Here is a 71,546-nt window from a genome sequence, read left to right as displayed (position 1 = left end):
CGGTTTCCTCCCACACTCCAAAGACGTGCAGGTTTGTAGGTTAATTGGCTTCTGTAAATTGTGAATTGTCCCTAGTGGGTGTAGGATAGTGTTAGTGTGTGGGGGTCGCTGGTCGGTGCGGACTCGGTGGGCCGAGGGGCCTGGTTTATCTCTAAACTAAACAAAGGGCTGAATGGCCTCCTCCAGCACCTATTGTGTATTGTTTAAAATGCTGGAGTAACTCAGCGGGTCAGGCAGCATCTCTGGAGAGAAGGAATGGGGGACGTTTCAGGTCGAGGCCCTTCAAACTGAGAGTAAAGGTAAAGGGAAACGAAAGATATAGACGGCGATGTAGAGAGATATAGAACAAATGAATGAAAGAAATGCAAAAATGTAACGATGATAAAGGAAACTGGCCGTTGTTAGCTGTGGGCTAGGTGAAAACGGGTAACAGACAATGAGACTCAACAAGACGACTTTGAAGCTGGTACGACTTTGGTGAGGGAGGGATGGAGAGAGAGGGGAAATATTTGCTGTGGTGAAACTGATTTTGATATTTCTAACTGGGAGGTGATTTTCTGCAGGAAGACACTGTACCTAGAAACGCACAGACTTGTGACAGGGGTTGTGGGGAGAAGGCAGGAGAATGGGGTTGGGAGAGATAGATCAGCCATGATTAAATGGTGGAGTACGCTCGATGGGCCGAATGGCCTAATTCTGCTCCTATCACGTATGACATATGCAAGGAAGAGAAGTCAGACTCAGGTTCGATCCTGACTACGGGTGCTGCACTGTAAGGAGTTTGTACGTTCTCCCCGTGACCTGCGTGGGTTTTCTCCGAGATCTTCGGTTTCCTCCCACACTCCAAAGACGTACAGGTATGTAGGTTAATTGGCTGGGTAAATGTAAAAATTGTCCCTAGTGGGTGTAGGATAGTGTTAATGTGCAGGGATCGCTGGGCGGCACGGACTTGGAGGGCCGAAAAGGCCTGTTTCCGGCTGTATGTAAATGATATGATATGATAAGTATTAGAGATTGCAGAAAATTGCAGATTAAAAGAGTGTCTCTAAGTGGCTAAAAATGAGTTCTATATTGAAGATAGACACCAAAGGTTCACAAGGTTAATTCCTGGAATGGCGGGACTGTCGTACGTTGAAAGACTGGAGCGACTAGGCTTGTATACACTGGAATTTAGAAGGATGAGAGGAGATCTTATCGAAACATATAAGATTATTAAGGGATTGGACACGTTAGAGGCAGGAAACATGTTCCCAATGTTGGGGGGGTCCAGAACCAGGGGCCACAGTTTAAGAATAAGGGGTAGGCCATTTAGAATGGAGATGCGGAAGAACTTTTTCACTCAGAGAGTTGTGAATTTGTGGAATTCTCTGCCTCAGAAGGCAGTGGAGGCCAATTCCCTGGATGCTTTCAAGATAGAGTTAGATAAAGCTCTTAATGACAGCGGAATCAAGGGGTATGGGGAGGCAGGAATGGGGTACTGATTGTGAATGAGGCCAGTTCATTGGCTATATTTAAGAGGGAGTTAGATGTGGCCCTTGTGGCTAAAGGGATCAGGGGGTATGGAGAGAAGGCAGGTACAGGATACTGAGTTGGATGATCAGCCATGATCATATTGAATGGCGGTGCTGGCTCGAAGGGCCGAATGGCCTACTCCTGCACCTATTTTCTATGTTTCTATGCCATGATCACGGTGAATGGCGGTGCTGGCTCAAAGGGCCGAATGGCCTACTCCTGCACCTATTGTCTATTGTCTAAAATGCTGGAGTAACTCAGCGGGTCAGGCAGCATCTCTGGAGAGAAGGAAAGGGTGACGTTTCAGGTCGAGACCCTTCTTCAAACTGAGAGTAAAGGTAAAGGGAAACGAAAGATATAGACGGTGATGTAGAGAGATATAGAACAAATGAATGAAAGAAATGCAAAAATGTAACGATGATAAAGGAAACGCCGTTGTTAGCAGTGGGCTAGGTGAAAACGAGTAACAGACAATGAGACTCAACAAGACGGCTTTGAAGCTGGTACGACTTGGGTGGGGGAGACAATAGACAATAGACAATAGGTGCAGGAGTAGGCCATTCAGCCCTTCGAGCCAGCACCGCCATTCAATGCGATCATGGCTGATCACTCTCAATCAGTACCCCTTTCCTGCCTTCTCCCCATACCCCCTCACTCCGCTATCCTTAAGAGCTCTATCCAGCTCTCTCTTGAAAGCATCCAACGAACTGGCCTCCACTGCCTTCTGAGGCAGAGAATTCCACACCTTCACCACACTCTGACTGAAAAAGTTCTTCCTCATTTCCGTTCTAAATGGTCTACCCCTTATTCTTACACTGTGGCCCCTTGTTCTGGACTCCCCCAACATTGGGAACATGTTTCCTGCCTCTAATGTGTCCAATCCCCTAATTATCTTATATGTTTCAATAAGATCCCCCCTCATCCTTCTAAATTCCAGTGTATACAAGCCTAATTGCTCCAGCCTTTCAACATACGACAGTCCCGCCATTCCGGGAATTAACCTACTGAACCTACGCTGCACGCCCTCCATAGCAAGAGGGATGGAGAGAGAGGGGATGCAGGGGTTACTTGAAGTTAGAGAAGTCAATGTTCATACCGCTGGGGTGAAATATGAGGTGCTGTTCCTCCAATTTGCGCTGGGCCTCACTCTGACAATTGAGGAGGCCCAGGACAGAGAGGTCAGTGTGGGAGTGGGAGGGGGGGGTTGAAGCATTTGGCAACCGAGGAGATCAGGTAGGTCCAGGTGTGTTAGAGTTCTCTTTAGATGAGTCGCCAAGCTTGTGTTTTAGCCAATTAACCATGTGTGTCTTTTTCTCATTGTGTCTCCACAGTCTTGGTTCCTCTGATAGTTTCAAGCCTTTTCCCATTGGCAGCGAAAGACCAAGACCAACCTGATACCTTCCTTGACACAAGTAAAATTGGCCGAGAGAGAGAGAGAGAGTGAGAGAGAGTGTGAGAGAGAGAGAGAGAGAGAGAGAGAGAGAGAGAGAGAGAGAGAGAGAGAGAGAGAGAGAGAGAGAGAGAGAGAGAGAGAGGGAGAGGGGGAGAGGGAGAGGGAGGGGTGGGCGGGTAGGTGGGTGGGAGGGATCCAATGTCATCGCTGAACACTGGGAACTGTGAACGAAACCACCAACCAATCGAGACAACGTTCGAGGAAGAGAGAGAAACAAAAACACACACACTTCGGAACCATCTCTCCAGCCATTGCAATCATTCTTTCCCGCTCGCGTTGGCGTGTGCCACCACACAGTTTCACCACACATATTGCAGTGTAACGTGGCTTTGAATTTGGTGGAAGTGTCACTTGTTTGCATTTAAATAAGGACTGTGATTTTCAAGCTGTTTTGTGAAGCCAGTATTAAGATTGTCCTTTGGTGATGGAGGGTCAGGTGCTCCCGAAAGACGAGGGAAACGACACACTACAATGCAAAAGCGATTTATTATCTTTTCAAGTGCCTCTCCTTGACTTCGCGTGAAATGCATTAAAGGCTGCATAAATGTATTCGAATATTTATCAATATATAGAAGCTATAGGACGACAAAACTAAATAGTTACTCCTCGGCCCCATGTACCCGACCAAACTCTGCTACAGCTGCACAAATCCTGGCCCCACCATCGGCCTTGGCCAGTAATCAAAGCAATGTGATGTGACTTTGACCCCTCCCCCACAGAGTGGAGGCAGAATGAGAAGGAACCATGCCTTCACCTACAATCAAGGGGGAGATTGACAGCCAGCCCCCTCTCACAGAGGGCACTCCCAATCCTGGTTCCCCTAGAGACACCCCCCCTCCCCTCCACCACCACCACCAGCCGGAGTCCCCATCTCAGTATCCACCTACGCCCATTTGTGACACCCCCCCCCCCCCCCCCCGGTCCCCCGAGGCCGATGACCCTGTGGGGAGAGGGCAGGAGAATGAGGTTGGGAGGGAGGGATAGATCAGCCGTGATTGAATGGCGGAGTAGACTCGATGGGCCGAATGGCCTAATTCTGCTCCTGTCACATTTACGGCCACGTGGTAAGGCAGATGGGCCGGGGCTGAGTGGCAGAGTAGACTCGATGGGCCGAGCGGCCTCATTCTGCTCCTCCAACCCTGGGAGCCCATCCCCGAGCCCACGGCCCGCTCATAGACCTGGCGTAGACCCCCACACCCTCGCATCCCCCATCAGCCCACTCTCCGTCCCCCCTGGCCATCCGCTCGCGCGCAGGCGTGAGTAGGGCACGGGTTGCTAGAACGTATACGGGGGAGGGAGGGGGGGTAGGAACGGGTTAGGCTGGGTCTCGGGACGGGGTCCACCACTACTTACAGCATGGTGGGGTGAACTCAGACAGGCCACCTCACCTCTCGGTCTTGCCCAACCAATTTCTGGTCCTTTAGGCGTAAGTGATAGTTCCACCAAATGTCGAGCGGGCTCCAGTGAATCCACAGGCTGAGTTTACACACTGACCACAGGAGAGATGCTCATCTTCACCGCACTGTACCACTGTGGCCCTGACCAGTGCCCACTCTGCTGGTGGGGCACTGCCAAACCTCCCCACCACCACACCCCACCCCACTGAGTCCAAGGCCCAGGGGGTGGCAGGGCTAACGGCAGTCGCTACCTGTTACAAGTCTGGGTGGGTGGGTGGGTGGGTAGGGGAGATGGCAGGGGTCATGTGGAAGAGAGGGGATGGGAGATGGGTTGTCGATCTCGGGGAGAGTGTTCTCCGCATCAGCTGTGGTGCACACTCGTTCACTACTGCTCTCTCGCACGCTGAATTACTGCCAGGTCAACGATCACCGTGGTGGGAGGCTCGGCTCGGCTCGGCTCGGCTCGGCTCGCCACCGGCACACGTCTGCCTTTGTTATTCCCAGCGGCAATGAGCCTCTCCCCTCCGCCCGCCCCCCCCCCCCCCCGCTCCCCTCCCCCCCCCCCCCCACGCTCACACGCACCCCGACACTCACTCCCCACACACACACACAGCTCCCCCGCCTCTCCACACTTGTACACTACCCCTAGACATCCCTCCCACAGACCCCATCACACTCACTCCCTCCCTCCCTCCCACAGACCCCATCACCCACCCTCCCACCCTCCCTCCCTCCCTCCCTCCCTCCCTCACACAATATGCATCTTCCCACTCCCTCCCTCCCTCCCTCCCTTCCACAACATGCATCTCCCCCCCGGCCTGGCCACTGGGCACTGATAGTTTCCCTACCCCTCCACCCTCATCAGACTCCGTCACTGGATGAAGGTTTATTAAAGTGGGGGCCATCAATGGATAGTTATGTCAGAGATTGACAGGTTGTTGATTAGTGCGGGTGTCTGGGGTTATGGGGAGTAGGCGGGAGAATGGGGTTAGGAGAGAGAGATAGATCAGCCATGATTGAGTGGTGGAGTAGACTCGATGGGCCGAATGGCCTTATCCTGCTCCTATCACTTATGAGGCTACCGCCAGATTGTCCTTGTTTGGGAGAAGACCTCTCCCACGAGTGGGTTTTCTGGACCAACTCTCCCCCAGTTATTCATGAGGTTTGAAAGTGTAACTCAGTGGGAAAGAGTTCTAAACCAGCACACATGATGCCAGGAATCTTGACAGGGGAGTGTGCCTTAGACAAGGGGGTTGCTAGGTGTTACAGTCCAGCATTAACTGTTCGGTGGTCAACACCAGGAAAGGCAGGCTGTGGCCTAGCGAGGGACAAAGCCTTAACCTCGATTACCCGACTTCAACCCCACCGAGCCTTAACCCTGTGAGTGAAACCACTATTGTTGACAATCAAGAACTCATAGACCGTAAGACTGTAAGCCACTGAGGCAGAGTTAGGACATTTGGCCCATCTCCACCATTCGATCATGGCCGATCTGTTTCTCCCTCACGACCCTATTCTCCCTGTGACCTTTGACGCCCTTACGTCCAACCCGACCCGACACGTCACCCGTGCCTTCTCTCCAGAGATGCCGCCTGCCCCGCTGAGATACCCCAGCATTTTCTTGTGCCCATCTTCAGTCTAAACCAACAGTTCCTTCCTACACATGACATGAAAGTCCCTTGCCCACCACGGTTTAATTCAGTGAAGCCAGCGTTTGTGAGCTGTTTGGGGTAGGGAAAGGGGATGTCAACACTAGGCACGGGGTGTTGTAGAACTGGCAACGTGGTACAGATGGTCCCCTCAGATGAGCATCTCTCTTCAATTAAAAAAAACCCACACGAAACTAAAGCAATTCTAGACTTAACACTGCATCCGAGCTAGAAAGGCTTTGTAAAAGACACAAGAATCATCACTGTTAAGAATTGTCTCCTGCTTGCATTCTGGGTAGTGATAGTTTTGGCTTTGCTTTCTGGTTTATCGCTTAAGAAAAAGAAAAAAAAAAAAAAAAACCTGGTTAAAAGATTCTTGCAGATTTTTAACAAACGCATAGGCAGGCTGTTTTGCAGGCCGCTCAAGGCCTGTTATTTCTGGATCATATTAAGCAAGGCAGCAGTTTGCAGCAAACTCTTACAGAGACAGTAACCCCTTTTGTTTCCTTTCTGCCCCTTTGTCAGGCAGGCCACTGCCTTAAGAGCTCCGTTAAGAAGTATTCAAGATGTAACGAGGTTTCCCCACACCTTTACCTCTCTTCCCCCCCCCCCCCCCCCCCCTCAGCTAGTCCACTCCCTCTCCCCACCTCCCCAGCCCCATGTACTGACAGCATGGGTGAGGTCGGCCACACGGACTCACCAGTGAGTGGGTGGTGGAGTGCTGGTACTCAGCCTCCTGTGCCAACTGTGGTCTTACACCCCTCACCCCTGGCACATGTCCGCTGGTCCCAAGTCCAAGGTGGTCGTGAGATCGTGAGTAGGGCCGGGAGGTGGGTCCTAGTGAAGGGGCCACTTTCATGGGGCACAATCCAGTCCCTCCCCTTCCCCCTCCCCCCCTTCCCGTCTCCTGCGGCCCCAATGGGGCAGGGTGGACAACTCATGCCCGACTGCCACCTACCCCTCCGGTCACTGAGTTACGGGGTAACACCTCCCTACTGAAGGCCTGCGTCGGCCTTGAAGCCCCGATGTGGGCGGGCGGGCAAGAGTGGACCTTGTCCTCACCCAGGCCCGAACAACAGCTGCCCACGGCACAGGGACAGGCCCTTCGGCCCATCGTGCCTGTGCTGGGCATGATGCCAGGGGGGGTTGACGATGCTGGGGTTGTAAAGGAGGGGATGCGAGTGGGGGGCTTTGTGCGAGTTCCACGATCCCACAAGCTGGGGGTCTCGGCCTCTGCAGGGCAGGCCACCCCCGTGTCCAGTACCATGTGCCAGCTGTAACCGTGCCAGCTTCCCCCACCCCCTCGGGCACACCACACTCTGGGAGAGGGGCATGTCCAGCATCCACCCCCAGCCCCACCTGATGCAGGCAGGCAGGCACCATCTTGTCCAGCAAGCTGCGAGGAGGCTGCAGATGGCACGAGGTGCCTCGATCGGCTTGAGATACAATGTGCAAAGACAGACGGAGGGGATAATGTCTCCCCACAACAACCCAGTTCAAAGACTGTAACGCCCACTGAGAAGGTAGCCCAGGTTTGGCCCAGGGAGTGACCCCACAGTCCACCCACACAGTCACCCGCTGCAGGGCCGGAGTGACTCAATCACACTGCCGCCCTCGAGGGTAGGGTTGCCAACTGTCCCGTATTAGCCGGGACATCCCGTATTTTGGGGTAAATTGGTTTGTCCTGTACGGGACCGTCCTTGAACCATATTAGGCCGAGATACTGTAGGCCCGGACTCTGTAGGTCCGGACACTGTAGAAGCGAGTGGGGGGCTTTGTGCGAGTTCCACGATCTAGCCCAGAGACCATGATGAGCCCAGAGACCATGACTAGCCCACAGACCATGACTAGCCCAGTGTAACCATAGCTAGCCCTGAGAGACCGCGGCTAGCCCAGAGAGACCGCGGCTAGCCCAGAGAGACCGTGGCTAGCCCAGAGACCATGACTAGCCCAGAGAGACTGCAGCTAGCCCAGAGAGACTGCAGCTAGCCCAGAGAGACCGCGGCTAGCCCAGAAGGTCCATAACTAGCCCAGAAACCATGACTAGCCCAGAGAGACCATAGCTAGACCAGAGTGACCGCAGCTAGCCCAGAGAGACCGCGGCTAGCCCAGAAGGTCCATGACTAGCCCAGAGAGTCCATGGCCATCTCAGAGAGACGGAGACTAACTTGGAACCACCTTCATGCGGAACATAGGCACTGGAAGGGTAACTGGTCACAGGTGGCTGGTTTGGGATGGAGCCAGGTATCACCCTGGCTGTTTGTGAGGGTCAGTGTGGCAAGCAAAGGCAGGAAATTGCGGATCTGGCTGTAAATTGTAACTAGTCTCCAGTGTGTGGGATAGTCCTTGCGTACGGGGTGATTGCAGGTCGGCACGGGCTCGGTGGGCCGAAGGGCCTGTTTCCGCGCTCCAGCTCCAAAGTCTAAAGTCTAACGTCTAAACCATGGCTTGGGTAACAATCTCCAAGACCACCCTGGGGTTGACTGTGTGGGCACACAATGTCGGCACAAACTCCGATAGGTTTCTCAGTGGTCATTACAGTCTTTGCCTCACACAAAATCAGCTACTTTTTCCATTGCAATCTCTCACACACAAAAAAAAAAAAGAAAAAAAAACAGGAAAAAAACCAGCTGCTTAAAGAGGATTAATATCTGGTAACAGCAAACTCTTCTTGACTCAGTAGATACACAATAGAGGGAATGATGTGTAATCCATGAGGGAATCCTAATGGGCAAACTTGCATAACCCAATAATCCATCCAGGAGTAATCTCAGAACAGAGGTTATCCCAAGATTATAGCATTGGAGAGCTTGGGTCCTACCTAGGGTTGCCAACTGTCCCGTATTAGCTGGGACCGCCCTTGTCCCGTATTAGGCCCAGGGGGCGCTGTAGGCCCAGGAGGTGTTGTAGGCCCGGAGGCCCGGGCGCCGTCTAACGGAGGTTGCGTAGCAACCCGCCTCCCGGCCCGGGCGGCCGCCTTTGGCGCAGGAGCACGTGGCCGCTGGCTGGGTGAGGTCACGTGGGGGCACGGGGCTGTGATGTCACCCTTTGTCCCTTATTTGGGAGTGAGAAAGTTGGCAACCCTAGTCCCAGTGGCTCAACTTTGTAGAGTCCGCCTTCACTCCAAGATTGGTGTGAAGATGAGATTTGGCTTTCAATTGGATGAGGCACACTCAAACACAGCATCACGAGAAAGATTCTGTGGGCCCAGAGTGCAGTCGGGCTGAGGTATCGACAAAGATGGCTTCAGCAGATGACAATAGGTGCCCCCGGCAACAAACAAAAACATGTCCACTCTGGGATAACAATAGTTGCCCATCGGGATTCCCATTGACACACCACCCAATCCCACCCCCATTCATTCAGAACCAATTAAACCCACCGCTACCACATTAGATTAATTAAAAAAACAACCTTTTCTTCTGTTAAATCAAAAAATAAAGGAAACTTATGAAGGCCAGCCTGCATTTTATTTTGTGACAGATTTGACAAGCATTTTGTCGAAAGGAATTTAAAAAAAAAATAACAGTTCTCGATTAAAACCAAGTGCAATGCATTGGATAGTTAAATATCTTTGTATGTTAGAGATTGTTGAAGAAAAGAGAAATTTGTTTTCTATTTTTTTTAAAAAAGGGTTTGCCTTTTTTTTTTTTAAAAGTCCCTTCTCCCTGGGACTCTAAAGAAGTATCGGAGCATTCTTTCCCAGCCTACCTATTTGTGAGGAGCTAATATACATCTCCTTGCTTTCTCTTGTGTTTATTATTTTTTTATTATGAATAAATCTGTACCCCTTGGGGAGGGCTGACGGAGAGAATTAAAAGAAACAGATAATTATAAATAATAAAAATGGTGCTTTTTACGATATAAAGTAATTGAAATCTATGATTACAGTATATAGGTAACAAAACCATTGATTGTTATGGGAGATGACTGTCGGTTTAAAAAAAAAAATGAAATTCATTATAGTTTATCTTATTATTTCTTTTGAAACAAGTCTCTCTCTCTAAGCTGAGATATACTGTGTAGTACTAAAAGCATTTTGATGTTTTTCCTGTTTCTCGCTTCCATGAAAATAGAGTACAGTATCATGTATGTTTATTCTATGGTTTTCTGTAATGTGATGGAATGCTCTATTCTGATCTTATCTCATTGTCCTATGGTATCAACGCTGATCTCTTCAGCTTTTTCATTAAACAGCTACATCATTAAGAAAATTAAAAAATTGTAATGTTCGGGGGAAAAAAAAAAAATGTTTCGAGGGGGAAAAAAAAATCTTTTTTTTTCCCTTCCTCCGAGCAAGGGAAAAACGGACGAGCACAGATTGAGGGAAGTCCTTACTACCATGTTTATCGGCGTGCTTTAGGTCGGGATGGGGTAGAGGGTGTAAGGCCTCTGGGCTGGATGGAGTAGTGAAGAAAGCAAGAGGGCCACCTCCACTCATACCCATTGTGAGTTGCTCCCTCTGCCCCCCCCCCTCCCACTGCAGCTCCCCCCACAGGCACGGTGTGGTGGCACGGGTTTAAGCATCTGGTTGGCCTCAACTCTGCTGGAAGTGTGGATTGCAGATGTGTCCTGCTTAATAGTTTTCTCCGTAGCTTTTCATTGAGCAGAGCTTCACCAGACATCCAGAAGGTCATGTCATAAGCAATAGGAGTAGGAGTAGAATTACAGCCATTCGGCCCATCAAGACGACTTCGCCATTCAATCATGGCTGATCTATCTCTCCCTCCCAATCCCATTCATCCTGCCTCTCCCCCCCCCCCCCCCCATCACCTCTGACACCCGTACTAATCAAGAACCTATCGATCTCTGTCTTACGAATATCCACTGACTTGGCCTCCACAGCCCTCTGTGGCAATGAATTCCACAATCCGTAGACAGACACAAAAAGCCGGAGTCAGGCAGCGGGTCAGGCAGCATCTGCTGGAGAAATCTCTCACGCACAACAACAAAAAGAAAAAAAGACAAATAGAGGAATAGTAGCTGGTGACAGCAAACTGTTCCTGACTCGGTAGATACACAAAAGAGGGAATAATGTGTAAAACCATGAGGAAAACCTTATGGGAAAACTTACATAACCCAATAATCCATCCACAAGTAATCCTAGGTTTTCTCTTGGGATGTTATAATCCCAAAATTATGGCATTGGCATCTCTGGAGAAAAGCGTAGGAAAAAACTGCAGATGTTGGTTTAAATTGAAGGTAGACACAAAATGCTGGAGTAACTCAGCAGGTTATGCAGCATCTCCGGGGACAGGGAATGGGTGACGTTTCGGGTCGAGACCCTTCTTCAGTCTGAAGAAGGGTCTCGACCTGAAACGTCACCCATTCCTTCTCTCCGGAGATGCTGCCCGTCCCACTCAGTTACATAGAATCATAGAAACATAGAAAATAGGTACAGGAGGAGGCCATTCGGCCCTTCAAGCCAGCACCGCCATTCATTGTGATCATGGCTGGTCATCCACAATCAGTAACCTATGCCAACTTCTCCCCATATCCCTTGATTCCACTAGCCCCCAGAGCTCTATCTAACTCTCTCTTAAATTCATCCAGTGATTTGGCCTCCACTGACCTCTGTGGCAGAGAATTCCACAAATTCATAACTCTCTGGGTGAAAAAGTTTCTTCTCACCTCAGTTTTAAATGGCCTCCCTTTTACTCTAAAACTTGTGGCCCCTGGTTCTCGACTCCCCCAACATTGTGAACATTTTTCCTGCATCTAGCTCCAGAGATGCTGCCTGACCCGCTGAGTTACTCCAGCACTCTGTGAAACGTCACCTATCCATGTTCCCCAGAGATGCTGCCTGACCCGCTGAGTTACTCCAGCACTCTGTGAAACGTATCCTTTTATAATTTTATACGTCTCTATAAGATCCCCTCTCATCCTTCTAAACTCCAGTGAATACAAGCCCAGTCTTTTCAATCTTTCCTCATATGACAGTCCCGCCATCCCAGGGATCAATCCTGGTTGTCCACAATCAGTCTCCTTACACTTCACTGCTGGTTGTAGGAGCTTTCTGTGCAAACATTCACTGGCTGTTCCTTGCACTGCCCCAACCATTGATGATGAAGCACTATCCATTATGCATGGGTCATGAAGTGTGTAAAAAGATTCATTCATTATGGAGTGACAGAGTCACAGAGTGATACAGTGTGGAAACAGGCCCTTCAGCCCAACGTGCCCACACCGGCCAACATGTCCCAGCTACACTAGTCCCACCTGCCTGTGCCTGGTCCATCTCCCTCCAAACCTGTCCCATCCATGTATATCCACATTCTATGGAGTAACATCAAGGGTAAATTGGCACACGGAAGTGATTAATCAGGCAAGTCTTCCAGTTCACACACTCAAAGTCACCTTGAGCTGGACTTTGTGGTAATTTGCAAATATTGATCTGCAGACCAAACCGTGCCTGGATTTGGGGCAGAGATTTGCCTTTGATCAGTGGGGCTAGACAGGAACCAGAGATTGGCTGCACCCACTCTCCATCAAAGGCAACGAAAGGCCACTGGGATGTAGACCAGACCGCTCTTGCCCCCACGCCTGCCTCCGGCTTGTCCCATTCCTATTCCCATTCCCGTCCCATTCCCATTCATTCCTGGTTCCCATTCCCTCCTGTTCCTATTCCCATCCCTGCTCCTATTAACATTCCCATTCCCATTCACATTCCCCTTTCCCATCCCCATTCCCAATCCCATTCCCATCACTATTCCCCTTTCTCATTCTCTTCCCATTCCAATTCCCATTCCATTCCCGTTCCTAATCCTATTCCTATGCCTATTCCCATTCCCTCCCATTCCTATTCCCATCCCTGTTCCTATTAACATTCACGCTCCCATTCCCTGTTCCCATTCCCATTCCCTACCAACAGGGTGCTTCTGCTTGAAGCATTGTCCATCCCTGTAAGTTATGTGGGAGGAGAGCATAGCACGCGGACTGGGAAGCAAGTGGGAGAGACGGGGGCCGGGGAGAGTCTCGGGTGGTAGTTGAAGTTGAATCTATCCTTGTATTTAAGCCTTAATCTGAACTACAACTATGCAATTCTTGAAGGATTTCAGCACCATGCCGTTAGCTGTGGGGCAGGGTGAGTGGGGGTCGCTCCTCAAATTGGGGGGTCTGTGCTGAGGGGGAGTTGTGTTCAAGGGGATGAGGGGGTGGGGGAGTAATGGGTGGGTTCATGTTTAGAGGTGGGACGTTTGGCACCATTGCTGGAGTTGCCGGGGGTGGAGGTGTCCAGTGTGATCCGATTTGACCTGGGTGACTGAGGGGGAGATTGGGAAGATCCTGGGATTCGGGGCTGACCCGGGAATGGCGTCGCCGAGACCACGTCCCAGCTGGGATTGACAGTGGACGATACTTCCCATTCCTATTCCCAATCGCCAACACATTCCCCATTCCTATTCCCCATTCCCATTCCATACCCATTCCCTTTCTTATTCCTATTCCTTTCCCATTCCCCATTCCCCATTCCCATTCCCATTTCCCATTCACTATTCCCATTCCCCATTCCCATCCCAATTCCCTTTCTTATTCCTATTCCTTTCCCATTCCCATTTCCATTCCCATTCCTATTTTCCATTCACCATCCCCATTCCCATTTCCCATTTCCCATTCCCTATTCCCCATTCCCAATTTCCATTTCCATTCCCATTTCCCAATCACCTTCCCCATTCCCCATTCCCATACCCCATTCGCATTCCCACTACCTTCCCCTTCTTTTCCCATTCCCCTTCCCACTTCCATTCCCTTCCCCACCCCACACTGACCTTTCTGTCCTGGGCCAGAGTGAGGACTAGCACTCAGCTTCTGCACACCCCCTAATGGTGCGATCATTGAACACACTAATTTCAGATACGGAACCAACAAGCCCACCCCTCCATCTTTCTCTCCCCCCCCCCCCCCCTCTCCACCTTGTACCCCATCTGGGCGGGCACTGTTTCTAGTCGAGGGGGGCAAAGCTTAGATTGCTGGTAGGTCAGGGAGAAAGAGGCCAGGGTCCTACACGAGTTAGATCAAGAGGGGACGGAGATTGCATCGTGGGTTCCTGGTGGTGATGCTGGGCACTGGGAATGGTCAGCGAATGTTGGCACCAAACACTGCCCCTCCACTGCCCACTGCCACACACGGCCACCAACGGGGGAATGTAGAGTGGGCACAGAGTCCTCAGAGGCAGAGTAGGATTTACCGCACCCTGCACCCACCCTGACTAGAATTGGCTTCTGGTCATGGATACTCATGGAGTGGGGAGGGGAGGGGGGAGGGGGGGGGGGAGGGGGGGGAGAGAGAGCAGAACAAAAACAAAAAATGAAAAAATATATATCGGGGCTTCTAAATAAATTGTACTCATAACCAACATTTCCCTAATAGAGGAGACTGCTAGATCTGTCTCCTCCCTGATTCTCCTGTGCACGCCTATATCTGTGATCTAATGCATGTTTAATTACAATTTCTTTCTCCATAATAAAACAATTTTATAGAGCAACACTTGTTTAACTGATTGAATAAAAAAGATGTTCTTGACTGTATTAAACTGTGTGTTGGTGCTTTGTAGATGTCTCATGTTGTTGAAATGGTTTAATCGCTCTCCACTCCCCCGTTCATTCCCCCCGCCGCCATTTTGTCCCCCAGTCCAAGCCGAAGAGTGAGGCCATTCGGCCACTGCGGCCTGTTCTACCCCCCCCCCCCCCCAGGCAGGTCCCCGTCACTCGATCTCCCCAATCCTACCACTTCTACTGAACCCAACACCGTGATCGTTACACACAGGCTGGAAAGGGTTCAGTAAAGATTTACGAGGATGTTGCCAGGACTAGAGGGTGTGAGCTACAGGGAGAGGTTGAGCAGGCTGGGTCTCTATTCCATGGAGTGCAGGAGGATGAGGGGAGATCTTATAGAGGTGTACAAAATCATGAGAGGAATAGATCGGGTAGATGCACAGAGTCTCTTGCCCAGAGTAGGGGAATCGAGGACCAGAGGACATAGGTTCAAGGTGAAGGGGAAAAGATTTAATAGGAATCCGAGGGGTAACTTTTTCACACAGAGGGTGGTGGGTGTATGGAACAAGCTGCCAGAGGAGGTAGTTGAGGCTGGGACTATCCCATCGTTTAAGAAACAGTGGACAGGTACATGGATTGGACGGGTTTGGAGGGTTATGGACCAAGCGCAGGCAGGTGGGACTAGTGTAGCTGGGACATTGTTGGCCGGTGTGGGCAAGTTGGGCCGAAGGGCCTGTTTCCACACTGTATCACTCTATGACTGGGCAACTGTTTCACTGAACACTTGCGCTCGGTCTGCCAAGGCCTACTTGTCCTCACAGTTGCCAACCATTTTAACCCCCCCCTTCCCATCCCCACACTGACCTTTCTGTCCTGGGCCTCCTCCACTGTCAGAGTGAGGGCCACATACAAAACTGGAGGAACGGCACCTCATATGGGCAGCTTACAACTCTATGGGGCGGCACGGTGGCGCAGCGGTAGAGTTGCTGCCTCACAGCGCCGGAGACCCGGGTTCCATCTCGACCTCGGGTGCAGTCTGCGTGGAGTTTGTACGTTCTCCCCGTGACCTGCGTGGGTTTTCTCCGGGTGCTCCGGTTTCCTCCCGCACTCCAAAGACGTGCAGGTTTGTAGGTTAATTGGCTTCTGTAAATTGTCCCTAGTGTGTGGGATAGAACTATTGTACGGGTGATTGGTGGTTGGAAGGGACTCATTAGGCTGAAGGGCCTGTTTCCACACTGCATCTCTAAACTGCACTAAAAACGAAACTAATCTCAGGAGGCTCACGTGCACCTCATCTCCTGCATCCGGTGGTCTTGATGTCAGTCCAGTCCAGTTTAGTTTATTGTCACCTGTACCGAGGTACAGTGAAAAGCTTTTGTTATTAGCTAGCCAGTCAGCGGAAAGACCATACATTGTAATTGTAATTCATTTATTAGCCAAATATTGTAAACATACAAGGAATTTGATTTGCCCACAGTCACACAAAAAAGCAACAAAATACATCTATATATTAAGACTCTCGTTTGTTTGTTCCTGAACTACAGCCAAAACTGTACACGATAACGCAACAATGTTAGGCCCACCTTAATCACCGTCGTCCCTTTGGTGCTAATGGAAGAAGTTTCATTGAAGTCGGTGTTATATTTTTAAAGTTATTCACATTTAAAAGTTTAAATCTATCTCCTAGGGAGGGAGGGAGGGAGGGAGGGAGGGAGGGAGGGAGGGAGGGAGGGAGTGAGGGAGGGAGGGAGGGAGGGAGGGAGGGAGGGAGGGAGGGAGGGAGGGAGGGAGGGAGGGAGGGAGGGAGGGAGGGAGTGAGGGAGGGAGGGAGTGAGGGAGGGAGTGAGGGAGGATAAGGGGGGTTGGGGGGATGGAGTGGGGGGGAGGGGCAGGTTGGGAGAGGGAGGGGAGGGGGAAGGGGGTGGAGGGAGGGGAGGGGGACGGGGAGGGGGTGGTGGAGGGGGAAGGGTGAGGGTGGGAGGGAGGGAGGGAGGGGTGGGGGAGGGGGAGAGGGTGGGGGAGGGGGAGGGGGTGGTGGAGGGGGTGGGAGAGGGGGGAGAGGAGAGGGTGCTGCACCAGGAGAGGTTTGGGCCCAACGATGTAGTAACCACATCAAAATTAAACATAGACTTAAACAGCCACCACAATGGCGTATGTGAATCCCCAGGGCACACAGTTTAAGCATTGACCCACAGCCATCAGTGCAATGTCTGGGCCATGCACACACTCCTTCACCGTGATGTGACCAGAGTTGTACCGACCGCTGCCACTCTCTCTGCCATCCCTGTCAATAGACAATAGACAATAGACAATAGGTGCAGGAGTAGGCCATTCAGCCCTTCAAGCCAGCACCGCCATTCAATGCGATCATGGCTGATCACTCTCAATCAGTACCCCGTTCCTGCCTTCTCCCCATACCCCCTCACTCCGCTATCCTTAAGAGCTCTATCCACCTCTCTCTTGAAAGCATCCAACGAACTGGCCTCCACTGCCTTCTGAGGCAGAGAATTCCACACCTTCACCACTCTCTGGCTGAAAAAGTTTTTCCTCATCTCCGTTCTAAATGGCCTACCCCTTATTCTTAAACTGTGGCCCCTCATTCTGGACTCCCCCAACATTGGGAACGTGTTTCCTGCCTCTAATGTGTCCAATCCCCTAATTATCTTATATGTTTCAATAAGATCCCCCCTCATCCTTCTAAATTCCAGTGTATACAAGCCCAATCGCTCCAGCCTTTCAACATACGACAGTCCCGCCATTCCGGGAATTAACCTAGTCCGCCCGAACAGTCAGAAAGCCGTCCCCACTCGTACCAGACATGATGTCCTCAAGGAACCACATCCTCGCACACACCGAGACCACCGCACGCACGGCACTCCCTCCCCTCGAGCCTCACCAGCGCAGGCCGCACGGCCATCTTGTTTTTTCGGTGACCTCATATTCCCCACTGTGATGGGGCAAGTAACTTGTACCTTCTTTCCTCCTTTTCTCCCGCGGTCGGGGCAATCGAAACTTCCGCAGTCAGTGATCGAAGCTCCCACATCGGGGTGATCGAGGCTCCCACATCTTGCCCGCTCGCTTCCTGGCCCTTGCAGTGTACAGTTCGTCAATGGGGGGGGGAAGGTTGCAGCCAACAACCTTCTCAGCTGTGTGAACGATCCGGACTGTCAAAGCAGCCACAGCCAGACATAAAAACATCGGGGCAGTCGAAGCTCCTGCGGTTGGATCTCCCACAGTCGTTCCCTAACAAAGGGGCGGCCAGCTCCACGATGTTAAGGCCGCAGTGCAGACGGAGATACGACGAAAAAGTCGCATCTCCCTCGAGGGAAGAGATAAAAAAGTTTCCCCCCCCACGCACACCCCAAACCCCCCACCCCCCACCCCCACCCCCCACCCATAATACAAAAACTGAAGATACAAAAGAAGAGAAAGCCGAGTCAGGCTGTTGGCGAGGCTGCCATGTTTCACCATCAACAACACCACAGTCACATCTGTGAAGTCATTTAAGTTTCTTGGAACCATCATCTCCAGGGACCTTAAATGGGGGGGCCACCATCGACTCCACAGTCAAAAAGGCCCAACAGAGGATGTACTTCCTGCGGCAACTGAAGAAACACAATCTGCCACAGGCAATGATGGTCCAGTTCTAAACTGCTATCATTGAGTCCGTCCTCACCTTCTCCATCATGGTCTGGTTTGGCTCAGCCACCAAGCACGACATCCGGAGGCTGCAACGCATCGTTCGCACAGCTGAGAAGGTTGTTGGCTGCAACCTTCCCCCCATTGATGAACTGTACACTGCAAGGGCCAGGAAGCGAGCGGGCAAGATCATCTCTGACCCCTCTCACCCTGGCCACAAACACTTCGAAGCACTTCCCTCTGGAAGGCGACTCCGGACTGTCAAAGCAGCCACAGCCAGACATAAAAACAGCTTTATTCCACGAGTGATAATTCTACTCAACAACCAAAAGTCTGTAGCCTCCTTTGGCTCTGGTATTTTATTTCATTCTTCACATGTGTAAGTTGTAATGTTTTATTCTTAGTTGTTTACTGTATGTCGTGTTGTTACTTGCGAGCAAAGCACCAAGGCACATTCCTTGTATGTGTACATACTTGGCTAATAACATTTATTCAATTCAATTCAAGAGCCACAACCTGCATAGCTGGAAGTGGCTAGCATGAAGTCAGGGGGTAAATGTGCACCACAACCTGCCATGGTCCTGCAATGAGTTTACTTTAGTTTAGTTTAGAGATACAGCACGGAAACAGGCCCTTCGGCCCACCGAGTCCGCACCGACCAGCGATCCCCGCACACTAACACTATCCCACACACACCAGGGACAATTTACATTTACCAAGCCAATTAACCTACAAACCTGCACGTCTTTGGACTGTGGGAGGAAAGCGAAGATCTCGGGGAAAACCCACGCAGGTCACAGGGAGAGCGTACAAACTCCGTACAGACGGCGCCCGTAGTCGGGATGGAACCCGGGTTTCCGGCGCCGTTTGGCAGCAACTCTACCGCTGCGCCACCTGGAGGTCGGTGGAGAACATGGCAGGGAGAACACAGAGGGGTGTGGAGTGGAGGGGCCACCGAGAAGCACGTACTGTAATTTTGTCGGCAGCCTACACTCTTTGCAAAATTTGTACATTGTATTCAAAACAAAGAATTTCACTGTACCTCGCTCGGTACATATGACAATACAGTATCATTCATTCATACACCGATCAGCCAAAACATTATGCCCACCTGCCCAATATGCTGTTGGTCCTCCGTGTGCAGCCCCCTACGCAGCAGGGTGCGATGCACTGTGTATTGTGACACATTCCTCCCGTGACCACCATTAACATTTTCTGTGACTTGTGCCACAGTCGACCTTCTGTCGGTTCGGACCAGACGGGATAGCCTTCATTGCCCTCACGCATCGATGAGCCTTGGGCGCCCAACACCCTGTCTGTCGCCGGTTTGTGGTTTGTCCCTCCTCGGACCACTGTCGGTCGGTACTCACCACTGCTGACCGGGAGCACCCCACAAGCCTTGCCGTTTCAGAGATGCTCTGACCCAGTCGTCTGGCCAGAACAATTTGGCCCTTGTCAAAGTCGCTCAGGTCCATTTCTCCTGCATCCAACACATTAATTCAAGAACTGACTGTTCACTTGCTGCCTAATATATACCACCCCTTGACAGGTGCCATTGTAACAAGATAATCAATGTTATTCACTTCACCTGTCAGTGGTCATAATGTTTTGGCTGATCGGTGTATCAGCCCATAACTCTAACTGGTCAGCTGTGTGTGTACAATGAATGTATTTCAAGTCACACTCTCTGTAGAAAAGGCCTGGCTGATTATATCAATTACATTGCAATACAATTGTTGAATAAACGCACATTGTCATTGTTATTAGTTGGAGTATTGCGTGCAGTTTTGGTCGTTCCATTACAGGAGGAGTGTGGAGGTTTTAGAAAGAGTGCAGAGGGAGTTTACTCGAATGATGTGTGTCAGAAGGAACTGCAGATGCTGGTTTACACTGAAGATGGACAATAAATGCTGGAGTAACTCAGCAGGACAGACAATACCTGAAAAAGGAAAATGGTTGACATTTCGGGTCAAGACTGCAGTGTGAAGAAGGGTCTTGAACTGAAACGTCACCTGTTCCTTTTCTCCAGAGATTTTACCAGAATGGCACATGGATAAGAGGGCATTAGATACCAGGAGAAGGTGGACAGACTTGGATGGATTTCTCTGGAATGTCACAGGTTTACTTTAGAGATAGAGAGCAGACACAGGCCCTTCGGCCCAATGAGTCTGTGCCGACTAGCGATCGCGCATACATGCCCCGACGTGGCAATTCCAACTGCCTGACCGCAGGAGAAGACGGCAGGGGAAGAGAAAATACATTCTGGCCTTCCATAACAGTGAGGAGGTGACTGGAGGAGACTCACTGTGATGGATGATTCTTTTGTTGGTGTTGGTTTATGATTGTATGTGTTATTGCTTAATTTTATTGCTTATTTTTATTGGTCTTATTGTTGGACTGTGGGTAATCTTTCATTTCACTGCACATTTATGTGTGTGTGACAAATACATTGACTATTGACTATTGAGTAACCGACACACCAAGAACAATTTTACAACTTAACAAAGCCAATTAACCCACAGACCTGCACGTCTTTGGAGCGTGGGAGGAAACTGGAGCACCCGGAGAAAACCCACGCGGTCACGGGAAGAACGTACAAACTCCGCACTGACAGCACCCGTAGTCGGGATGGAACCCGGGTCTCCGGCGCTGTGAGGCAGCAACTCTACCGCCGCGTCACCGTGTGGGGGGGACTTAGTAGAAGTATAGAGAATTTTCCGAGTCATGGGTAGGGTAGACAGTCAGAACCTTTCTGCCCAGGATGGCAGTGTGAAATACTAGAGGGCACAGCTTGAAGGTGAGAGGGCAAAGTTTAAAGGAGTGTTTTACACAGAGGGGGGTGGGGGCCTGGAACGTGCTGCCAGGGGTGGTGGTGGCAGATCCGATAGTGGTGTTGAAGAGGCTTTTGGATAGACACATGGATCTGGAGGGAATGGTGGGATATGGATCACATGCAGACAGGGCTTAGTTCAACTTGACATCATGTTTGGTACAGACACTGTGGGCCGAAGGGCCTGTTCCTGTGTTGTACTGCTCGATGTGCAGGAAGGAACTGTAGATGCTCATTTACACTGAGGATACACACAAAATGCTGGAGTAACTCAGCGGACCAGGCAGCATCTGTGGAGAGAGAAGGAATGGGTGACATTTCAGATTGAGACCCGTCTTCAGACTGAGAGCGAGGGGAGAGGGAAACGAGAGATATAGATGGTGATAAGAGAGTGGAACAAATGAAAGATATGCAAAAAGCAACCTGAAACGTCACCTATCCCCTCTCTCCACAGATGCTGCCTGACCCGCTGAGTTACTCCAGCACTCTGTGTCTGTCCTGTGCGATGTTCTCTATGTTGTGATATTGGTGATAATTCAAGTCCTGTTGAGGAGGTGTGACTGGAGGACAGAGGTTCACCTGCATTCCAGTGAGACAGAGGTTCACCTGCATTCCAGGTGAGTCAGAGGTTCACCTGCATTCCAGTGAGACAGAGGTTCACCTGCATTCCAGGTGAGTCAGAGGTTCACCTGCATTCCAGGTGAGACAGAGGTTCACCTGCATTCCAGGTGAGACAGAGGTTCACCTGCATTCCAGGTGAGACAGAGGTTCACCTGCATTCCAGTGAGACAGAGGTTCACCTGCATTCCAGGTGAGTCAGAGGTTCACCTGCATTCCAGGTGAGTCAGAGCTTCACCTGCATTCCAGGTGAGACAGTGGTTCACCTGCATTCCAGGTGAGTCAAAGCTTCACCTGCTTTCCAGGTGAGACAGAGGGTCACCTGCACCTCCTCCAATCTTATATATTGTATCCGCTGTTCCAGATGTCAACTTCTCTACATCGGCGAGACCAAACACAGACTCGGCAATCGTTTCACTCAACACCTTCGCTCAGTTCCCCTCAACCAACCTGATCTCCCGGTGGCTGAGCACTTCAACTCCCCCTCCCACTCCCAGTCTGACCTTTCTGTCATGGGCCTCCTCCAGTGTCATAGTGAGGCCCACCGCAAATTGGAGGAACAGCATCTCATATTTCGCTTGGGCAGCTTACACCCCAGCGGTATGAACATTGACTTCTCTAACTTTAGATAGTTCCTCTGTCCCTCTCTTCCCCTCCCCCTTCCCAGATCTCCCACTGTCTTCCTGTCTCCACCTATATCCTTTCTTTGTCCCGCCCCCCCCCGACATCAATCTGAAGAAGGATTTCGACCCGAAACGTCACCCATTCCAGGTGAGACAGAGGTTCACCTACATTCCACCCATGATGTCACCCATTCCTTCTCTCCTGAGATGCTGCCTGACCTGCTGAGTTACTCCTGTATTTTGTGAAAACCTTCGATTTCTACCAGCATCTGCAGTTATTCTCCTACACGACCAATGCATGAAGTCCCTTGAGGGAGAGCAGGACCTTCGGGCTGGGAGACGATCTCGTTCTGGAAACATTGGCAGAGTTGCTGCCTCACAGCACCAGAGACCCGGGTTCCATCCTGACTACGGGCGCTGTCTGTACGGAGTTTGTACGTTCTCCCTGTGACCTGTGTGGGTTTTCTCCGGGTGCTCCGGTTTGCTCCCACACTCCAAAGACGTGCAGGTTTGTAGGTTAATTGGCTTGGTATAATTGTAAATTGTCCCCAGTGTGTGTAGGATAGTGTTAGTATGCGGGCATCGCTGGTCGGTGCGGACTCGGTGGGCCGAAGGGCCTGTTTCTGCGCTGTATCTCTAACTTAAACTAAACGTTAATCAGCTTCCAGGGATCTATGAGATACAATCCATGTTTTCTGCAGGACCTAGTTACTCCTGGGTTAAAGAAGGTTAGGACGTGCTCCTGCTTGAAAGCAAATGCTTTCTGGGATGTGTATGTGTGTTGAAAATGGAATGATTCTGCCAACCATCCTCCTGCCCATATGTGGCCAGTCCCAGGAGGTTATGATTGAACTACCCAGCAAAGAAACAGGTCCTATGGCCCATTGTCCCCACACTGACCATCGATCATGCTCGTAAGTCGCTAGTGTGCGTAAGATAGTGGGCGGCACGGTGGCGCAACGGTAGTCTTGCTGCCTTACAGCGCTTACAGCGCCGGAGACCCGGGTTCCAACCCGACTACGGGCGCTGTCTGCACGGAGTTTGTACGTTCTCCCCGTGACCCGCGTGGTTTTCCCCCGAGATCTTCGGTTTCTTCCCACACACTAGGGAAAATGGGATTAAAATTAGACTGTGTTTGGTAACGGGCGGCACGGACACGATGGGCCGAAGGGCCTCTTTCTGTGCTGCAGGACTCTATGACTCTATGACTCTATGACTCCAAAGACGTGCAGGTTTGTAGGTTAATTGACTTGGTAAATGTAACAAAAATGTCCCTAGTGGGTGTAGGATAGTGTTAGTGTGCGGGGATCGCTGGTCGGCGCGGACTCGGTGGGCCGAAGGGCCTATTTCCCTGCTGTATCACTAAACTAAACTAAACTGAAGTCACAGGAGCAGAACCAGACCATTCAGCCCATCAAGTCTACTCCACCATTCAATCATGGCTGATCTATCTCTCCCTCCCAACCCCATTCTCCTGCCTTCTCCCCATAATCACCCGTACTAATCAAGAACCTGTCACTCTCCGCCTTAAAAATACCGATTGATGGCCTCCACAGCCATCTGTGGCAATGAATTCCACAGATTCACCACCCTCTGACTGAAGAAATTCCTCCTCATCTCTGTTCTAAAGTTACGTCCTTTTATTCAGAGGCTGTGGCCTCTGGTCCTAGACTCTCGCGCTAGTGGAAACATCCTTGTGGAAGAAATTCAGCTGTGAAAGGGTTAATCCTAGTGTGTGTCTTGCTTCGGAGACTGTCTTGCTTAATTGCTTAATAAATGGTGGTTAATGTTTGTGTGAAGAAGTGAGTGTTGTTCTTATCTAATCCCAAATGCAACTGGTATCCTGTGTTTAAGTTTATTTAACGAATGTGCTCACTGACACGCTGTGTAGCTTGTTATCAGGGTTAGATTGTACCAGATGAATTATGGAGTACTACGCTGTGTAAAGAACGGTAGATTCTGTCGTGCTTTGGAACTGTAGTTAGCTCGCTTTAGACAGCTGAGTTCCCTGTGATACCACGCTCATAAAGACTGGTGACGTTTCCTCCTCCCTGTCCCAGTCTTATTTTCTCAAGCAGGAGAAAAATCTGTGAGAATCCTCTCCACATCCACACTATCCAGGCCTTTCACTATTCGGTGAGTTTCAATGAGGTCCCCCCTCAACCTTCTAAACTCCAGTGAGTACAGGCCCAATGCCGACAAACGCTCATCGTATGTTAACCCGACCTTGCCCGCGATCATTCTCGTAATCATCTGTGCTAGCGGACTATGTTTACATATCTGTTGTGCTGCTGCACGGAATAGACAATAGACAATAGGTGCAGGAGGAGGCCATTCAGCCCTTCGAGCCAGCACCGCCATTCAATGTGATCATGGCTGACCATTCTCAATCAGTACCCCGTTCCTGCCTTCTCCCCATACCCCCTGACTCCGCTATCCTTAAGAGCTCTATCTAGCTCTCTCTTGAATGCATTCAGAGAATTGGCCTCTACTGCCTTCTGAGGCAGAGAATTCCACAGATTCACAACTCTCTGACTGAAAAAGTTTTTCCTCATCTCTGTTCTAAATGGCCTACCCCTTATTCTTACACTGTGGCCCCTTGTTCTGGACTCCCCCAACATTGGGAACATGTTTCCTGCCTCTAACGTGTCCAACCCCTTAATAATCTTATGTTTCTATAAGATCTCCTCTCATCCTTCTAAATTCCAGTGTACACAAGCCTAGTCGCTCATTTCACCAACGAATTTAATTGCTCCGTTTCGGGACATATGACAATAAGCCACTCTTGGCTCTTGACACGACAAACCTGCACTTCTAAGTTATCCCACCTCCTCATCCACTCCCGACACATCCGGGGATATTTACAGAGGGCCGATTAACCGACAAACCCGCACGTCTTTGGGATGTGGAACACCCAGAGGAGACCCACGCAGTAACAGGGAGAACGTGCAAACTCTGCACAGACAGATCAGGATCAAGGGCGCAGCGGTAGAGTTGCTGCCTCACAGCGCCAGAGACCCGGGTTCCATCCCGACTACGGGCGCTGTCTGTACGGAGTTTGTACGTTCTCCCCGTGACCTGCGTGGGTTTTCTCCGAGATCTTCGGTTTCCTCCCGCACTCCAAAGACGTGCAGGTTTGTAGGTTAATTGGCTTGGTAAATGTAAACATTGTCCCTAGTGGGTGTAGGATAGTGTTAGTGTGCGGGGATCGCTGGTCGGCGCGGACTCAGTGGGCCTGTTTCCATGCTGTATTTCTAAACTAAACAAAAAAAAATCAAACCTGGATCCCTGGCGCTGTGAGGCAGTGGCTCGACCCGCTGTGCCATCGTGCGGCCCAACATGTGACAACTGTGCCTCGGTGATGGTAAACAGTGGAAACTCAGAAAGCCTGAAGGCCGAGAGTAATGATTCCAGAATCTCCTGGCCAACTAATGACAAGAGAGTGTGGCCGGAGTGAGGGGGGGAAGGGGGGGGGGGGGGGGGGGTGTTGAGGGGATGTTGAGACACAGCAGATTGGGCCAGAGTGAATGAACAAGTTGCCTTGCGGCCCAACTTTAAGCACACCTTGTTGTACACCTTTAATCACACCTCACCGATGAAGGCCCTGAATGTTAATACCAGGGTCTATTAGGTGTGCTGGGCCTCATCACCTGTCCAGCAACACTCAGTGAACACACTCACAATGGTCAAAGCATCCAGTTTACACTTCATTGATCACCTTGGAATGCCACACGTGTGTGTAAGGGTCCACAGTTCATCACACGTCCACATGATTAGTGCGGGTGTCAGGGGTCATGGGGAGAAGGCAGGGGAAAGGGGTTAGGAGGGAGAGATAGATCAGCCGTGATTGCATGGTGGTGTGGACTTGATGGGCTGAATGGCCTCATTCTGCTCCTGTCACTTGTGGACATGGGCAGGGTGCAGCAGTGGGCTGTGGTAGGGATTGCCAACTAACTCTCTCCAAAATACGGGCCCCACGCCCCACGTGACCTCACCCATCCAGCAGCCACGTGCTCCCACTCCACCAATGGCGGCCGCCCAGGCCTGGAGGCGGTTGCTACTCAACCTCCGTTAGGCGGCGCCCGGGCCTACACTGTCCGGAGCTAAAATGTCGGAAATCTAGACTGTCGGGACCTACTATGTCCGGGCCTACAATGTCCGGGCCTACAGCGTCTGGGCCTACAGCGTCCGGGCCTAGAGGGTCCGGGCCTACACTGTCCGGGCCTACACTGTCCTGGCCTACACTGTCCGGGCCTACACTGTCCGGGCCTACAGCGCCGTCCAGGCCTACAGCGTCTGGGCCTACAGCGTCCGGGCCTACACTGTCCGGGCCTACACTGTCCGGGCCTACAGTGCCCCCTGGGCCTACAGCGTCCGGGCCTACACTGTCCAGGCCTAATACAGGATAAGGGATACGGGATGTGTGGCTAATACGGGACAGTTGGCAACCCTAGCTGAGAGTGTCCTGGCCAGGCCTGGCTCACCGCAACAGACCGGGGATTGTCCAGCATGGACTGACGGTGGAGGTCCCACCGGTGGTCCCGGCTCACCCACCGTGGACCAAGGCTCACCGCGGCCAGAGAGAGGGGGACCGGCCTGACCAATGGGGGACCCAGTGGAAGTGGGGGGGGGGGGGAAGTCGGCGAGAATGAACAGAACAAAGGGGGGGGCGAGATGTTAGGTGGAACCGCCGGTGCGAGGGGGGGGGGGGGGGGGTGGGCAGGTGATGGGACCGTTTGGTGAAGTGCTGTAACTTCGTTGCCGCTGAAACGTGGCGACACTGGCGTACTCTCTGGGTGGTCCACTGGTGTACTCGGTGTTCCAGTGGTGTGCTCTGTGTTCCACTGGTGTACTCTGTGTTCCACTGGTGTGCTCTGTGTTCCAGTGGTGTGCTCTCTGGGTTGACCACTGGTGTGCTCTGTGTTCCACTGGTGTGCTCTGTGGGTTGTCCACTGGTGTGCACTGTGTTCCACTGGTGTGCACTGTGTTCCACTGGTGTGCACTGTGTTCCACTGGTGAAGTCTCTGGGTTGTCCACTGGTGTGCTCTGTGTTCCACTGGTGTGGTCTCTGGTTTGTCCACTGGTGTGCACTGTGTTCCACTGGTGTGCACTGTGTTCCACTGGTGAAGTCTCTGGGTTGTCCACTGGTGTGCTCTGTGTTCCACTGGTGTGGTCTCTGGGCTTGAAGGGCAAAATGGCCTCCTTCCTCCTGCACCTATTTTCTACGTTTCTATGTCTGCCAAACAAAGCAGCCGACTGCAGCCTAGATGGATGTGGCAGCACAGTATCATTGAACCATCCATGATGGGGCCAGGCTGGAGACCGGTCCACTGGCCCATGAGGGCGGGAGGTGAACCATTGCTGAGCGTCTGCGTTTGCCATTAGTGCTGCGACTCTCTGCACAGTGGGGGGAGGTGTGGGCCGAGGCCTGGGTCTGGAGGTGTTGCAGTGATGGCGTCTCCTGGCCCCGGGGCCTGGGCTGCTCTGTATCACCTCTGGGCCAGGGCCGAGACCAGGCTGGGCTGGTCCGCCTCAGCTTCCATCTTTATCAAGTGTTCCCCCTCCTCCTCCTCCTCCCCCTCGGTGTTGGGGCTACAGAGGTCACCGTGGTGGCCGGCGGTCGGCGTGGCGTTGCCGTTGGCGATGGTGGAGAGCTGCCTGCGCACGGCCCTGGCGGCCATGTCGGCCAGCCCCGGCCTGGTGGGCGAGGGGCCCCGCGGTGACGGTGACAGTGACGGCGATGGCGACGGTTCCACCACGGTCTCGCCGGCCCCGCCCCACGCTCCGTGCCCGTGCTCCCGCCCGCCGTTCTGGTCGTCCACCAGCTCCACCAGGAAGTGGATGTACTTCATGGCCAGGCGCAGGATCTCGTTCTTGCTCAGCTTCTTGTCCGGAGGGTGGGTGGGGATCAGCCCGCGCAGGTCAGAGAAGGCCCCGTTGACGTTCTGCTGCCTCCACCGCTCACGGCTGTTGGTGAACATGCGGCGCACGACCATCTGTGGCGGGCCTGGAAAACAAGGCACAGAGAGAGGCCTCCTCAGTCAGACAATACACCACACACAACACGTGCAGGAGGAGGCCACTCGGCCCTTCACACCAGCACCACCATCTGTGGCGGGCCTGGAAAACAAGGCACAGAGAGAGGCCTCCTCAGTCAGACAATACACCACACACAACACGTGCAGGAGGAAGCCACTCGGTGGGCCTGGAAAACAAGGCACAGAGAGAGGCCTCCTCAGTCAGACAATACACCACACACAACACGTGCAGGAGGAAGCCACTCGGCCCTTCACACCAGCACCACCATCTGTGGTGGGCCTGGAAAACAAGGCACAGAGAGAGGCCTCCTCAGTCAGACAATACACCACACACAACACGTGCAGGAGGAAGCCACTCGGTGGGCCTGGAAAACAAGGCACAGAGAGAGGCCTCCTCAGTCAGACAATACACCACACACAACACGTGCAGGAGGAAGCCACTCGGCCCTTCACACCAGCACCACCATCTGTGGTGGGCCTGGAAAACAAGGCACAGAGAGAGGCCTCCTCAGTCAGACAATACACCACACACAACACGTGCAGGAGGAGGCCACTACGCCCTTCACACCAGCACCAACATCTGTGGTGGGCCTGGAAAACAAGGCACAGAGAGAGGCCTCCTCAGTCAGACAATACACCACACACAACACGTGCAGGAGGAGGCCACTACGCCCTTCACACCAGCACTATCATCTGTGGTGGGCCTGGAAAACAAGGCACAGAGAGAGGCCTCCTCAGTCAGACAATACACCACACACAACACGTGCAGGAGGAGGCCACTCGGTGGGCCTGGAAAACCAAAGGCAGAGAGGCCTCCTCAGTCAGACAATACACCACACACAACACGTGCAGGAGGAGGCCACTCGGCCCTTCACTCCAGCACCAACATCTGTGGTGGGCCTGGAAAACCAAAGGCAGAGAGGCCTCCTCAGTCAGTCAGTACACCACACACAACAGGTGCAGGAGGCCACTCGGCCCTTCGAGCCAGCACCGGCGTTCACTGTGATCATGGCTGATCATTCTCAATCAGCACCCCATTCTTGCCTTTTTAGATTTTTAGATTTAGAGATACAGCGCGGAAACAGGCCCTTCGGCCCACCGAGTCCGCGCCGCCCAGCGATCCCCGCACAGTAACACTATCCTACACCCATTAGGGACAATTTTTACGTTTACCAAGCCAATTAACCTACAAACCTGAGCGTGGGAGGAAACCGAAGATCTCGGAGAAAACCCACGCAGGTCACGGGGAGAACGTACAAACTCCGTACAGACGGCGCCCGTAATCAGGATGGAACCTGAGTCTCCGGCGCTGCATTCGCTGTAAGGCAGCAACTCTACCGCTGCGCCACCGTGCCGCCTTCTCCCCATACCCCCTGACTCCGCTATCCTTAAGAGCTCTATCTAGCTCTCTCTTGAATGCATTCAGAGAATTGGCCTCCACTGCCTTCTGAGGCAGAGAATTCCACAGATTTACAACTCTCTGACTGAAAAGGTTTTTCCTCATCTCCGTTCTAAATGGCCTACCCCTTATTCCTAAACTGTGGCCCCTGGTTCGGGACTCCCCCAACATTGGGAACATGTTTCCTGCCTCTAACATGTCCAAACCCTTCTTAATCTTATATGCTTCAATAACATTCCCCTCTCATCCTTCTAAATTCCAGCGTATACAAGCCCAAACCGTCATGACAGATTCTTGATCAGTGCGGGTGTCAGGGGTTATGGGGAGAAGGCAGGAGAATGGGGTTAGGAGGGAGAGATAGATCAGCCATGATTGAATGGCAGTGTTGACTTGATGGGCCGAATGGCCTAGTTCTGCTCCGATCACTTATGAACTTACGTGTAAGGTAGTGTCAGTGTACAGGGGTGAGACAGTGTAATCAACCTACAAACCCACAGGGCTTTGGGAGGAGACCAGAGCACCCAGTGGAAACCCACGCAGCTCACAGGGAGAACGTGCAAACTCCACACAGACAGCACCCGAGGTCAGGATTGAACCCATGTCTCTGGCGCTGGGAGGCCAAGCCAGTGGATATATTTAAGGTGGAGATAGACAGGTACTTGATTAGTGCGGGTGTCAGGGGTTATGGGGAGAAGGCAGGAGAATGGGGTTAGGGGGGAGAGATAGATCAGCCATGATTGAATGGCGGAGTGGACTTGATGGGCCGAATGGCCTAACTCTGCTCCTATCACTTTATAGTTCGTTATAACTTAGCTTAATAATTTGGTTCATAACTTAACTATCATTAGTTAGTTATGATAGTTACTAACATCAGTTCATTAAAGTGGAAAGGGATGGACACAAAATGCTGGACACAAAAGTAACACAAGTTCATAAGTGCTAGGAGCAGAATTAAAACACGCAGGTACAAACTCAGTAACAGACAGCTCCCATAGTCAGGATCAAACCGGGGTGTCTGTAAAGCAGGAGCTCTACCGCTGCCCTTAAAATATGGGCTCACCTGGGATTTGAACCCAGGACCTCTCACACCCAAAGCGAGAATCATACCCCAAGACCAACAGGCCAAGACGTACATTTAAATGGTGAAAGATCAATAAGTGTTGGTGTTCTGAGATATCTGAGCATCCTTGTCGGTGAATCACTGATAGTTCACAAATACAGAGAACAATGGGGAAGGGAAATAGTCTTAGCCTGCCCAACTTCTCCCAATAGCTCGGGCCCTCTAGTCCTGGCAACACCCTCGTCAATCCTTTCTGCATTCTGCTAGCTGTTATAGGGCAACTGAACCATCCCACCACAACCAGAGAGCAGTGCTGAACTACTATTCACCTCATTAGTAACTATCAGACTATCCCTGATTTGCTGGCTTTACCTTGCACTAAACGTTATTCCCTTATCATGTATTTATACACTGTAAACGGCTCGATTGTAATCATGGTTTGTCTTTCCGCTGACTGGTTAGCACGCAACAAAAACTTTTCACTGTACCTCGGTACACGTGACAATAAACTAAACTGAACTCTTCATCAGTCTGAAGAAGGGTCTCGACCTGAAAAGTCACCCATTCCTTAAGTCCAGAGATGCTGCCTGACCCGCTGAGTTACTCCAGCTTTTTGTGCCCATCTCTGAACTCTTCCCACTTTAGAAACATAGAAAACAGGTGCAGGAGGAGGCCATTCGGCCCTTCGAGCCAGCACTGCCATTCATTGTGATCATGGCTGATCAGCCACAATCAGTAACCCGTGCCTGCCTTCTCCCCATATCCCTTGATTCCACTAGCCCCTAGAGCTCTATCTAACTCTCTTTTTCATTCATCCAGTGAATTGGCCTCCACTGCCCTCTGTGGCAGAAAATTCCACAAACTCACAACTCTCTGGGTGAATTTTATTTTTCTCATCTCAGTTTTAAATGACCTCCCCTTTATTATTAGACTGTGGCCCCTGATTCTGGACTCCCCCAACATTGGGAACATTTTTCCTGCATCTAGCTTGTTCAGTCCTTTTATAATTTTATACGCCTCTATAAGATCCCCTCTCATCCTTGTAAACTCCAGTGAATACAAGCCCAGTCTTTCCAATCTTTCCTCATATGACAGTCCCGCCATCCCGGGGATTAACCTGGTGAACCTACGCTGTACTGCCTCAATAGCAAGGATGACCTTCCTCAAATTAGGAGACCAAAACTGCACACAGGACTTGTTTTGTGTTGGTTTGTGATTGTGTGCGTAATTGCTTATTTTATTGCTTTTACTGTTGGACTGTGGGTGACGAAATCTCGGCCAAAAGACTTGTTTTTTTTGGATGACGATAAAGATCATTCTGATTCTGATTCTGAGATGTGGCCCTGCACAACTGCAGAACCTCTTTACTCCTATAATGATGGCTGTTGATCCAAATGCACGCCCTCACGGGATGCAGAGACAATACCCAAGACCAGGTCCACCCACCTTCATGCATCTCCACTTCGTAATGATTTGACGGTCTCCTTTTGATCCTGCTGTTTGGAAACACGCTGAATGTGCTTGCTGCTCCAATGTAGGCACTAGAACAACAGCAGAACAGGTCAACAGTGTTGGAAATGCAGATGCTGGTTTGCACCAAACATAGACACAAAGTGTTGGAGTAACTCAGCGGGTCAGCCAGCATCTCCCACACTCAGGATTCCCTCATTCTGGGTAAAAGACTGTGTACACACAAAATGCTGGAGTAACTCAGCGGGACAGGCAGCATCTCGGGAGAGAAGGAATGGGTGACGTTTCGGGTCAAGACCCTTCTTCAAACTGAAGAAGGGTCTCGACCCAAAACGTCATCAGTCTGAAGAAGGGTCTCGACCCAAAACGTCACCCATTCCTTCTCTCCCAAGATTCTGCCCGTCCCGCTGAGTTACTCCAGCATTTTGTGTCTAACTTCGATTTAAACCAGCATCTGCAGTTTTTTTCCTACACATTTATGCACCTTATCTACTTTAGACTTTAGAGATACAGAAGGGATGAGATTGAACTGTTTTTCGCCTTCCATCACAGTGAGGAATGCGGAGGTGTCACTGTGGTGGATGTTCATGTTAAAATGTATTTTGTGTGGCCTGTTGCTTTTAATTGTTATGACTGTATGGCAAATGAAGTTTCTTGTATGTTGCAAAACATACTTACAAAACAAAACATACAAAACATAAAGTATGATTATGATTATGATACAGTGTGGAAACAGGCCCTTCGGCCCACCAAGTCTGCACCGACCAGCGATCCCCGCACACCAACACTATCCTACACACACTTGGGACAATTTACCATTTTTACCGAAGCCAGTTAACCTGCAAACCTGTACGTCTTCGGAATGTGGGAGGAAACCGGAGCACCCGGAGAAAACCCACGTGGGTCACAGGGAATACGTACAAACTCCGTACAGACAGCACCAAACCCGGGTCTCTGGCGCTGTGAGGCAGCAACTCTACCGCTGTGCCACCGTGCTAACCCATGGGTTAATAGTGTTTGCCGATCACAGATTGACTGACCTGCAAACTCATCAAACCTCCATTTGTGCATTTAATGTGTTTCCGGAATAAAGGCATCCCTGACCATTGGCAATGTTCAGTTAGGCCACTAGAGGGCAGCTCAGAGTCAACTTACTCCACCCGAAAAACGTCACCCATTCCTTCTCTCCAGAGATGCTGCCTGTCCCGCTGAGTTACTCCAGCACTTTGTGTCAAATAGTGTACATTGTAAACTAGACGACCTGTGGAACCTTTGGGTCCCGTTATTACTAAAGGTTCTCTGAGCGCGCTGCCGCCAAGCCCGACAACCCTCTCCCAACTGCGCACATCCGGCGGCCATCTTGTTTGACCTTCTCTCTGCCGCAGCTCGGCACCATGGGAGGAAGGTCAGGTGCGGGGCACGCCGGGACAGGCACCGGTCCTCCAGGCGCTGCTGCACAGGCGTGCCGCCGAGCTACGACGCCGGGCACGGCAACCCTCCCCCAACTGCGCACGCCCAGATCCGGCGGCTATCGTCTTTGACCTTCTCTCTGCTGCAAAATGCGATGTTTATTTTATGGGGGATGTGTCCAAAAAACAGCCAAAACATTACACGAGAGCGCAACAATTTGAACAAAACTTGATACTGCACACCACAGGCGACGGTGAATAAAGTGGGCCTAAAATGGTGGCGTTATCCTGTACCGTTTTGGTGGTATTTCGGGAACATACAAACATAAATACATACATACATACAAGATGAGAGTTCTTGCGGGATGCCACTAGTCACTGCCTGCAATTCTGAAAAGCACCCGTTTATTCCTACTCTTTGCTTCCTGTCTGCCAACCAGTTCTCTATCCATGTCAGTACCCTCATCGCAATACCTCAGGTTGAGACCCTTTCTTCAGTCTGATGAAGAGTTCAGTTCAGTTTCGATTGTCACGTGTACCGAGGTACAGTGAAAAGCCTTTTGTTGAGTGCTATCCAGTCAGTGTGAAGACTACAGCGAATGCAGCGCGGGAGACTCAGGTTCGATCCTGACTACGGGTGCTGCACTGTAAGGAGTTTGTACGTTCTCCCCGTGACCTGCGTGGGTTTACTCCGAGATCTTCGGTTTCCTCCCACACTCCAAAGACGTACAGGTATGTAGGTTAATTGGCTGGGTAAAATGTAAAAATTGTCCCTAGTGGGTGTAGGATAATGTTAATGTACGGGGATCACTGGGCGGCACGGACTTGGAGGGCCGAAAAGGCCTGTTTCCGGCTGTATGTATATGATATGATATGATACACGATTACAATCGAGCGTAGGCCACAGTGTACAGATACATGATACACTTTGCCGTTCAATAGGTTTGGACTTACTACAGCATGGCCATTCGGTCAAAGCCATCTCCTACCCAGGCAATACTATCAGCCCCAAACATTCTCTCCAACAAGCCCACCAGCTCCCCTTTGCTGTTACCACACACCAGGCAGTAGCTTAGCAGCACGTCTTTGGGAACAAGAGTACCTGGGAAGCACCCACAAGGCCACAGCGAGAACGTGCAAACTCCACACAGACAGCCACCGAGGTCAGGATGGAACCCGGGTCTCCGACGCTGTGAGGCAGCAGCTCTACCCGCTGCACCACCGTGATTTCCGTTACGGTTGGAGGATGATCCTGTGACTCACCTTGGGCGCAGTGGTAGAGTTGCTGCCTTACAGCGAATGCAGCGCCGGAGACCCGGGTTCCATCCTGACTACGGGTGCTGTCTGTACGGAGTTTGTACGTTCTCCCCGTGACCTGCGTGGGTTTTCTCCGAGATCTTCGGTTTCCTCCCACACTCCAAAGACGTGCAGGTTTGTAGGTCAATTGGCTTGGTAAACTTTTTTTCTAAATTGTCCCTCGTGGGTGTTGGATGGTGTTAATGTGCGGGGATCGCTGGTCGGTGTGGACCCGGTGGGCCGAAAGGGCCTGTATCTCTAAGCTAAACTAAACTAAACTCCCTTTCCCTCAGACCCGACCATTCTCTTTATGACTAAAACTAGAGCAGCGAACATAGCACAGTACAGCACAGGAACAGGCCCTTCGGCCCACAATGTCTGTGCCGACCATGATGCCAAGTCTTATCTAGCGAAACATTATCCATAGCCCTCCATTCCCTGCATAAATATTCCAATCTTAGACTGAACATCCTTGGCCACTATTCTGGAGAATTCCAAAAGTACACAACTCTGTTTATGGCAATTTCTGTCTTAAATCTTTACTTTAGATTTTAGAGATACAGTGTTGGAATAGTACTTCGGCCCACCGGGTCCGCGCCGACCAGCGATCCCCGCACACTAACACTATCCTACACACTAGGTACAATTTATAATTTTACTGAAGCCAATTAACGTCATTGGAGTGTGGGAGGAAACCGGAGCACCAGGCAAAAACACACGCGGTCACGGGGAGAACGTGCAAACTCCGTACAGGCAGCACCCGTAGTCAGGATGGAACCCAGGTCTCTGGCGCCTTGAGGCAGCAACTCTACCGCTGCGCCACCCTAAAAGACCACCGTCCCTATTAAAACTTTCCCCTCTCACCTTAAAACAAGGAATGGCAGCGGTGGGATTCGAACCCACGCCCCCGAAGAGACTGGAGCCTAAATCCAGCGCCTTAGACCGCTCGGCCACGCTACCAACTGGTCCTGAATGGTCGCTTGCCAATCCCATAGCAATGGAACTCGCCCGAGATTAACCTGTGTAAATATCACTGATACACTAAAGTCGAGGACAATTACATTTTCTCACGACACAGGCAGAAGTCACATCATCTTCCAGCTAACGCTTATGATTTTCAAACTTGCACCATATTTACTTGTCTTTTTACACCAGAGAAAGAGACCATTCAGCCCAAGAGGTCTATGCCAGCCCCTGGCAAATCAGTGCCAGTCTGTATCTGTTCCTTTGCTCTCCCTATTGTACTTGACTTTGACTTCATCGTAGAGGGAGCGATTGGTTCAGCCCGGAATAAGGCTGGACGCCAGGTTAGACCAGTGGGGATGCGTTATTAATTCAAGCTGCCAGTGCACATGTTCACTCTCCTCTCTCTCCACAAAACCGCTGCTGGGAAAACCCGTTGACTGGGCAGTCTCAGACCCTGCCAGTCTCAGTGCCGAGGGCTCGGCCAAGGGGTGGTCTAACTCTCAGGAGTCACCACAGGACCCCCGCACTGTGCCGACCGCTGAATTGAGAAGGAACTTTTTCACCCAGAGAGTTGTGAATTTGTGGAATTCTCTGCCACAGAGGGCAGTGGAGGCCAATTCACTGGATGGATTTAAAAGAGAGTTAGATAGAGCTCTAGGGGCTAGTGGAATCAAGGGATACGGGGAGAAGGCAGGCACGGGTTACTGATTGTGGATGATCAGCCATGATCACAATGAATGGCGGTGCTGGCTAGAAGGGCCAAATGGCCTCCTCCTGCACCTATTTTCTATGTTTCTATGTTTCTATGTTTCTATCTTACAGCTTTATATTTTACTTAATTTTGTTCCTATCTCTGTCTGCTGATAATTTATCTCACCACTCTATTTTCTGTTCAACGTCTCTTGCAACGCCTCCTGCTTGTAGACTCAGTGGGATGTTCTGTACGTTCTGCACTAACCAAGTGCTTACTGTGTGTGTGGTGATAGTCTTGCTTAACTGTACCTGGGACATGCTTGGGAACGACTCCATCCAAGACCGCACAAAACTGGAGGGAATTGTGGGCACAGCCCAGACCATCGCACAAACCAACCTCCCTTCCACTGACTCCATCTACACCTCACGCTGCCTCGGCAAGGCCAGCAGCATCATCAAGGACCAGTCTCACCCCGGCCACTCCCTCTTCTCCCCTCTCCCATCAGGCAAGAGGTACAGAAGTGTGAAAACGCACACCTCCAGATTCAGGGACAGTTTTTTCCCGGCTGTTATCAGGCAACTGAACCATCCTACCACAACCAGAGAGCAGTGCTGAACTACCATCTACCTCATTGGTGACCCTCGGACTATCTTTGATCGGACTTTGCTGGCTTTACCTTGCACTAAACGTCATTCCTTTACCCTGTATCTGTACACTGTAAACGGCTCGATTGTAATCATGTATCGTCTTTCCCCTGAATGGTTGCTTTTCACTGTACCTCAGTACACGTGACAATAAACTAAACTGAACTGAACGTGATAACAAATAAACTATTGAACCCCTGCTTCCTCAGTCTAGTTTATTCCCACATGTACTGAGGTACAGTGAAAAGCTTTCGTTGCATGCTAACCAGACAGCAGAAAGACAATACATGATTATAGTCGAGCGTCCACAGTGTACAGATACAGGAGAAAGGGAATAATGTTCAGTGCAAGATAAAGTCCAGTAACGTACGATTAAAGATAGTCCGAGGGTCTCCAATGAGGTAGATAGTAGTTCAGCACTGCTCTCTAGTTGGTGAGAGGATGATTCAGTTGCCTGATAACAGCCGGGAAAAAACTGTCCCTGAATCTGGAGGTGTGCGTTTTCACACTTCTGTACCTCTTGCCCGATGGGAGAGGGGAGAAGAGGGAGTGGCCGGGGTGAGACTGGTCCTTGATGATGCACTGAAGTTATACACTTCTCCATTCTTCCTACCTTTGCTGTTCTCCGTGCGCTGCCCACATAAATCTTTTCTCTCTTCTCCCCCTCACTTGCTCTTCGGTTCTAGTTTTTAGTTTTAGTTTCAAATAGGTGCAGGAGGAGGCCATTCGGCCCTTCGAGCCAGCACCGCCATTCAATATGATCATGGCTGATCATCCACAATCAGTACCCCGTTCCTGCTTTCTCCCCATGTCCCTTGATTCCGTTTATTGCCCATTCATAACCAGAGCGCGTAGCTGGACTCAAAGATCCGTTCAGTCATTAAGCTGAAACAAAAGGATGTCGTCAAGCTGGAAAGACTGCAGAGAAGATTTACAAGGATGTTGCCAGGACTCGAGGGCCTGAGATACAGGGAGAGGTTGAGCAGGCTGGGACTCTGTTCCTCGGAGCGCAGGAAGATGAGGGGTGCTTTTATAGAGGTGTACAAAATCATGAGGGAAATAGGGATTTCTGAAATAGCTCAGTTGGGAGACAGTCGGACTGAAGATCTAAAGGTCCCTGGTTCAATCCCACCTTTCGGCATGAATGCCTAATTTTAAAATCAGTTTCTTTCCACATCGCACCGATTTCTACCTTTCCACCTATATTGGTAGTTTATTTCATATTATTTTTTATTTTTCATATTTCAGATACAGTGCGGAAACAGGCCTTTTCGCCCCACCAAGTCCGCACCGCCCAGCGATCCCCGCACATTAACACTATCCTACACACACTAGGGACAATTTTTACATTTACCCAGTCAATTAACCTACATACCTGTACGTCTTTGGAGTACGTCTTAGTTTAGAGATACAGTGTAGAAACAGGCCCTTCAACCCACTGTGCCCACGCCAACCAGCGATCCCCGCACACTAACACTATCCTACACACACCAAAAATTTGCATTTATACCAAGCCAATCTTTGGAGTGTGGGAGGAGATAGAAGATCTCGGAGAAAACCCACGCAGGTCGCGGGGAGAACGTACAAACTCCGCACAGACAGCGCCCGTAGTCGGGATCGAACCCGGGTCTCCGGCGCTGCATTCGCTGTAAGGCGGCAACTCTACCGCTGCTCCACCATGCAGCCCAACTTATTGCCAACATGCTCCCACCAGCACGGGCACCATCTTTACTGAAGTCCCCTCTGCCTGAAGAACCAGGGGTCCCAGTTTAAGAATAAGGGGTCGGCCATTTAGGACTGAGATGAGGAAAATCGTCTTCACCCAGAGAGTTGTGAATCTGTGGAATTCTCTGCCACAGAAGGCAGTGGAGGCCAATTCACTGGATCTTTTCAAGAGAGCGTTAGATTTAGCTCTTAGGGCTAAGGGAATCAAGGAATATGGGGAGAAAGCAGGAGCGGGGTACTGATTGTGGATGATCGGCCATGATCATATTGAATGGCGGTGCGTACAGGCTCGAAGGGCCGAATGGCCTACTCCTGCACCATGTTTCTATCGCTCCTGTGACCTTTCTTTCCTATTAACCTACCCCCCTTCCCCCACCCTCTGCCCCCCAGAGCCCCTGCTCTCACTCCATCAACATCCCTGGAGAAAACAGAACAGCAGAACAGTAGAGATGAAAGGCTGAATGGCCTCCTCCTGTTCCAGAGCTCTGTATCTCCCGTCCAACGTAGAACATAGAACAGTACAGCACAGAAACAGGCCCTTCAGCCCTCAATCTCTGTGCCGAACATGATGCCAGGTGATCTCACCTGCCTGCACATGATCCATACCCCCCCATTCCCTCCATATCCATGTGTCCATCCAAAAGCCTCTTAAACACCACTATAGTATCTGCCTCCACCACCACCCCTGGCAGCACGTTCCAGCACATTCCAGGTGGGGGTGCCAACTATCTCACTCCCAAATAGACAACGTCACCACCCCGCGCCCCACGTGACCTAGAGCGTTGGGGCCTACAGCGGCCCCTAGGCCTACAGCGACCAGGCCTACAGCGACTGGGCCTACAGCAACCCCTGGGCCTACAGCGACCCCTGGGCCTACAGCGACCCCTGGGCCTTCAGCGACCCCTGGGCCTAAAGCGACCCCTGGGCCTACAGCGACCCCTGGGCCTACAGCGACCCCTGGGCCTACAGCGACTCCTAAGCCTACAGCGACCCCTGGGCCTACAGCGACCCCTGGGCCTACAGCGACCGGGCCTCCAGCGCCGGGGCCTACAGTGACTGGGCCTACAGCGTCGGGGCCTACAGCGTCGGGGCCTACAGCGTCGGGGCCTACAGCGACCATTGGGCCTAATACAGGACAAGGGCGGTCCCGTACGGAACAAACCAATTGAGCCCAGAATACGGGGTGTCCCAGCTAATACGGGACAGTTGTTCCAGGCCACCAGGCCGTCTGAGTAAAAACACTTGCCCCACACATCTCCTTTAAACTTTCCCCCTCTCACGTCATGGCTGTGCCCTCTGTTTTTACATTTACCAAGCCAATGAACCTACAAACCTGCGCGTCTTTGGAGTATGGGGGGAAACTGAAGATCTCGGAGAAAACCCACGCAGGTCACGGGGAGAACGTACAAACTCCGTACAGACAGCACCCGTAGTTGGGATGGAACCCGGGTCTCCGGCGCTGCATTCACTGTAAGGCGGCAACTCTACCGCTGCACCACCGTGACCGGCCTTTGTAGGTTAATTAGCTTTGATGAAATTGTAAAAATGATCCCTGGGTGTGTAGGACAATAGACAATATAGATGGTGTGAATGTGTGGGGATCGCTGGTCAGCGCGGACTTGATGGGCCTGTTTCTGCGCTGTAACTTTAAACTAAACTAAACCAACAATCTTTGGTGTGAACCAACGTGTGCAGTTCCTTCCTACAGAGGGAGACACAGATTGCTGGAGTAACTCAGCGGAATGGAAGCAATGGGTGACGTTTCGGGTTGAGACCCTTCTTCAGGGGAAGGGTGTCGACCCGAAACGTCACCCATTCCTTCTCTCCCGAGATGCTGCTGGAGTTACTCCAGCACTTTGTATCTACCTTCGATGTAAACCAGCGCCTGCAGTTCTCTGCTCCCTGCAGAGGGTACTGGACACCACAGGGGTGGGGACACACACACATACAGACCTGTTGATGGTGGGGTGTGGGCCGTAGGGCGACACTGCTGGGTGGACAGAGAGCTGCACCATCCGGCCCCCCAGGCCGGGCACCAGGGCGGGGATGGGGTGCAGGGCGGTCAGCTGGGTGGTCCGTGGCCCACCCTCCCCCGGGTGCCCTCCGTTCATCGGGTGCCGCTGGCTGTGGCCCAGGCTGATGACAGGGACGGCCATCGCCAGCCCCTGCGACGAGCTCGGCCCCGTCTCCATGGAAACCGTCGGCGAGCGGTCCCCAGCCTCCGAGCGGGCGGCATCCCCGGGGGGAGAGACGTCCACCCCGGCCCCCTCGTTGGTGGGGGTCTCGCTCCTCAGCCCGGGCTCCGTCTTCACAGGGCTGTGGCCATCCCCAGAGCTGTGTGGGGAACACCTGGCGTCTCTCTCCGCCATGTTACCCTGTTACCCAGGGTACCTCTCATCAGCCTGGTGCGTTCCACCCACGCTGGCTCCCGCTCTGAGAACCCACTGCGTTTTATCTGTAATGGAGAGAGAGGGAGGGGGAGAGAGGGGGGGGGAGAGGGGGGAGAGGGGGGGGAGGGAGGGGGGAGGGAGGGAGGAGGGAGGGGGAGGGAGAGTGGAGGGAGGGGGGGAGGTGGGGGAAGGGGGGGGAGGGGGTGGAGGGGGGGAGGGGGGAGAGGGGGGGAGAGGGGGGAGAGGGGGGGACAGGGGGGGACGGGGGAGAGGGAGGGGGAGGGAGGGGGGAGGGAGGGGGGAGGGAGGGGGGAGGGAGGGGGAGGGATGGGGAGGGAGGGGGAGGGAGGGGGAGGGAGGGGGAGGGAGGGGGAGAGAGGGAGGGAGGGGGGAGAGGGAAAGAAAAGTCAATGAGATGCTATACAAAATCATGAGCGGAATAGATCGGGTAGATACCCCGTTCCTGCCTTCTCCCCATACCCCCTGACTCCGCTATCCTTAAGAGCTCTATCTAGCTCTCTCTTGAATGCATCCAAGGAATTGGCCTCCACTGCCTTCTGAGGCAGAGAATTCCACACCTTCACCACTCTCTGACTGAAAAAGTTTTTCCTCATCTCAGTTCCAAATGGCCTACCCCTTATTCTTAAACTGTGGCCCCTGGTTCTGGACTCCCCCAACATTGGGAACATGTTTCCTGCCTCTAATGTGTCCAATCCTTTAATAATCTTATATGTTTCAATACGATCCCCTCTCATCCTTCTAAATTCCAGTGTATACAAACCTAGTCGCTCCAGACTTTCAACATACGACAGTCCCACCATTCTGGGAATTAACCTAGTAAACCTACGCTGCAATCCCTCAATAGCAAGAATATCCTTCCTCAAATTTGGAGACCAAAACTGCACACTGTACTCCAGGTGCGGTCTCACTAGGGCCCTGTACAACTGCAGAAGGACCTCTTTGCTCCTATACTCAACTCCTCTTGTTATGAAGGCCAACATTCCATTGGCTTTCTTCACTGCCTGCTGTACCTGCATGCTTCCTTTCAGTGACTGATGCACAAGGACACCCAGATCTCGTTGTACGTCCCCTGTTCCTAACTTGACACCATTCAAATAACAATCTGCCTTCCTATTCAACCACCAAAGTGGATAACCTCACACTTATCCACATTAAACTGCATCTGCCATGCATCCGCCCACTCACAAAGCCTGTCCAAGTCACCCTGCAACCTCATCGCATCTTCCTCACAGTTCACACTGCCACCCAGCTTTGTGTCATCTGCAAATTTGCTAATATTACTTTTAATCCCTTCGTCCAAGTCATTAATTTAGAGATACAGCGCGGAAACAGGCCCTTCGGCCCACCGGGTCCGCGCCGACCAGCGATCCCTGCACATTAACACTATCCTACACCCACTAGGGACAATTTTACATTTACCAAGCCAATTAATCTACAAACCTGCACGTCTTTGGAGTGTGGGAGGAAACCGAAGATCTCGGAGAAAACCCATGCAGGTCACGGGAGAACGTACAAACTCCGTACAGACAGCACCCGTAGTCGGATTTGAACCAGGGTCTCCGGGTTATACATTCAGTACAAGGCAGCAACTCTACCGCTGCGCCACCACGCCGATCTTAGAAACACATTTGAGTAACTGTCGGGAAAGATTAACCAAACCAGCAAAACATTGGGACTGTTGGTAACTTTCCCAATGGCCCCATGGACCAATGTTTATCGCCTGTGATTTGTCTTTGGTTTCTGGGTTTGAATTAATTATCTTTAATTTGTTTTTAGTTTAGTTCAATTTACAGGTTACAGTGAGGAAACAGGACCTTCGGCCCAGCAGGTCCGCGCCGACCAGCGATCTCCGCACATTGACTGTAAAATAGATAGAATTCACCATTTTTACCAAGCCAATTAACCAACAAACCTGCACGTCTATGGAGTGTGGGAAGAAACCGAAGATCTCGGAGAAAACCCACGCAGGTCACGGGGAGAACGTACAAACTCCGTACAGACAGCACCCGTAGTCGGGATGGAACCCGGGTCTCCGGCGCTGTGAGGCAGCAGCTCTACCGGCTGCACCACCGTGGCATTTGATGGGGTTTAATTGTGGGGCTCGGACACGTCTTGTTATCTTCTACAAATATTGGCAAGGGGTTCCCTGAAAATGGTTTGACGAATGTCACAGAAGGTGAATCCCATGTGTGCTGGGCCTATTAACAGTCTGTCAAGTGGTTATGTGGTTGCCCCCACCATGGGTTGTCACCACCACAACGCTGTAAACCACCACTCCACAGTAAAGGCATCTCTCCGATACTGGGGCTGATATCTAAACTCCAGATGCCGAGATAATGATGCTCAAAATACACAGAGGTGGCGCAGCGGTAGAGTTGCTGCCTGACAGCGAATGCAGCGCCGGAGACCCGGGTTCCAACCCGACTACGGGCGCTGCCTGTACGGAGTTTGCACGTTCTCCCCGTGACGAGATCTTCGGTTTCCTCCCACACTCCAAAGACGTGCGGGTTTGTAGGTTAATTGGCTTGGTAAATGTAAAAATTGTCCCTAGTGGGTGTAGGATAGTGTTAGTGTGCGGGGATCGCAGGTCAGTGCAGGCATGGTGGGCCGAAGGGCCTGTTTCCGCGCTGTATCTCTAAACTAGACTAAATTGAGAGCGATTCAGCGCTCAAGGAAGTCTTGGACCACATGAAGGAGGTTCGGGCAGCTTATGTACGGAAATCTGCACGTCTTTGGTGTGTGGAAGGAAACCGGAGATCCCAGAGAAAACCCTCGCGGTCACACAAACTCCGTACAGACAGCACCCGTAGTCAGGATGGAACCCGGGTCTCTGACGCTGTGAGGCAGCAACTCTACTTGCTGGGACGGGAGTGCCGGTGCAGGATTCCCAAAAAGCTCATCTGCAAGTCGCAAAGAAGGCAAACTCAATGCTTGGGCTTGTCTACAAAAACAGGGATGTGATGCTGAGGCTCTATAAGGTGCAGGTCAGGCCACATTTGGAATATTGTAAGCAATTCTGGGCCCCATATCTGAGGAAGGATGTGCTGGCTCTGGAGAGGGTCCAGAGGAGGTTTACAAGAATGATCCCAGGAATGAGTCGGTTAGCATATGATGAGCGTTTGTCAGCACTGGGCCTGTACTCACTGGAGTTTAGAAGGATGAGGGGGGACCTCATTGAAACTTACAGAATAGTGAGCGGCCTGGATAGAGTGGATGTGGAGAGGATGTTTCCACTGGTGGGAGAGTCTAGGACCAGAGGGCACAGCCTCAGATTTAAAAGGTGTTCTTTTAGGAAGGAGATGAGGAAAAATATCTTTAGTCGGAGGGTGGTGAATCTGTGGAATTCATTGCCACAGAAGGCTGTGGAGACCCAGCCCACCGTGTCCGCGCCGACCAGCGATCCCCGCACACTAACACTATCCTACACACACTAGGGACAATTTTTACATTTACCAAGCCAATTAACCTACAAATCTGTACGTCTTTGGAGTGTGGGAGGAAACCGAAGATCTCGGAGAAAACCCACACAGGTCACGGGGAGAACGTACAAACTCCGTACAGACGGCGCCCGTAGTCAGGATATGGACCAAGCGCAGGCAAGTGGGACTAGGGTAGCTGTGACAATGTTGGCCAGTGTGGGCGAGTTGGGCCGAAGGGCCTGTTTCCATACTGTATCACTCTATGACTCTATGATATGGGGAAAATGCAGGAACGGGTTACTGATTGTGGATGATCAGCTGTGATCGCAATGAATGGCGGTGCTGGCTCGAAGGGCTGAATGGCCTCCTCCTGCACCTATTTTCTATGTTTCTACGTTTCTAAGAAGGGTCTTGTCTCCGAAAAGCCACTGATGGATCAACCATGAGCAAGTGGGATAAGTGTAGATGGGCATTGTTGTCAGAAATGGGCAAGTCGGGTTGAAGGGCCTGTGTCTGTGCTGTATGACTCTGGTCTAATGACCAAAACTGCTCTCAAGAAGGTGATGAACAGTCCACTTCTTTGACGAGTGCACCTTTTGTGATAAAGTTGAGCTTGCTGGGAGATTACTGGAATTTAGAAGGATGAGGGGGGATCTTATTGAAACATATAAGATAATTAGGGGATTGGACACATTAGAGGCAGGAAACATGTTCCCAATGTTGGGGGAGTCCAGAACAAGGGGCCACAGTTTAAGAATAAGGGGTAGGCCATTTAGAACGGAGATGAGGAAGAACTTTTTCAGTCAGAGAGTGGTGAAGGTGTGGAATTCTCTGCCTCAGAAGGCAGTGGAGGCCAGTTCGTTGGATGCTTTCAAGAGAGAGCTGGATAGAGCTCTTAAGGATAGCGGAGTGAGGGGGTATGGGGAGAAGGCAGGAACGGGGTACTGATTGAGAGTGATCAGCCATGATCGCATTGAATGGCGGTGCTGGCTCAAAGGGCTGAATGGCCTACTCCTGCACCTATTGTCTATTGTCTATTGTCTATTAAATTGAGAGTGTGACCATTTTACACAACGTCCATGGACACATACATCTAAACTTCCAAACAGGTTCATTGGCTAAATTTGTCACTCAGCATGGATAGGTGGACGAGGAGCAGGAAATAAGGAGAGAGTGAATGGACAACTTTTGTCGGCACTGGGCCTGTACTCGCTGGAGTTTAGAAGGATGAGGGGGAATCTCATTGAAACTTACAGAATAATGAAAGGCCTGGATAGAGTGGATGTGGAGAGGATATTTCCACTAGTGGGAGAGTCTAGGACCAGAGGGCACAGCCTCAGAATTAAAGGACGTTCCTCTGGAAAGGAGATGTGGAGGAATTTCTTTAGTCAGAGGGTGCTGAATCTGTGGAATTCATTTCCACAGTTGGCTGTCAATGGATATTTTTAAGGCAGACATTGATAGATTATTGATTAGTGCGATTGCTAGTCTAACTCTGATGAGTATCGGCAGCTTCACAAATTACTGCGGTTATTTTATGAAACTCACATACTTTTTTTAAACCATAAATTAATTCTGAAAATATTGTAGAAAAATGGTGGAAACACTGCACGGTTTCTGAAAACAAACTGCAGATGCTGGTTTAAATTGAAGGTAGACACAAAATGCTGGAGTAACGTTTTGGGTCAAGACTTCAGTCTGAAGAAGGGTCTGGACCCGAAACGTCATCCATTCCTTCTCTCCTGAGATGCTGCCTGACCTGCTGAGTTACTCCAGCATTTTGTGTCTACTTGGCCAATAAATTGATTCCTGATTTGATCTGATCGAAAAGTTAACTCGATGTGTCATTTCGCAGGTGCTGACTGACTGGCTGTGGGGCGGGGGCATTTTCTGGTTTAATTTTAGATTGCCTTTCCTCTCTACACTTTCGATAAAGGGTGGAGTGTTTGCTGGGGAACCGGTGTTCCTCCTGAGTCTATCCGGTGAATGTGAGCGCCTTGTTCTGTGTCCGCGCTGCCCAGCGAGTCTCTGGGTTGGTGGGGGGGCCGAGGGTGTCCTGGTCGGGCTGCTCCTGGGCCTGGCCAAGATGGCCGTCCATGAGTCACGACGCCAGGTGGAAGAGGGCTCTGCCCAAGCCGGCTGCCTGCCCCGTTTCCGGGGTTACGTCCGCGCCCGGGTGGCCTTAGAGAGGGACTACGCGCTGTCCACGGGCACCCTGGGGGATGTCCGGGACCGCTGGGCACCGCGGGGGGTGGAATGCATCCTGGAGAAGCAGTGTAAGATAGTTGTATAATAGTTTATTTTTGTCGTGCATTATGCTGGTGGGCTCTGTTTTGGTTTTATTGTATTGTATATATTATTTTAATATTTCAATAAATATTTTTGATTAATAAAAAGTGTCTGTGGTTTTGCCGATGTGTGAGACACTCTTAAATCCATTGCATCACACTTTATGCTGAATTAATGATGGGGCAGTCCGTAGATCCCTTGTTCCCTCCCAACCAGAGGAATCCCACCTCCACCCGACATCCCGGCGTACGAACAGCGCAAAAAGAACGATGTTTAGTTTAGAGATACAGGCCCTTCGGCCCACCGAGTCCATGCCGACCAGCGATCCCCGCACACTCACATTGCCCTACACCCACTAGGGACAGTTTACAATAATACCGAGCCAATTAACCTACAAACCTGCACGTCTTTGGAGTGTGGGGAGGAAACCGGAGCACCCGGAGAAAACCCACGCAGGTCACGGGGAGAACGTACAAACTCCGTACAGACAGCGCCCGTAGTCGGGATCGAACCCGGGTCTCCGGCGCTGTGAGGCAGCAACTATATTGCTGCACCACTGTGGCAGATGTGGGGAGGATGGTTCTACTAGTGGGAGAGTCTAGGACCAGAGGCCACAGCCTCAGAATAAAAATACATACTTTCAGAAAGGATGCGAGGAGACATTTCTTTGGTCAGGGGGTGGTGATGGGTGGTGATGGGCAGCAGGGGCTCAGTGGGCAGAAGGGCCTGTTACTGTGCTCTATGGCTCTGACTCCAAGTCTAAATCTGGATCGACCTTCATGCTCGATTCCCATCGGGTCTGCCTGTTATTATACTACGTCTGAATCATAGAGTCAGTGTCATAGAGTGATACAATGTGGAAACAGGCCCCTCTGCCCAACTTACCCACACCAACCAACATCACCCAGCTACACTAGTCCCACCAGCCTGCACTTGGCCCATATCCCTCCAAACCTGTCTAACTGTTTCTTAAACGCTGCAATAGTCCCTGCCTCAACTACCTCGTCTGGCAGCTCATTCCATGCACCCACCACCCTCTGTATAAAAAAGTTACCCCTCTGGTTCCTATTCAATCTTTCCCCCCCTCACCTTAAACCTATGTCCTCTGGTTCTCTATTATAATCTCTGCACAAGAGATTCAGTGCGTTTACCTGATCTATTCCTCTCGCGATTTTATACACGGAACTAAATTAAAAATTTATATCTCTCTATTAGGAAAGGTTTAGAGGGATATGGGCCAAAATCGGGCAAGTGGGACTAGTGTAGATGGGGCACCTTGGTGTGTGTGGGAAAGAACTGCAGACGCTGGTTTAAATCGAAGGTAGACACAAAAAGCTGGAGTAACTCAGCAGGACAGGCAGCATCTCTGGAGAGAAGGAATGGGTGACGTTTCGGGTTGAGACCCTTCTTCAGACACTTTGTTTTTTGGTTGGCAAGGATGAGAGGGGAGGAAAGGCCTGGATCCCTGCTCCATGACTCTAAGACCATGCATTTTAAAATATTCTAAAGAGTAGTGACATTACATACAGTATATAGTCAAACAATATTCAGACTAAATACTGCAATGGTGGCGCAGCGGTAGAGTTGCTGCCTTACAGCGAATGCAGCGCCGGAGACCCGGGTTCCATCCCGACTACGGGTGCTGTCTGTACGGAGTTTGTACGTTCGCCCCGTGACCTGCGTGGGTTTTCTCCGGGTGCTCCGGTTTCCTCCCACACTCCAAAGATGTACAGGTTTGTAGGTTAATTGGCTTGGTAAATGTATAAATTGTCCCTAGTGGGTGTAGGATAGTGTTAGTGTGCGGGGATCGCTGGTCGGCGCGGACCCGGTGGGCCGAAGGGCCTGTTTCCGCGCTGTATCTCTTAACATTTGACATGACCTGATCATGGGGTCAACAAGTTGAAATTTACTTGGTCGTTTATTATTTGTTCGGTGAAAGGCAGTTCTTAAAATTAAATTGTTCTTTCTAAAAGGCCGGAGATTGAGTGGAAACCTGATAGAAATGTACACAATTATGAGATGCATAAATAGGGTTGACAGACAGATAGGAGATGAGGAAGAATTTCTCAAGTCAGAATGTGGTGAATTTGTGGAATTCTTTGCCACAGACGGCTGTGGAGGCCAAATCAGTGGATATTTTTAAGGCAGAGATAGACAGATTCTTGATTAGTGCGGGTGTCAGGGGTTGTGGGGAGAAGGCAGGAGAATGGGGTTAGGAGGGAGAGATAGATCAGCCATGATTGAATGGCGGAGTAGACTTGATGGGCCAAATGGCCTCATTCGGCTCCTAGAACATGAACCTTTTCCACACAGCGAACGTTAAATATTAGAGGGCAGAGGTTTAAAGTGAGAGGGCAAAGTCTAAATGAGATGTGTGGGGCAGGTTTTTTACACAGAGGGGGGTGGGGGGCTGGAACGTGCTGCCAGGGGTGGTGGTGGAGGCAGATACGATAGTGGTGTTGAAGAGGCTTTTGGATGGACACGTGGATATGCAGGGAATGGGGGGATATGGATTATGTGCAGGCAGATAAGAGTTGGTTTTGGCATCATGGTTGGCACAGACATTGTGGGCCGAAGGGCCTGTTCCTGTGCTATACTGCTCTATGTTCTAAAAGCTGTTTCAGTTTTGAGCCCGCGTTTCTGCTTTTTCATTGACAGGTGCAACGACCAGCGAGTGTAGGATAGAACTGCAGATGCTGCTTTGCACCGAAATGCTGGAGTATCTCAGCGGGACACCTCATCTCGGCACCCGGCTTAAAAGCCGCACGTTTAACCCTTTCCCATCCAGTGTCACAGCCAGCTCCCGTGGAAGCCCAACTCTCTCCAGGGCTTCTTGCAAAGTGCCTGCGTTGCATCCCCATTCACACGTTTTCCAATTCCCAGCCACTCTGTTTTACCACTATTCCCTACAACGAGTGTTCACGCTTAATTTGTGGTGATCTTCCCCAGAGTTTGCAGACTTTAAAATAATATGTTCATCAGCTCACAAGTTCGAGGAGCAGAATTAGGCCAATCTGCCCATTGAGTCTCCTCCACCATTCAATCATAGCTGATCTATCTTTCCCTCCCAACCCCAAATCTCTCCCTCTCAACCCCAAATCTCTCCCTCTCAACCCCAAATCTCTCCTTCTCAACCCCAAATCTCTCCCTCTCCACCCCAAATCTCTCCCTCTCATCCCCCTAAATCTCCTGCCTTCTCCCCATAACATAACCCCTCAACTAGTCAAAATATCAATTATTTAGTGGGGGATTTTAATCTTATTTAAACGAAACAATTCCTTGCTCTCTGAACAAACATGATAAATCCGAAGCTCTACCTTCTCTTCACGCTGTTTAAGTAATTTCCATAATTCCGTTCTTAATGTTGTTTTAATCGCTATAGAATCGTTTGGTAGACGGATCTGGTAAATGACGACCACCGACTGTGCGGATCAATCTGTGAAATTGATCCAATTTAGTTTAATCAAGCCCAGCTTAAAATCCATTTGCAATATTTTGGAGGACCGAGAACCTAATAGGATTTCAAACAATTTAGATCGCAACCGCTGAAACTAACCGGTGATTCTGATTCCTGATTTAAACCGATTTTGCTCTGAAGAAAACAAATCACCCTGCTCAAAATAACATACCGTTACGCATGGGCATGTTCTGTTTGTAACTAGGACAAAACACAAAACAGCCTGCAAAACAAAAGCCTCCTTTTCGTTGACAACACCAAACTGAAATGCCGAAGAATTTGTAAATTAAACAGATGTGTTTATTACTGTAATCCTGTTATTGACATGAATAAATTGTGTTCTAATATCACCTCAAAACTCTCAACTGTAATCTGCAAAGACAAATAATTATCTACCACACATCCATTACTTTGACTGGTTTTACTTTAATCCTTGGTACATTTTCGCCCTTCAGAAAGGAACGAAAATAGACACAAAATGCTGAAGTAACAGTACTTTCAACACAGTTAGTTTCTCGCTTTTAACTGGGTATTTTGCTGTGATTTATACACATCTATTTTCTTTTCGTTTTGTTGGTTACTTTAAGACTCGCCCTTGCAGTGTTCACCAGTCTGGTGGGTTGGCCAGTTCTCTGTGTGTGTGTGTGTGTGTGTGTGTGTGTGTGTGTGTGTGTGTGTGTGTGTGTGTGTGTGTGTGTGTGTGTGTGTGTGTCTCTGAGTCCCCATCTTTCCCCATCAGTGCTGGTATGAAAGGTAACGCCGGCCTTACCCGCTGAGTGCCACAGACATCTGAACCGAGCCATTTTCTGCAACCTCCATTCGTCCACGTTTGGCTTTTTAAAAAGTTTTTTTTTTTTCCCCGAGTGTCTTGTTGCTGCAGGTTTCCTTTTTAAGCCGGGGAAAGGATGCAGCTTGGCAAGGTGCAGCCCCGGATAAGTGCTCAGAGAACAGTCTGCGAAAAGCTGATAAGGAAGCCACCGCCAAGACCCGGCCAACCTTCCCCATAGGCTCTCCCATTGAAACCGTAGAGGAAACGATTTCACAGCAATAGCTTCGCCGCCCAAAGCTTTTCTCTGTCTCTGTTTAAAAGGAAAACCCCATTGGGTCCATGACACATTGTTTGTTCGGCCTACGTTTCCATCTTCCAATATTTATAGACTTTTATTGTTTCGTGAAAGGATCTCAAACACCATGGAAAGTGAGAAAGTGAAAGGCCATTTCTACACACGAACTGCTCCAGATTCCAGATTGATATCCAAACGCCATTCCCCATCAATTGCAGCGATTTCAAGTTCCAGGGAAAAGGGGCAAGACATTGGGATGATTTCAAATTGTACATTTGACTGAAATGAAAACAGAAATTGGGTGCAAACATTGGGCAGACCAGGCAGTGTTTACATTAACTGGAACTGTAGATAGACACAAAGTGCTGGAGTAACTCAGCGGGACAGGCAGCATCTCAGGAGAGAAGGAATGGGTGACGTTTCGGGTCGAGACCCTTCTTCAGACTGTCATTGGCACAGCCCAGCACCTGCAGTTCTTTCGTTTCTACCAGGAACCGCAATCTTGAGTAAAAGACACAAAGTGCTGGAGTAACTCAGCAGGTCAGGCAGCAAATCTCTGGAAAAAACTCTCAGTCTGAAGAAGGGTCCCGACCCGAAACATCACCCATTCCTTCTCTCCAGAGATGCTGCCTGTCCCGCTGAGTTACTCCAGCACTTTGTGTCTATCTTGGGTGTAAACCAGCACCTGCAGTTCCTTCATACACATCTCTGGAGGACGTGGGTAGGTGTTGTTTCAGGTTGGGACCCTTCAAACTGATGATGAGGGTAGGTGGGAGAAAGCTGGAGGAGAGATGGGCTGGGACCAAGCCAGGCAAGTGATAGGTGGATGAAGGGTTTTATTTCCAGGGAAAAAGGCAAGAAGTAGATTGGGATCAATTCAAGTTCATGAGTTCATAAGCTCTGGGCACAGAATTGGGCCATTCAGCCCATCAAGTCTATTGCGCCATTCAATCAAGGCTGATCTATCTTTCCCATATCAATAATCTATCTATCTCTGCCTTAAAAATATCCACTGACTTGGCCTACACAGCCTTCTGTGACGGAATTCCACAGATTCACCACCCTCTAACTAAAGAAATTCCTCCTAATTTCCTTCCTGAAGGAACGTCCTTTAATTCTGAGGCTGTGCCCTTTGGTCCTAGACTCTCCCACTGGTGGAAACATCCTCTCCACATCCACTCTATCTGTGCCTTTCATTATTCTGTAAGTTTCAATGAGGTCCCCCCTCAACCTTCTAAACTCCAGCGAGTGCAGGCCCAATGCCGACAAACGCTCATCATATGTTATATTTTAATGAAATAAAACAGAAAATGGAATAACAGGTGTTGACATTATTTCTGCTCTTGCTGCCTGACCTACTGACTGTAAACATGATTTCCTGTTTTATTTTCGAAACTTCCAGATTTTTTAGAGACGTAAATCATAAGGAACAGGAGCAGAATTAGGCCATTCGGCCCGTCAAGTCTACTCCGCCATTCAATCATGGCTGATCTATCTCTCCCTCCTAACCCCATTCTCCTGCCTTCTCCCCATAACCCCTGACACCCGCACTAATCAAGAACCTATCTATCTCTGCCTTAAATAACTAGAACTAAACAGCATGGAAACAGGCCGCTCGGCCCACCTTGTCCATGCTATCTGAGTTGACAGAATGGGCTAGTCCCAATTGCCTGAGCTTGCCCCAGAGTCCTCCAATTTTGTACACAGTTTCATTATTTTATTTCATTTATCGAACCAACGGTTTACTGACTGAATACAATTCATGAACACATCCTGCATTAAGAAATGTTGTATGACTGCATTGTTTCTAGCTGTTTATGGTAAGTTAGACTGGAGTTTGGAGTAACAAGGGTTTGAAGGAGTTTAGAATTTGTTCTGAGTCAGTTATTTACATAAGTATGTGCCTCAAACAGTTTTGAATCAAACACCAGTGCGGTCCCTAAGGGACATGCAGTCCCCGCCCCTGCTCGTTGCAAACTGAGTGCCAAATATATACTGAGTAATCGATGGGAGAGGGAAGTGAGGGGCATCAGGTCTTGAGGGGGTTAGATGGGGTAAGCAGGAAGGGTGTGTGGCTGGTACAGTGGTGCAGCGGGTAGAGCTGCTGTCTCACAGATCCAGACACCCGAGTTTAATCCCAGCCTCCGGTGCTGTCTGTGTGGAGTTTGCATGTTCTCCCTGTGCTGCATGAGTTTAGTTTAGTTTAGTTTAGTTTAGTTTAGTTTAGTTTAGTTTAGTTTAGTTTAGTTTAGTTTAGTTTAGTTTAGTTTAGTTTAGTTTAGTTTAGTTTAGTTTAGTTTAGTTTAGTTTCGTTTAGTTTAATTTAGTTTAGTTTAGTTTAGTTCAGTTTAGTTTAGTTTAGTTTAGTTTAGTTTAGTTTAGTTTAGTTTAGTTTAGTTTAGTTTAGTTTAGTTTAGTTTAGTTTAGTCCAGTCCAGTTTAGTTTAGTTTAGTTTGGTTTGGTTGCTTTAGTTTAGTTTAGTTTAGTTTAATTTAGTTTAGTTTAGTTTAGTTTAGTTTAGTTTAGTTTAGTTTAGTTTAGTTTAGTTTAGTTTAGTTTAGTTTAGTTTAGTTTAGTTTAGTTTAGTTTAGTTTAGTCCAGTCCAGTTTAGTTTAGTTTAGTTTGGTTGCTTTAGTTTAGTTTAGTTTAATTTAGTTTAGGCTAGTTAAGTTTAGTTTGGTTAGTTTAGGGTTCCTGCCTTTTCCCCATATCCCTTGATTCGGCTAGCTTGAAGAGCTCTATCTAACTTTCTTTTGAATGCATCCAGTGAATCGTCCTCCACTGCCTTCTCAGGCAGAGAATTCCACAAATTCACAACTCTCTGGATGAAATAGTTTGTACCAGCATCTGCAGTTATTTTCCTACAATACTTAACACTATCCTACACCCACTAGGGACAATTTACACAGACACCAAGCCAATTAACCTACAAACCCTGTACGTCTTTGGAGTGTGGGGGGAAATCCCACGCAGGTCACGGGGAGAACGTACAAACTCCGTACAGACAGCACCCGTAGCCGGGATGGAAGCCGGGTCTCCGGCGCTGCATTCGCTGTAAGGCAGCAACTCTACCGCTAAGCCACCAGCGTTGTGGAATTTGCAGATGAAATTTCTATTTGAGATATTAAGCATCTTCTTCCCAGCAACCACCGGACCAGCAACTCAACAACTCTGGTCCTCTCTCAACTGTGCCTTTAGTTGCTCTCATTGAGGGACCTCATTGAAAATTACCAAATGGTGAGCGGCCTGGATAGAGTGGATGTGGAGAGGATGTTTCCACTAGTGGGAGAGTCCAGGACCAGAGGTCACAGCCTCAGAATAAATGGATGTACGTTTTGAAAGATGAGGAGGCATTTCTTTAGTCAGAGGGTGGTGAATCTGTGGAATTCATTGCCACAGAAAGCTTTGGAGGCCAAGTCAATGGATATTTTAAAGGCGGAGATTGACAGGTTGTTGATTAGTGCGGGTGTCAGGGGTTATGGGGAGAAGGCAGGAGAATGGGGTTAGGAGGGAGAGATAGATCAGCCATGATTGAATGGTGGAGTGGACCTGATGGGCCGAATGGCCTAATTCTGCTTATGAACTATTATTGTTCGGTAAATTATTGTCTATTAAGGCAGGAACGGGGTACTGATTGTGGATGATCAGCCATGATTACGGTGAATGGCGGTGCTGGCTCGAAGGGCCGAATGGCCTACTCCTGCACCTATTGTCTATTGAACTTATGAATTTTGGTTTTGTACTGTTGTGGTGCCAGAGTATTGTGGTTATTAATTTATTGTATTATGATTATTATATATTTTCTCTGTGTGTTATTGCATCCTTAGTTTAGTTTAGAGATACAGCGCGGAAACAGGCCCTTCGTCCCACCGAGTCCGCGCCGACCAGCGATCCCCGCACACTAACACTATCCTACACACACTAGGGACAATTTTGACATTTATACCAAGCCAATTAACCTACAAACCTGTGTGTCTTTGGAGTAGAAACATAGAAACATAGAAAATAGGTGCAGGAGTAGGCCATTCGGCCCTTCGAGTCTGCACCGCCATTCAATATGATCATGGCTGATCATCCAACTCAGTATCCTGTACCTGCCTTCTCTCCATACCCCCTGATCCCTTTAGCCACAAGGGCCACATCTAACTCCCTCTTAAATATAGCCAATGAACTGGCCTCAACTACCTTCTGTGGCAGAGAATTCCACAGACTCACCACTCTCTGTGTGAAGAAAAACGTTCTCATCTCGGTCCTAAAAGACTTCCCCCTTATCCTCAAGCTGTGACCCCATGTTCTGGACTTCCCGAACAGCGGGAACAATCTTCCTGTATCTAGCCTGTCCAACCCCTTAAGAATTTTGTAAGTTTCTATAAGATCCCCCCTCAATCTTCTAAATTCCAGCGAGTACAAGCCGAGTCTATCCAGTCTTTCTTCATATGAAAGTCCCGCCATCCCAGGAATCAATCTGGCGAACCTTCTCTGTACTCCCTCTATGGCAAGAATGTCTTTCCTCGGATTAGGAGACCAAAACTGTACGCAATATGAGTGTGGGAGGAAACCCATGGGGTCACGGGGAGAACGTACAAACTCCGTGCAGACAGCACCCGTAGTCGGGATTGAACCTGGGTCTCGGGCGCTGTGAGGCAGCAACTCTATCGCTGCGCCACAGTGCCGCATTTATGGGCCTGCTAGGCTGCCGTAAGAATATAATTGTCCAACTGCTGGTATGGATGACATTATCCACTCTGGATTTGATTTTCAGGCTAAATGTTTTTAGAAACAGAAATCTGTGTTTCGGAGAAGGCTTCTAAACCTCTTGTTCCAGCACATGTTGAGCCAGCAGAATATGCCAATCCTCTCTCTCTCCTCCATTTGATGCTAGAACTCTGACAGATGGTTTCAGAATGTTATGTATCTGTGATATCGTAAAAATAGTCTATGTGCGTGGATTTCATTCATCACACTTTTCGTGCCATAACTCTAAGCTGCACATCTCTAGTGCATTCATTAATCAATAGGAATTGCAATTATTTTTCCTTAAAACAAAAAACATCTTAGTTTAGTTTGGAGATACAGCGCGGAAACAGGCCCTTCGGCCCACCGAGCGATCCCCACACACTGACACTATCCTACACACACGAGGGGCCATTTTTTACATTTATACCACGCCAATTAACCTACAAACCCGGGATAGACACAAAATGCTGGAGTACCTTAGCAGGACAGGCAGCATCTTGGGAAAGAAGGAATGGGTGATGTGTTGGGTCGAGACCCTTCTTCAGACTTTGCCCATTCCTTCTCTCCAGAGATGCTGCCTGTCCCGCTGAGTTACTCCAGCACTTTGCGTCTACCTTCGATTTAAACCAGCATCTGCAGTTCCACAACCTACAAACCTGTAGGTCTTTGGAGTGTGGGAGGAAACCCACGCAGGTCACGGGGGGGAACGTACAAACTCCGTACAGACAGCACCCGTAGTCAGGATGGAACCTGGGTCTCCGGCGCTGCATTCGCTGTCAGGCAGCAACTCTACCACCCGCGCCCATCGAGCGCTCCAAAGACTCATTTGGAAATGTGTTTTTTTTCTTGTTACCAATAAAAGCCAACACTAGGGATTTTTATTCTGCTTTCAGAATGGTCACGTACTTCTCCAAACCTGTCCATGGGTGGCTGAATGATGTGTTCCTGTGAGTCAGTGTACCGAGGACTGGGGGAAAGGCAGGAAGTGTGTACGCAATGTGGAGTGTGCTGATGTGTGAAGAGTTTGGTTGAGCATTCGGTGAGAACGCCAGAGATTCTGACTTAAGGGTCTGACAAGATCAGAGGCTGAGTTGAGAGGCACAGCACGGAAACAGGCCCTTCGGCCCACCGAGTCCTTGCCGACCATCCATCACCCCTTCACACCCTAGTTCTATGTTATCGCACTTTCTCATCCACTCCGTACACACCAGGGGCAATTTACATAGGGCCAATTAACCCACAAACCTGTGTGTCTTTGGGATGTGGGAGGAAGTGGGAGCCACAGGAGGAAACCCATGCAGTTCACAGGGAGAATTAGGGTTGCCAACTGTCCCGTATTTGCCGGGACATCCCGTATTTTGGGCTAAATTGGTTTGTCCCGTATGGGACCGTCCTTGTCCCGTATTAGGCCCGGGGGGCTCTGTAGGCCTAGATGCTGTGGGCCCGGATGCTGTAGGCCCAGACACTGTAGGCCCGGACGCTGTAGGCCCGTATGCTGTTGGTCCAGACAGTGTAGGCCCGGACGCTGTAGGCCTGGACGCTGTAGGTGCGGACAGTGTAGGCCCGGACAGTAGAGGCCCAGAAAGTGTAGGCCCGGATGCTGTAGGTGCGGACAGTGTAGGCCCGGACGCTGTAGGCCCGGACGCTGTAGGTGCGGACAGTGTAGACCTGGATGCTGTAGGCACGGACGCTGTAGGTACAGACAGTGTAGGTCCGGATAGTGTAGGCCCGGAGGCCCGGGCGCCACCTAACGGAGGTTGCATAGCAACCCACATCCCGGCCCGGGCGGCTGCCATTGGTGGGGCGGGAGCATGTGGCCGCTGGCTGGGTGAGATCACGTGGGGTGCGGGGCGGTGACATCACCTTGTCCCGTATTTGGGAGTGAGTTAGTTGGCAACCCTAGAGAAAATGTACAAACTCCACACACAGACAGCATCCGAGGCCAGGATCAACCCAGGACCTCTGGCGCTGTCAGGCAGCAGCACTACCCACTGCGCCACCCACGCCGCCCCTTAATACAGGGTCATCGCGTCATACCACAGGGAAACAGGCCCGTCTGCCCAACTCCACACTGACAGAACAAGAGGGCAGGATCAGGGTCTCTCGTGCTGTGAGGCAGCTGGTCTACCCGCTGCACCACTGTGCCACCCTGAAGACTGGTCGACTGGCACCACCTCTGCCACCTGCTCACGTAATCTGCAGAGACCACAGAGGGCACGGGAAGGTCTCTTCCTGGTGGCAACCGGCAGAAAAGGAGAAGGACGGGCAGGTGTTGAGAATGGGGAAACACTGAGCTGTGTTGGCTCGAGTCATGTCCGATCCAACAGTCTCAATGAAAGGCAGCTGTGGAAGACACTCACAAGAAGAGCAGCTCAGAAAGGGGACACAGAAACCAATTAGCCACGCAGGTTGTAATTAGAATCATAGACTCACTCAGCACAGAAACAAGCCCTCGACCGTGCTGACCAATATGCCCCATCTAAGCTGGTCCGAGAGGCCCACACTTGCCCCATTTCCCTTGAACCCTTTCCTGTCCATGTACCTCTCCAATTGTCTTTAAATGTCGTTATAGTCCCTGCCTCAAGGACCTCCTCTGGCAGCTTGTTCCTTACACCCAGCACTGAGCTTTTCACCTCTGATTGAAAAAGTTGTCCCTCGGTTTTAATTATATTGTGTCCTTTTCAGGTTAAACCTATGTCCTCTAGTTCTTGATTCCCCTACTCTGGGTCAAAAAGACCCTGTGCAATCACCCGATCTATTCCCCTCATGATTTTATTCATCTCCCTAAGATCTTCCCTCAGCCTCCTTGCCCCAAGGAACAAAGTGCCAACCTGCCCAACCTGTCTCTGTAGTTCAGGACGTCAAGTCCTGGCAACATCCTCGTAAATCTTCTCTGCACTATTTCACTCTGTACGGAGTTTGCACGTTCTCCCCGTGATCTGCGTGGGTTTTCTCTGAGATCTTCGGTTTCCTCCCACACTCCAAAGACGTGCAGGTTTGTAGGTTGACTGGCTTGGTAAATGTAAAAATTGTCCCTCGTGGGTGTAGGATAGTGTTAGTGTGCGGCGATCGCTGGTCGGCGCGGACCCGGTGGGCTGAAAGGGCCTGTTTCCACACTGTATCTCTAAACTCTAAACCTGCACCTGCAGTTCTTGCCTCCACATTCAGTCTGTCCCAAAACTCCTCTCTGCCTCTGCAGGGGAACGGAGGACAGAGAGTGGACAGGGGAAGAAAGTAACAGAAGTGTTTTCAGCACAAAGTGGGCCCCTTGCCACAAGAGAGCTGAGAACTGCAAATCCCACTTCCCTTTCTTGCTGTTCGATGCAGCACTGAGGTATATTCCACAGGCTAGTGGAGGCAGCCTGGTCAGGCACAGCTCCATACAGATCGGCACACATAGACACACACAGAAAACCAGACATAACGAGCTAGATGCAGGAAACATGTTCCCAATGTTGGGCGAGTCCGGAACCAGGGGCCACACAGTCTAAGAATAAAGGGGAGGCCATTTAAAACTGAGGTGAGAAAAAAACGTTTTCACCCAGAGAGTTGTGAATTTGTGGAATTCTCTGCCACAGAGGGCAGTGGAGGCCAATTCACTGGATGAATTTAAAAGAGAGTAGGGGCTAGTGGAATCAAGGGATATGGGGAGAAGGCAGGCACGGGTTACTGATTGTGGATGATCAGCCAAGATCACAATGAATGGCGCTGCTGGCTCGAAGGGCCAAATGGCCTCCTCCTGCACCTATTTTCTGTTTCTATCTATTGACAGTGATTTCGAGACATATCTGGAGGAACAGCCCCTCATATTTTGCTTGGGCAGCTTACACCCCAGCGGTATGAATATTGATATCTCTAACTTCAATTAACCCTTGCACCCCTCTCCCTCCACCCCTCCCCCTCCACCCCTCCCCCTCCACCCCTCCCCCTCCATCCCTCTCCCTCCACCCCTCCCCCTCCACCCCTCCCCCTCCACCCCTCCCCCTGCACCCCTCTCCCTCCACCCCTCCCCCTCCCCAGTCATTGCACTAGTTCCAAGTCGAGTCATTGTGTGTAACTCATTTTCACCTAAGCCACAGCTAACTACGACCTGTTCCCTTTATCATTGTTATTTTATTGCATATCTTTCATTCATTCATTCTATATCTCTCTAAATCACCGTCTATATTACTCGTTTCCCTTTCCCCTGACTCTCGGTCTGAAGAAAGGTCCTGACCCGAAAAGTCATCTATTCCTTTTCTCCAGAGATGCTGTCTGATCTTCTGCGTTACTCCAGTTTTTTGTGTCTATGGATTAAACCACCATCTACTGTGCCTTTTTGCAGTTGTACAGGGCCCTGGTGAGACCGCACCTGGAGTACTGTGTGCAGTTGTACAGTGCCCTGGTGAGACCGCACCTGGAGTACTGTGTGCAGTTGTACAGGGCCCTGGTGAGACCGCACCTGGAGTACTGTGTGCAGTTGTACAGGGCCCTGGTGAGACCGCACCTGGAGTACTGTGTTCAGTTGTACAGGGCCCTGGTGAGACCGCACCTGGAGTACTGTGTTCAGTTTTGGTCTCCAAATTTGAGGAAGGACATACTTGCTATTGAGGGTGTGCAGCGTAGGTTCACTAGGTTAATTCCCGGGATGGCGGGACTGTCATATGTTGAAAGAATGCAGCGACTGGGCTTGTATACGCTGGAATTTAGAAGGATGAGAGGGGATCTTATTGAAACATATAATATTATTAAGGGATTGGACACGCTAGAGGCAGGAAACATGTTCCTGATGTTGGGGGAGTCCAGAACCAGGGGCCCCAGTTTAAGAATAAGGGGAGGCCATTTAGAACGGGGATGAGGAAAAACGTTTTCACTCAGAGAGTTGTGAATCTGTGGAATTCTCTGCCACAGAAGGCAGTGGAGGCCAATTCTCTGGATGCTTTCAAGAGAGTCAGATAGAGCTCTTAAAGATAGCGGAGTCAGTGGGTATGGGGAGAGGGGAGGAACGGGGTACTGATTGTGGATGATCAGCCATGATCACAGTGAATGGCGGTGCTGGCTCGAAGGGCCACCTATTCCTGCACCTATTGTCTATTGTCTACACAGGTCTCTACAAGGCTGGTGAGTCCTCCTCTGCATGTGGAATGAGCCTGAGGCTGAGAAGAGGGCAGATTGTCTTCTGCTAAACAGAGACAAACCTGATCACGAGAGGAAGGTGAGAACATGGCAGGCACAGGAGACAAGCAGCAGGGTGCATGAGAGGGTTTATGTTTAGATGAGTTTAGTTTATTGTCACATGTACCGAGGTACAGTGAAAAGCTTTTTTGTTGCGGGCTATCCAGTCAGCGGAAAGACAATACAAAATTACAATCAAGCCGCCCGTGTACAGATGCATGATAAAGGGAATAATGTTTAATGCAAGATAAAGTCCATCAAATTCCAGTTAAAGATAGCCAGAGGGTCTCCAATGAAGTAGATGGTAGCTCAGGACGTACAGGTTTGTAGGGTAATTGGCTTGGTGTATGTGTACATTGTCCCTAGTGTGTGTAGGATAGTGTTAGTGTGCGGGGATCGCTGGTCGGTGCGGACTCGGTGGGCCGATGGGCCTGTTTCCGCGCTGTATCTCTAAAACTAAAAAAACTAAAGACCACTCTCTAGTTGGTCATAGAAACATAGAAACATAGACAATAGATGCAGGAGGAGGCTATTCGGCCCTTCAAGCCCACCGCCATTCAATATGATCATGGCGGATCATCCAGAAGTAGTACCCAATTCCTGCTTTCTCCCCATATCCCTTGATTCCGTTAGCCCTAAGAGCTCTAGCTAAAGGCCCTGTCCCACTTAGGTGATTTTTTAGGCGACTGCTGGCGACTGTCAAAGTCGTAGCAGATCGCCAAGACCACGACAATGCCGAGTCAGGTCGAGATTACACCGTCTTTGGAAACATCGCGAAATTCCCATGCTTATCAATGCTTCTCCGGCGTCCTAATTTTCGCTGAAATCACTGACAAGTATTGTAAGTACTTTAGAGTTTTGAAATATAACATCTTTAAGTATGGGTTACTTAAAAACCAAGCATCACTAGATTGACTTCCAGTTTACTAATAGCTGTATTAAGAAATTAAATTTTAAACGTGGTTAAATGGACTTTTGTGCGGAGTGTGGGCATTCTTTGAAAATGTACGGGAGATGCATATCTGGTTTCTGGGTTGCATATCTGGGTCGGGAGCCTACTTTAAATGTAATCGCTGATGTATGGCAGATGGCCATAAGCATCGCGAAAATTCCAACGCTTACCTGACCGTCAAACTGTCACCTCCAATCTACTTGTCAAATGTCCTGACGGTAAATAAATGACTTTACTTATTTTAATATAATGTGCTTCTAAATGCATCTAAGAGAACCTAGCAAACCTGGGGACAGCATGCGACAGCGCCCGCAATAAGCAACGATACCTGGCGACAAGCCAGCTGTCGCCGAGAAACTTCACTCCGGATGATTTCTCAGTGACGCGCTGAGATCCACTACGATTCTTGGAAGACTCCTCACGATCATGCCCGCGACAACTGGTCGCCGGCAGTCACCTTAAAATCGCCTAAGTGGGACAGGCACTTAACTATAATAGGATAGTTCAGTTGCCTGATAACAGCTGGGAAGACACTGCTCCTGAATCTGGAGGTGTGCGTTTTCACACTTCTGTACCTCTTGCCTGATGGGAGAGGGGAGAAGAGGGAGTGGCCGGAGTCAGACTGGTCCTTGATGATGCTGCTGGCCTTGCCGAGGCAGCGTGAGGTGTAGATGGAGTCAATGGAAGGGAGGTTGGTTTGTGTGATGGTCTGGGCTGCTGGCCTTGCCGAAGCAACGTGAGGAGGAGATGGAGTCAATGGAAGGGAGGTTAGTTTGTGTGATGGTCTGGGCTGCTGGCCTTGCCAAGGCAACGTGAGGTGTAGATGGAGTCAGTGGGAGGGAGGTTGGTTTGTGTGATGATCTGGGCTGCTGGCCTTGCCGAGGCAACGTGAGGTGTCGATGGAGTCAGTGGAAGGGAGGTCGGTTTGTGAAAATCACGGGCTGCTCCTGATTCAAAATTCAGATCTTTGCACACCAGCTGCATGGATATATTTAGAAAACATTACACAAGATTTTAAACCGTGCTATAAAAAAACCCCAGTATTCATAGAAAAATTACTTCATCAACACAAGGGAACATCTGAGTTTGTGAATTACTCCAAAGCTGCATGGAAAGTTGGAAGGAGGAAGTTTACATGCGGGGAGAAAGTTGGTCGAACTTCAGCTCACAATTTATCACGTATTTTCTCTAAGTCCTACCATCTAGCAGATGATAAGCGTTTGTCGGCACTGGGCCTGTACTCGCTGGAGTTTAGAAGAATGAGGGGGGACCTCATTGAAACTTACAGAACAGTGAAAGGCCTGGATAGAGTGGATGTGGAGAGGGTGTTTCCACTGGTGGGAGAGTCCAGGACCAGAGGGCACAGCCTCAGAATTAAAGGACGTTCCTGCCGGAAGGAGATGAGGAGGAATTTCTTTAGTCATAGAAACATAGAAACATAGAAAATAGGTGCAGGAGGAGGCCATTCGGCCCTTCGAGATTCAATATGATCATGGCTGATCATCCAACTCAGTATCCCGTACCTGCCTTCTCTCCATACCCCCTGATCCCTTTAGCCACAAGGGCCACATCTAACTCCCTCTTAAATATAGCCAATGAACTGGCCTCAACTACCTTCTGTGGCAGAGAATTCCATAGGGTGATGAATCTGTGGAACTCATTCCCACACAAGGCTGTGGAGGCCAAGTCAATGGATATTTTTAAGGCCGAGATTGGCAGATTCTTGATTAGTGCGGGTGTCAGGGGTTATGGGGAGAAGGCAGGAGAATGGGGTTGAGAGGGGAAGAAAGATCAGCCATGATTGAATGGTGGAGTAGACTTGATGGGCCGAATGGCCTAATTCTGCTCCTATCACTAATGACCTTAAGACCTTATGACCTTCTGCCCTTCCGCTGAGATACCCCCGTGCCTACACCTATTCACTTTACCCCTCTTATGACACTTTTGGATGTTTATTTTAGTTTAGTTTAGAGATACAGAGTGGAAACAGGCCCTTCGGCCCACTGTGACCGTGCCGATCAGCGATCACTCGTGTAGTAGTTCTATACTACACACTTGGTGCAATTTGTCGAAGCCAATTAACCTGCAATCTTGCACGCTTTTGGAATGTGTGAGGAAACCAGAGCACCCGAAGAAAACCCACGCAGGTCATGGGGAGAACGTGCAAACTCCACACAGACAGCACCCGTAGTCAGGATGGAACCCGGGTCCCTGGCGCTGTGAGGCAGCAACTCTACCGCTGCGCCACCGTGCCGACCAAAGTGCAGGAGAAATGCAAGGAATTCTCCTCAGCCTCTAACAGAATGTTTCACACCTCGACGCTGGAACAAACTCTCCAGTCATGTTCAGATTGGTATTTGAACTATGTTCCACAAACGCAATCTTCCCTGCACTCTAACACTTTAGAAAGCATTTAATTCAATTTAGTCCGAAGAAACGTCCCGTCCTGAAATGTCACCTATCCACGTTCTCCAGAGATGCTGCCTGACCCGCTGAGTTACTCCAGCATTTTGTGTTCTTTTTTTTTGTAAACTGCCATCTGCAGTTCCTGAATATATATAGACCTGTTTCCGGCTGTATATATATGATATGATATGATATGAAAGACTGGAGCGACTAGGCTTGTATACACTGGAATTTAGAAGGATGAGAGGGGATCTTATCGAAACACATAAGATTATTAAGGGGTTGGACACGTTAGAGGCAGGAAAAATGTTCCCAATGTTGGGGGAGTCCCGAACCAGTGGCCACAGTTTAAGAATAAGGGGTAGGCCATTTAGAACGGAGATGAGGAAAAACCTTTTCACTCAGAGAGTTGTGAATCTGTGGAATTCTCTGCCTCAGAAGGCAGTGGAGGCCAATTCTCTGAATGTATTCAAGAGAGAGCTAGATAGAGCTCTTAAGGATAGCGGAGTCAGGGGGTATGGGGAGAAGGCAGGAACGGGGTACTGATTGTGGATGATCCGCCATGATCACATTGAATGGTGGTACTGGCTCGAAGGGCCGAATGGCCTACTCCTGCACCTATTGTCTATTGTCTATCTTTGGAGTGTGGGAGGAAACCAGAGCACCCGGAGAAAACCACGCGGTCACATGAAGAACGTGCAAACTGCGCAGACAGCACCCGTAGTCAGGATGGAACCCGGGTCTCTGGCGCTGAGAGTCAGCAACTCTACCGCTGCGCCACCGTGCCAACCAGAGTGGAATCACAAACATACCACCTGAAGGGTCGTGGGAGGCAGGTACTCTCACAATGTTTATGAGAAATCTCGAAGAGCATTAGATTTTAGTTTAGTTTAGTTGAGTTTAGAGATACAGCGCGGAAACTGTCCCTTAGGCCCACCGGGTCTGTGCCGACCAGCGATCCCCGCACACTAACACTATCCTACCCCAATTCACAGATTCACACAGCCTTAGAAGGGTAAAGATGGCGTTAATGATTGGGGATTAGTTTAAATGGGTACTTCATGTTTGGCTAGAGTGAATCAGTGCAGCTGTTTCTGTATCTATGACTCCGAAAGTATTGGACTTGGGGAGTCAATATCAATCCGGATGGAATGGGTAGATGGCAAGGAAGCCACACTGGGGCATAAGACTGTGTCTATCTTCAGTATAAACCAGCATCTGAGGTTCCGACCTACACATATTAATAAAACATGTTGACGTACGGGAAACTGTTTAAAACCCTCAAAAATAAGTAAAATAAGGAAAGTTATTTTAAGGAAAGTAGGAAAAAAAACTGCAGATGCTGGTTTAAATCGAAGGTAGACACAAAATGCTGGAGTAACTCAGCGGGTCAGGCAGCATCTCGGGAGAGAAGGAATGGGTGACGTATCGGGTCGAGACCCTTCTTCAGACTGATGTCAGGGGAGGGAGCGGGACAAAGATAGGATGTAGTCGGGGCCAGTAAGACTAGTGGGAGAACTGGGAAGGGGGAGGGGATGGAGAGAGAAAGCAGGGACTATCTGAAGTTAGAGAAGTCAATGTTCATACCGCTGGGGTGTAAACTACCCAAGCGAAATATGAGGTGCTGTTCCTCCAATTTGCGCTGGGCCTCACTCTGACAATGGAGGAGGCCCAGGACAGAGAGGTCAGATTGGGAGTGGGAGGGGGAGTTGAAGTGCTGAGCCACCGGGAGATCAGGTTGGTTAAGACGGACTGAGCGGAGGTGTTCAGCGAAACGTTTTATGCAAGTTCAGTGACCCCATTCGAAGCAGAACAGGAAGTGCTTATGAATGTATTGTTTTCATTGCAGTTAAATAACTCCAGTTAGTATATTAAATAATGGCCATGGTGGCGCAGCGGTAGAGTTGCTACCTTACAGCGCCAGAGACCAGGGTTTGATCCCGACTACGGGCGCCGTCTGTACGGAGTTTGTACGTTCTCCCCGTGACCTGCGTGGGTTTTCTCCGAGATCTTCGGTTTCCTCCCACACTCCAAAGACATACAGGTTTGTACAGTAGGTTAATTGACTTGGTTTAGTTTAGCTTAGTTTAGAGACACAGCGCGGAAACAGGCCCTTCGGCCCACCGGGTCCGTGCCGACCAGCGATCTCCGCACACTAACACTATCCTACACACACAAGCGACAATTTTTACATTTACCAAGACAATTAACCTACATCTTTGGTGTATGTGTAAAATTGTCCCTAGTGTGTGTAGGATAGTGTTAGTGTGCAGGGATCGCTGGGGGGCACGGACTCGGTGAGCCGAAGGGCCTGTTTCCGCGCTGTATCTCTAAACTAAACTAAAATGAGTAAGATGAGTGCATTATGCAGAGAGATTAGTGGAAGATATGCTCTGTATTAATTATAATGACAATGAAGAGTCACGAGTCAGGAGTGTTTTATTGTCTTATGTTCCGGATAGAACAATGACATTCTTACTAGTAGCAGCACAACACAATATGTACACACAGAACTGTAAACAATATGATAAACGAGAAAAAACAGTCAGTTTGTGTGTATATATACACATACGCACAAATACCTATATATATATAAATATATAAATATATATATATAATGAAGATAGACACAGAATGCTGGAGTAACTCAGCGGGACAGGCAGCATCTCTGGATAAAAGGAATGGGTGACGTTTTGGGTCGAGACCCTTCTAAAGACTAAAGAAGGGTCAGCCTGAAGAAGGGTCTCAACCCGAAACATCTCCCATTCCTTTTATCCAGAGATGCTGCCTGTCCCGCTGAGTTACTCCAGCATTTTGTGTTTATCTTCGATGTTAACCAGCATCTGCAGTTCCTTCTTACCCATGTGGACAGAGTACACTGTAATCAATATAATAAACGAGAAGAAATGTTCAGTGTTAAATCAATTGAATAGATTTCATTGTACGCAAGGCAAATATATCCTCCACGATATCTTCAGAGTCATTCAAAGAGTCTTGAAGATAGAGTCTTCAAAGTTAAGGTGATGAGTCCACATAACACATCCAGTCTATGCTTTACAATTCAAATCCTGGCACCATACAATCTGATTCATTTCCTCTAGTCTGACAGAATCAGACAGGAAGGTATAAAGAGCCCATAGCAAGACTGGCTCTGATATCAGGATGTTGTTTATGTGCTCCTGTACAACAAGCGACCATTTCCTTTTGAAAACATCCGCCTATTTCTCCCCTCTCGTGTCGGATGATTCTCCCTTTTTGATCTGTTCCTGGTCCCCAACCTGAAACAATAGCGTGGAATTTGTTAATGGCCTTGAGCAGCCCCTGGCTGATTAACTCTGCACCCAGCGGCAGGTTTAAAGCCACAACACTCCGACTCTGGGGCCAAAGTTTAAACGGATATTAGCTGCTCTGGGAACACCAAGTGAACAGGGGGAAATGAATGTACTCAGGGCTGAATGACTTTGCAGATGTTTACAATAATCGGATGACAATTAGGCACCAAATGCTGGAGTAACTCAGCGGGACAGGCAGCATCTCTGGGGAGAAGGAATGGGTGACGTTTCGGGTCGAGACCCTTCTTGAGATTCTGTACGGGTGCTCTGGTTTCATCCAACACTCCAAAGTCGTACATGTTTGTTGGTTAACTGGCTTTGGTTGATAAATCATCCCTAGGGTGGAGGATGGTGCTGGTGCACAAGGTGATCGCTGGTCGGCATGGACATGGTGCGCTGAAGGGCCTGTTTCTGCGCTGTATCTCTAAAGTTTGTACGAAAGGTGACGGGGATTTGTGTCGGAGTTACTGCAGAGCAACTGAACGTTCAGCTCTTGTGGACTACCTCATCGCCAATGCTCCACAAACAAATCTTCCCAGCCATCCTTCACCCAAACTGATGCCAGGAAATACTGGAATACCTTGCGGCATGCACAGGGCAAATGTTTCTGAAGCATGGTACGGGGTTATAGGGAGAAGGCCGGAGAACGGGGGTGAGGAGGATGGGATAGATCACCCATTTAAAAGGGCCTGTCCCACTTAGGCGATTTTAAGGCGACTGCTGGTTACTAGGCTGTCGCCGACAGTTCGCCGGGGTGTCGCGGGCATGATCGTGAGGAGTCTTCAAAGAATCGTAGTGGATCGCAGCGCGTCACTGAGAAATCATCCGGAGTGAAGTTTCTCGGCGACAGCTGGCTTGTCGCCAGGTATCGTTGCTTATTGCGGGCGCTGTCGCATGCTGTCCCCAGGTTTGCTAGGTTCTCTTAGATGCATTTAGAAGCATGTAATATTAAAATAAGTAAAGTCATTTCAAGATACCATAAAATACTTGTGTTTAACCAATTTATTTACCGTCAGGACATTTGACAGGTAGATTGGAGGCCTGGGTGGGAAGAAGGTAAGTGTGGGAATTTTCACGATGTTTATGGCCATCAGCGATTACATTTAAAGTAGGCTCCCAACCCAGATATACAACCCAGAAACCAGATATGCATCTCCCGTACATTTTCAAAGAATGCCCACACACTTCTCACAAAAATATATTTAACCATTTTTAAAATTACATTTCTTAATACTGCCATTAGTAAACTGGAAGTCAATCCAGTTTGTGCCTTGTTACAGTGATGCTTGGTTTTCAAGTAACCCATACAAGATGTTATAGTTCAAAACTCTCAAGTACTTACCGACTTGTCAGTGATTTCAGCGAAAATGAGGACGCCGGAGAAGCATTGATAAGCGTGGGAATTTCACGATGTTTCCGAAGACGGTGTAATCTCGACCTGACTCGGCATTGTCGTGGGCATTGTCGTGGTCATTGTCCCGGTCATTGTCGCGGTCATTGTCGCGGTCATTGTCGCGGTCATTGTCGTGGTCATTGTTGTGGTCATTGTCGTGGGCATTGTCGTCGGGTAAAAGAAAATTTCGGCGATCCGCTACGACTTTGACAGTCGCCGGCAGTCGCCTAAAAAATCGACTAAGTGGGACAGGCCCTTTAGAAGGATGAGAGGAGATCTTATAGAAACAAATACATTTCTTAAGGGATTGGACAGGCTGGATGCAGGAAAACTGTTCCCGATTTTGGGAGAGTCCAGAACCAAGGGTCACAGTTTTAAGAATAAGGGGTAGGCTGTTTAGGACTGAGGTGAGGACAAACTTTTTCACCCAGAGAGTTGTGAATCTGTGAAATTCTCTGCCACAGAAGGCAATGGAGGACAATTCACTGGATGTTTTCAAGAGAGAGTTCGATGGCGGAGTAGTCTTGATGAGCCAAAATGTATAATGCTACTCCTTTCACTTATGACATTCTGACTTACGATGGTCCTTCACCTGAAACATTGACTTGGTTAAAAATAAAGTGCTGGAGAAGCTCAGCAGGTCAGGCAGCATCGTTGGAGTCTGAAGAAAGTCCTGGCCTGACACACCATCTGCCCATTCCATCCACAGATGCTGTCTCACGCACTGAGTTCCTACAGCACTTTGGGTTTTGCTCAAGATTCAAGGATCTACAGTTTTGGTTCTATAAGACCAAGTGGACCCGTTGGGCCCAAACCTCTCCTGCATTGGTGCAGCACCCTCTCCTTCCTCCCTCTCTCCTCTCCCTCCCTCCCCCTCCCTCTCTCCCCCCTCCCCCTCCCCCCTACCTTCCTTTTCCCCCTCCCTCTTCCCCTCCACCCCCTCCCCTCCCTTCCCCCTTCCCCTCGTCGCCTTCCCCTCCCCTTCCCCTCCCACCCCCTCCCTCCCCCCTACCCCCTCCCTCCCTCCCTAGGAGATAGATTTAAACTTTAAAATGTGAATAACTTTAAAAATATAACACCGATTTCAATGAAACTTCTTCCATTAGCACCAAAGGGACGACGGTGAGTAAGGTGGGCCTACAATTGTCGCGCTATCGTGTACCGTTTTGGCTGTAGTTCAGGAACAAACAAACAAACAAACGAGAGTTTTAGTGTATTGATTAACTTAGTTCCCCTCTGACCTCTTTGATGCTGCTTGACCCTCTGAGTGTCTCCAGCAACTTCCGTATGGATATCAGAATTCCAGCAGTTTTTCCTCCATTTTCTACTTCACCCAATGTTATCATCACCTCCCTCTGTCTGTCCCCCCCTCCTTGTTTAGTTTAGTTTATTGTCACGTGTACTGAGGTACAGTGAAAAGCTTTTTTGTTGCGTGCTAACCAGTCAGCGGAAAGACAAAACCTGATTACAATCAAGCCGTCCACAGTGTGCAGTTACAGGATAAAGGGAATAACGTTTAGTGCAAGGTAAAGTCCAGTAAAGTCTGATTAAAGATACTTTGAAGGTCTTCAATGAGGTAGATAGTAGTTCAGCACTGCTCTCTGGTTGTGGTAGGATGGTTCAGTTGCCTGATAACAGCCGGGAAGAAACTGTCCCTGAATCTGGAGGTGTGCGTTTTCACACTTCTGTACCTCTTGCCTGATGGGAGAGGGGAGAAGAGGGAGTGGCCGGGGTGAGACTGGTCCTTGATGATGCTGCTGGCCTTGCCGAGGCAGCGTGGGGTGTAGATGGAGTCAGTGGAAGGGAGGTTGGTTTGTGTGATGGTCTGGGCTGCGTCCACAACTCTCTGCAGTTCCTTGTGGTCTTGGATGGAGCTGTTCCCAAACCGTGCTGTGGTGCATCCCGATAAAATGCTTTTTATGGCGCATCTGTAGAAGTTGGTGAGAGTTGTTCGAGACATGCCGAACTTCCTAAGCCTTCTAAGGCAGTAGAGGCGTTGGTGTGCTATCTTGGCCATT

The 71,546-nt window shown here is 49.9% G+C and overlaps 2 protein-coding genes and 1 non-coding gene across 4 annotated transcripts in view; 1 reads left to right on the top strand and 2 right to left on the bottom strand.

Annotated features, from left to right (window-relative positions):
- LOC144610565 (nuclear factor 1 X-type-like) overlaps positions 1-3,007 on the top strand; it is an 82,443-nt gene extending 79,436 nt beyond the window's left edge. The window contains exon 10 of the mRNA XM_078429372.1: positions 2,844-3,007. Within this exon, the coding sequence (XP_078285498.1) occupies positions 2,844-2,858 (15 nt within the window). The 3' untranslated portion in view covers positions 2,859-3,007. The remainder of the gene's footprint in view (positions 1-2,843) is intronic.
- Positions 3,008-26,826: 23,819 nt separating this feature from the next.
- LOC144610598 (uncharacterized) lies at positions 26,827-51,318 on the bottom strand. Of its 2 annotated transcripts, none has more exons than XM_078429407.1 (4): positions 51,260-51,318; positions 40,868-41,369; positions 32,157-32,251; positions 26,827-28,220 (listed from the first exon to the last, which is right to left on the bottom strand). In XM_078429407.1, the coding sequence occupies exons 2-4, from the start codon at positions 41,281-41,283 to the stop codon at positions 27,703-27,705; spliced, it is 1,029 nt and encodes a 342-aa protein (XP_078285533.1). In that variant the 5' UTR covers positions 41,284-41,369; positions 51,260-51,318; the 3' UTR covers positions 26,827-27,702. The 2 variants fall into 2 exon arrangements, with proteins under 2 accessions (XP_078285533.1, XP_078285534.1); XM_078429408.1 differs by lacking the exon at positions 51,260-51,318 and adding an exon at positions 50,351-50,468.
- Positions 35,764-35,845, bottom strand: trnal-uag (transfer RNA leucine (anticodon UAG)). The gene has a single exon. It is a non-coding gene; the product is annotated as a tRNA-Leu (tRNA).
- Positions 51,319-71,546: the final 20,228 nt, after the last annotated feature.

The sequence above is a fragment of the Rhinoraja longicauda genome, chromosome 37, assembly GCF_053455715.1.
Source record: "Rhinoraja longicauda isolate Sanriku21f chromosome 37, sRhiLon1.1, whole genome shotgun sequence".
Taxonomy (NCBI): Eukaryota; Metazoa; Chordata; class Chondrichthyes; order Rajiformes; family Arhynchobatidae; genus Rhinoraja; species Rhinoraja longicauda.
This window is presented reverse-complemented; position numbering and strand designations above follow the sequence as displayed.

Excerpts from the sequence above, each read along its gene's own strand:
- LOC144610598 (XM_078429407.1), bottom strand. The coding sequence starts at position 41,283 with ATGGCGGAGAGAGACGCCAGGTGTTCCCCACACAGCTCTGGGGATGGC. Across the intron at positions 32,252-40,867 it reads CCACACCCCACCATCAACAG|TGCCTACATTGGAGCAGCAA; the intron begins GTCTGTATGTGT and ends CTGTTGTTCTAG. Across the intron at positions 28,221-32,156 it reads CGAAGTGGAGATGCATGAAG|GCCCGCCACAGATGGTCGTG; the intron begins GTGGGTGGACCT and ends CTTGTTTTCCAG.